Below are 67,874 nucleotides of genomic sequence, written 5' to 3'. Positions count from 1 at the left end.
TTTAAAATACAAGTGACATGTCCCCTTTTATAAGTCCTGTGCTCAAATTTCTGCCTTCCTGTGATAACATTTACTGAAAAAATGAGCAGTTTCTGGCAGCACAAGCTCATAGCGTTCACATTTGAAAATGCTTCCAATCATTTTAAAGCATGAAAGCATCCACACCCCGTTGCTTTCAGCCTCTGTATTCAGAGTCGTGCTCCGAGGGTATTTTTGGAGCGCAGGACAATCCTACAACTGTGGACAAATACATGATCTACGCAAACATTTTCACTATGTTTAGGATAAAAATACTTTTTTGTGTCTGTGATAAAGAAAGAGATGAGTCATCTCTGACCGTCTGAATGGAGGGTACAGTCACCATTATGATGCGATTGCACAAAGCTGCATTTTTTTGATAAGCCTTCCACTATATCACACTCCACACTGCCCTCTTTCCAGTCGTCATGGAGTGAAGAGGGGTGTCATGTGACTTGCTATTGATTAAATTTTGGAAGGTGTTGGGCTCAGTGCAGTCTGCTACTGATGCTCCTGCTTTTACTGTCCTGCTGCAATTTTAAAATTGATTCCAGTGGCTGCTGAACAATAACAATGCAAAGCCAGGCACACAGATTGGTTGCTTAGCTTCCCACACAGGCAGGGAGGAAAGCTCCCAGATCTCATCTCATTCAACAAAGAAAGTACCGTTACATTTGCAATGTATGGGAGAAGGGAGACACCGCAGCAGCAGAAATGAGAGCACTGCTGCACCTCGGGGATTATTGAGAGCAATGGATAGAAATAAACAGCCTTAATATAGACTGAGCTGTCAGACAATAATCCATATGTACTGTAAATGAAATCTCTGGAGAGCTGGGAGGTTCTGATAAAGGGTAGGAACACACATATATGTACTCACATTCACATAAAGCTTATATATGCATGAAACACATTCCCAAAGCATAGTGAGTAATCTATGACAACTCAAGGGAGTGCTGCGTGTTTATACTTTACTATCTCATCATTTTAATAGACTGCACTGATCCCTCCTCGGCACATTTATACAGCAGAAAACATAGATTGAGTTATAGTTTGCACAACAATGGTAATCTCAACCTGCAGAGACAAGTTGAACATAAGTAAAACTGACAATTTCACCAAAGGGAGGTTCGCAAAAAGAGAGCATCAGTTTAAAACCAGATAAGTCTGCACACTGCTGTGCTCCCAAAGTGTTTTAATAGTAATTGCTGCACTGTGTTCATCAAGCTCGTCCTTGCACACTTTTTTATGTACAAATATCATTTTCAATTCGCACATATTCAACATTGTGAGTGACTTTCATTCATCTTACTAAAATCCCACATTGCGCACCACTTGCTGGCAAAATACCATAGCAGTGCAGCAGTGTGCTGCAGTTTCTTTCTGTGAAGACTGCACAGTAACAGAGTACTGCTCTTTTAGACTGCGGGCTTACTGGTGGTTCCTAAAAGCAGAATAGAGGGCATCGCCTTCAGCTATGAGGTCTCTCTACTATGGAATCAGCTCCCAGTTTGGATTCAGGAGACAGACACTCTCTCTGCTTTTAAGATTAGGCTTAAAACTTTCCTTTTTGATTAAAGCTTATACTTGGGGCTGGATCAGGTGGCCCTGAGTCATCCCTTAGTTATGGTGCTGTAGGCTTAGGCTGCCGGGGGGCTTCCCCTCTCTTCTCTTTCCTCTCATCCCCAAGCAGTGGCGGTGGATGGCTGCCCCTCCCTGAGCCTTGTTCTACCTGAGGTTTCTTCCTGTTAAAAGAAAGTTTTTTCCTTCCCACTCTCACCAAGTGCTCTTTCTAACACTGAATGGTCTTTACCTTACTATATAAAGCATCTTGAGGTGACAGTTGTTGCGAACTGGAACCATATAAATAAAAATGAACTGAAAACCACAAGAAGACGCCGAAGAAAATGAACTTTCGAAGGGAAACAGTAAGAAGACAACAGACAATTAGCACTGAGATTGGAAGACTTGCACTCAAAATGAACCAGCTCTCACTTTGGATGCAGGAGACGGAAAAACCTGTTTTGTTTTTCATTAAAGCTTACAGTTAAAGCTGGATCAGGTGACCCTGAGCCATCCCTTAGTTATGCTGCAATAAGGTCTGGTTGCTGGGTAGCTTCCCATGATGCACTGAGCACTTATTCTCCATTCATCTTTGGGTTTTCTGGGGGTTTTTTTTTTTCTTTTTCTTTTTACTAAGAACAACAGTACGTGACACCCCATAATTTCATTTATCTAGAACATATGCAGTTTTTCTTCAGTTCATTTCAAGCTTTTATTTGTTTTGCTTTTCTTTCCAACTTAGCACAGATGCTTTTATCTCTTCTCTTCATCCACCACCTTTCCTCCTTAATCTTAACCCCACCAGTCTGTCAGTCTACAATAGGGTCTCCTCTCAGTTGAACATATCCAAAATATGTCACTTACAACAAGGAGTCAGACGCCTTAACCACCTGAACTGGCTCATGTGGAGAAGCAGCAGCTCCCAGGTGACCAGTCTTATCAATCCATGTGTAAGGCTGAGCAAGACAGCCTTCCAAAAAAAGCTTTCCACTTGTATCTACTATCTACTTCTCCTTTGAAGCGTAAATGAATGAGGTCAAAGAGGACGGTGAGTGTGTACACATGCACTCAAACTGTATCGAGTCTATTAAAGTCAAATTTCTGCCTTCAAATGTGCAGATACTGTGATACATTGTTTATCATTGAACTACTCGTGTTAAAGCTTTGTTATAGGACGCAAACAATGTTTTCTTCTTGTAAAGTTGCAGATGTTATGATCGGCTCTGGATGACGGCATCAGCTAAATGTTTGAAATGTAGATGGAGCGATTGTGTCTGCAGCATGATGGACGAGGCGAGCAGAGAGACAAACACAGACAGATATAGACGGAGCGAGCCTGGGGAAAGCTGAACTCGGCACAGCCACAGAGGGACTCGTGACAGACAGACTGTTTCTCCCTGCTTGGCTGCTTTAATGACAGGCAGCAAACTCATTCTGCAGGACAAACAAATCACTGGGACAACCCTCGGCAGGCATCTGCTGTTACACACTGACACATACTAACAGTGCTCCCTACTGGAAAACCTGTAACTCTGCTGGGGTCTTCAATTACACTGAAAAACTGAAAGATTTGTCCATTTCACGGCACCCAGTGAGAGGGTCAGTGGGTCATAGTGAATGAATGGAGAGGAAAAAAAGGAGACTCGCAGAGATGTAAGACACAGGTGGATTCTATGTGATGCTCTTTCCCCTGCTTCTAATGTCCATGCAGTCAATATACCTCTAAGTTATCTCACTCAGGGATGAAATTCAGCTTTTATGGTTCGTTGGGCTGAATGAGTTTTTCACCAACAAATCAAAATGAAACCGTGCAGCAGGAATGATAGAAACGATGAGCGAGCAGCCTGAAGCTTCATGAGAACCAACTTATCTTGAAATGCTGTTTGTTCCCTAATAGCTCTTGCTTATCGGCGAAAGTGCAAAAGAAAAGGTTAATACAACTGTTACACTGACTTCAACATGTCATTTCAATTTATTTATTAGTTGCTGCATTTGGGAAACTAAAATCTTCAGAAAACTCCCATTACAGCTCCGCGGAGCTGAAGACTACACCTCAGAACAATATCTGTCTGCTCTGTGGGGGTGCCTGGATTAAACACTCTGAATTTCAACTCTGACTTGAATCAGACTCGGGGAGCAAAGGTAGCTCAATAAGGAGAGATAATTTGCAAGAATTTAATATGATTTATTAAGATACAGAATTTGATTAATAAGCTATTTGACAATTAAACTCGGATTAACCAACATAGCAGAACAGAAATTATGACAGGACCCCTCCTCCCCGGAGTCTACACACTGGTGGTGCTGAAGATGGAGGCTTGGATGGGAATAGGGCAGAGTTGGGGAGGAGGCGGTTTGCACCAGAGTCTGGAAAGCAGAATGACAGAAGAGCACTGAGATTTAAAGCACACCGAACAGAGGCTGAGTTTGACAGCGTGAGAAAGAGGAAGTGATGTAAAGAATAGACTAGCTGCCTGGAAAGCAGGCGAATGAGTCCCTGCAGCCTTTCACTGGCTACCTGTTAGTTTTAGAATTGATTTTAAGATTTTATTGTCGGTTTTCAAAGTCCTACACAGGCTGCCTGTCTGTGAGATGCTCCATATGAGGCTGGCTGCTGCTTGACATTTTCTGGCTAGTGATTCTGAAGGCTTGTTTAGTCACTAAAGGTGAGTCTTTGCAGAACAGGCCCAACGACTTTGGACTTAAATCCCTCCTTAAAATATATTTTTTCATTTGGCTTACCGCTTTAATTGAGTTTGAAGACCCCAGAGTGTATATGTCTGTTTTTCTTTTTGTATTGTTTTTAATTTCCATTGTATTTATTTTTCATTTTAACTTGATATTTGTTGCTTTTATTATTGTTTAGCAATTTCTATCTTTAACAAATTGCCCCACCCCCAGTGAGCCTGAGTGGAAGTGTTTTGTAAGTTAGCCAAAGTATCCTATATTCTTGTAGTACCTTTTAACCTTGAGCTGTTCAGTTTATCCCGCTCCACTTATGTTCATTACTTGAAAAAAATAGTTTTTCTTTTTTGTTTGCCATAATATGAAACAAACTCCAGCTGGAATGTCAGTGCATGCAAAAGTAGCCAGCTGCATCATTATAGTCCTTTATCACCCAGAGTTTAATGCAGTTTTCACATTTTGATGGTATTATATGTGTAATGTGTGAATCTCTTATGAATGTTTTTCTGCATTGTGCACATTGCACTATGTTGGTGTATAGCATGGGATTATTTATTTACTTTTTTATACATTCTGTCACAGTTTCTCACCCTGACCCAGAGAAATGGTACCTTTTTGTGCCAGACCTGCTGGTTTACTCATTGGGCACTGGGGTTTTTTTCCATCTTGTGATACAAAAGTAAGACCTTAGCATGTGCCAGAAAGTTGGTTGTGTTCATGTGAATGCAGGTTTGCAGTGTTGCCTCACAGTAAGAAGGTCCTGGGTTTGAATCAGCTCTCTGGCTGAGGTCTTTCTATGTGGAGCCTGCATGTCCTCCCAGAGTCTGTGTGGCTTCTCTCCGGGTACTTAGGCTTCTTCCCACAGTCCAGAGACATGCCATTAGTGGGACTGGGTTAAATGGTGATTGGTTATAGATGTGAGTGTGGTTGGCTGTCTGTCTGTGTTAGCAGCGTGACAGACCTGTGACCTGTCCAGGGTGTAACCTGTGTTGCCCTATGGCAGCTCCACCCACCAACCCACTATGATGGATGGATTAACTGACTGGTTGACTGACTGATTAATTGATATGGGAGAAATGTTTAATCACTCATTCCAGTCTTCTTCAGTCTTAGCTGACTGCAGGTTTCCCAAACCTCAGCACCTTTTCCTCTCTCCAGCATTAAAACTTTTGGCCCCTGCCTCAGTTTATCAATTGTCATTTTTTTTCTGCTCATCTTAGATGTTCATATCCTTATCACCAAAGGAGAAGCCACCATCTGTAGGTGGCAGAGTCCTATCCTGATGAGATGGCTCTTCTGTATTGTGCCCTCTGCTTAGCCAGTGGTTTGGTTTCCTCCAGTGTGTAATCCACAGCAATGCTCTTGGCACTTAACAGATTAAAACCTGCAGTCAGTTTAAGACTGAAGAAGTCAGTGGATGAGTTATGAAATGTTTCACCCACTGAACAACTTCCTGTGTATCCAAATGAATGGAATACATTTTCTGGAATTTCCTTGACTTGATTAATGCGCACATTTCCACATGTGGACTGTTTCTGCGTTTCCCTCCATGCAACAAGAAAACTTGTGAGTGGCAAAAGTATTAGCAGAATGAGAATGTGAACAAGAAAAGCAGCAGAGGGAGGTTTTAAATAGCAATTTACATATTCATAAGCCCGCTCGTGTTGAATGAGACCAGTTTTATAGAATTACATTCACATACAGTGTTGAAGATCTGTGGTGTCACCCCCTGGTTGCTGTTGCCTGCTTGGTGTTTTGAAACCCATTGTGGTGAACAATGAGTGGATGTGGACATCACACGATCACTGGGTAGAGACTTGTGATTGACATGTTGTAAGCCAATTAGCAAATCCTGGATTATCCTTCTTTCTGAAGTTAACAATGAGCACAATTTACAAACTGAACATTTTATTCAGCACGATGTGAAACTGGTGAATGAGCTCAAACTAATCAGGAAAGTGTTTACAGAGATCTCGATGCACAGCAAACAAAAACTGTTTTTTCTCAAAGATTTCTGTACCAAAAAGCTGTTTACAGTTAGAGAGGCTGCCCCCTGTTGGCCCTTAAAAGTAGTACAGGTTTAAGGCACTTAAACTGTGGCTTCACTTTTCAGAACCTGAAGCTAGATCTCTTCTAGAATGGTGTTAACATTTAAGCCACTTTTAAGGCACGAAGAAATTATTTTGATAGAAAATTTTCTAAGAATGTGATTTTGATGAACCGAGACCATAACTGTTATATGCTGCGAATTCTATTTAAAATCTAGATGTTTGGTGATAACATGTGATTTAGTTATACACGCATACACCGGCCAGGCATAACATTATGACCACCTACCTAACCATTGTGTTGGTTCCCTTTTGCTGCCAAACAACACTGAGTCATCAAGGCATAGACTCCATAGAGCCCTGAATGTGTGCTGTGGTATCTGGCACCAAGATGTTAGCAACAGATCCTTGAAGTCCTCTAAGCTGTAAAGGCCTCCGTGGATCGGACTTGTTTTTCCCGCACATCCCACAGTTGTTCAATTAGACTGAGATCTGGAGGTTTTGGAGGCCAAGTCAAAACCTCAAAATCATTGTTGTGCTCCTAAAACCATTCCTGAACCTTTTTTTTCCTTTGTGGCAGGGTGTATTATTCTGCTGAAAGAGGCCACAGCCATCAGGGAATATCATTTTCATGAAAAGGTGTGCATGCTCTGCATGTTTAGGTAGGTGGTACACCTCAAAGTAACATCCACATGGACGCCCCATGCTTTTCCAGCAGGTTTTGCCCGAAAACCTCACACTGCCACCACTTGCTTGCCTTCTTCCCATCATGCATCCTGGTGCCAGGTTCCCCAGGTAAATCATGCACATGCACGCTGAGCAGGGTGCATGAAAACATAATTCATCAGACCAAGCCGCCTTCTTCCATTGCTCCATGGTCCAGTCCTGATGCTCGTGTTCTCATTGTCACTTTGAGTGGTGCACAGGGTTCAGCATAGGCACCCTGTCTGGTCTGCAGCTTGCATACACAGCAAACTGACTATTCTGACATCTTTCTATAAGGACCAATTTTTGGCAATTTGAGCTACAGTAGCTCGCCTGTTGGATTGGACCACACGGGAGCACAGACAGTCTTCACTCCCCATGTGCATCACTGGGCACGTGGCACTGTCAGTGGTTCAGCACTGTTCCACTGCAGACCGGAAACAGTTTTGCCAGTCATCAAGCAATCACAATCTGTCCTTTGTGAAACTTGTTTAAATCCTTTTTCTTACGTCTAACACATCAGCTTTGAGGACAAAATGTTCAGTTATTCCCATCTACTAACAGGTGCCACAATAATCAGTGTTTTTCATTTCGCTTATCGGTGCCTGATTGGTTAGCTGATATTTGTCCTATTATTTCATATTAAGGATGAAGTGAGTGAAAACCTGAGCATCGGCTGATCAGTTTCTGGAGAGGTTATGGGACTTACTGACAGGGGCGATGTGCCTCTGAGGATCCTAAGAAATTTTGACAAATGTCTCGATGTGTGCAGCATCACAAACTGCAGCAGCGTGAAATGAGCTTTAATTACTGCTTGTTATTACCGCTCTAACTTTGTTTGCTTCACTCCGGCAAACACAGATTTGTTTGCAGATGAGCGGAAGAAGTTGTTGTCGTTGAAGGTGAACATCTGAAAGCATCTGTATTTGATGTGTGCAGATGCATCAATTACTTTAAAAATTAGGTACTTGCAGTCGCTTCAGCACATGCTTGACCTTCTGAGTTTACCAGTGAATTTTAAGTACAAACATCATGAGATGAACAGAAATAACAGCTCCTTTGTCTTGACATACTGGTTTTACCAATTTAGAGCTATGTTTGCTGGAAAAACAAACCTTTTATAGGGGGGCAGCGATGGGATCCTATGACTTCTGATTCAAATTTATCGAACACTTAATTAAAGCTTAATTAAATTGTCGCTACATTTTTTTTACTAAAGAGAAATTTGCCAGAAATTAAGAAAATTAACAACGCCTACACGCTTTTGAAAATAAAATAAAAAAATGCTAATTTAAGCTAACTGCTGCAGTATTCAAACATTTCCTGCCTTAACCTTCCTCTACCAGCTGACTGACAGCAACAATTTGTCTCTGATGCTCCGTCAATTGTGCCACACTGAATAAGACACAACAGTTGTCGTTCAATACTTACTTTAATCAGATGCTTAATAGATGGTATTGGAAGCCTGAGGAGTTTGCTAAATCAATATCGTTATCAGCACCAAACACTCTCAGCACGTCTTGAGATTGTCAGCTGACATGTAGAGCTGCAGTCTGGCTCAAACGCATCAGCTGAACTTATGACTTTAAAGACAAACGTATGATTAAAAATATAAAAATAAATAAAAAAAACATGTGCAGTCAGTTCATGTCACTATAAATTTCATCAGTCTTTCATCGCTGCCTTCAACATGTTTCTCCTGAGACGTGTGGTAACGTCTCATCTACACCTACTGCATCTCAGTTTATCCTGACAGTAAAATCGATCTTATACCTCGATGAATATTAGTAGGTGCCTCCACCAGAACATACACTCACCAGCCACTTTGTTAGGTATACATTTCTATTCAATTCAATTTTATTTATATAGCACCAAATCACAAGAGCAGTCCCTCCGTCTAAGGCACTTTATATTGTAAGGTAGACTCTACAATAATACATACGGAGGAAAACCCAACAATCATATGACCCCCTATGAGCAAGTACTTTGGCAACATGGGGAAGGAAAAACTTTCTTTTAACAGGAAGAAACCTCCGGTAGAACCAGGCTCAGGGAGGGGCGGCCATCTGCCACGACCGGTTGGGGTAAAAGAAGGCACCAGGTTGGACCACTTTTTGCCTACAGAAGTGTTTTAATTCTTTAAGATGCTGAAATATTATTATTATAATATTTTGGTTGATAACATCACAAAGTTGCTGCAAATTTTCTGTTCTAGCACTTCCCTGACCACAAGCTGCTCTATTAGACTGAGACTGTTGTGACTGTGGAGGACATTTGAGTACAGTTACTTATTGTCATGCTACAAAAAAGGACAGTTTGAGATTATTTGAGCTTTGTGACATGGTGTGATTTTAAAAGATGAATACAGTGTGGTTATAAAAGGATCAGTCATGGTCAGTGATGATACTTTGGTAGGCTGTGGTGTTTAAAAGACGCTATAGATGATTGTAGAGGAAAATCCCAGTAGATCAGCTGGTTTGTAAAATACTGCCTGTATGGCACCGACAATCATACCACTTTCAGAACTCTTTTAGAGGTCTTTCTTCTTCCTGTGGTGTTTTGCACCTTGTTGTAAACCCTTTGATCTTGACAATGATACACCTTCATTCTTACAATCTCAACTAGACTGGATGTTGTGAGGCTGTTTTTCCCAATCATGGAAAGAATTCTGTGATCATACACTTTAAATGTGTTCTGTGGTCTTTCAGGCTCTTTGGTGTTGCTGGTAAATTCATTCTTTCTTTTTATGATTGTAACAGGTTGCAGATTTAGCCACTAAACTTTTTGCCAACTCTCTGATTGGTTTGGGGTTTGTTTGTTTTTTCACCCTAGTAATGGCCTCCCTCACTTGCATCGTATTGAGCCTCATATTGAGAATTACAGTGAATTGGCTCCCAAGTACAAATCCAACTCTTTAAATCAAATCCAGATCGTTTATCTGATAGTTTGTCATGGATTAATGAGGGAGCGGGCCTTACATGGCCAAGAAACTACTTGCCAATTAATTCTAAGCCTCTGAAAATGACGGACTGTGCATAAAAATAGCAGTAATACCAAAACAATTAATAGACACTTTTGTTAAACCCCTTGAATTAAAGCTGAAAATCTGCATTTCAATCACATCTTGATTAGTGGATTTAAAATCCACTGTGGTGATGTGGAGTTTTAATGTCTTAATCAAAGCAAAACTCAAATGTCTTTAATGAAATGTTGTGGTTATAACCTCTTATTGGGATTCACTGCCAGAGCTTCACTCTTGTTTGGCTATGATCAGCCCATTGTGCTGTCAGATGCTGCTTTACTCGTCTCTATTTAAGTCTTAAAGCACTGAATCCATTCAGCATTCAAACTTATGTGTTTTCTTCCAACAAAGCCCATCAGCAGAGTGGTGCATTTTATATATCTACAATAACTGCAGAAAACTGCTGTAGGACTAATTTGCACAAAAACAACCCACACTACATATTTATAATTTCATTGTGTTGTAGTTTGCTTTGGGTAAAAGGTTCATTATGAGAGCACATTTTCATTACCTGGACATTACAGTAGGAATCTCCTGCTCTCTAAAAACCAACTTCACCTCAGGCTGTAGTACTTAAACAAATGAAAAAATAACTTTCTTAATGTATTTGTCCTTTAGCACTGTTTTTAGCTGAGTGTGTGCTCCACGGTAAAGCTCTCCTGACTCTCATACAGCAGGTTATTTTTCTCTGGGAAATGGGAGAGGGAGAAGCAATCTCATCACAGATTTGTCCTGTAATTACACATAATTGGTTTCCCGCACCAAAAATCATTCACGCAGATAATTTCTCATTTGTCTCAGTGAGAAAAATGAATGTTAGATTACGAAGAGTTGCATTTTAAATGCTATGTAGAGGCGGCTGTATGCACTTCTGCAAAATGTTTTAATGTTTTCAAATGACTGAAAACTAATCGCATATCCGATCAATCACAATGAGAGTGACAACATAAGAGGAGTATTTTTTCATTCTTTTAGGAATGTCAGAGGGATCCAAGAACTCAATTGTGTGGAAAAGATTATATTCAGTCACTTCAAAACTACAAAGAGAGGATATTACAATTCACATAGAAAGATGCAGCAAAACTGAGGGGCAAGTTTAATTTGAGGCTTTTTAATTAGTTAAACAAAGTTTGTTTTTGTGGGTTATGTTTTTTTCAAACATGATCAGATTGACAGTATAGGTGTCAAATTAAATTACAGGAGAATATGGTATAAAAGTCACATGCCTGCAAAAGAAAAGTGACACTTTATTTGATTTTGTTTGTCAGGTTTGCTTAAAAAGTTTTGGATGGATTTTCATTACAGTTTTAGAGACTAAACAGTATATTTTACCTGTGTTTACCAGCCCTGTGGATTTTAAATCAAATGATCAATATGCAAGTAAAATGCAGATTTTCAGGGTTTTGACAAAAACAAATAGATCAACAGGAAATGAATCACAAAATTGACTAGAGAAACAACCATAATAAATGTAAGGACTGTAGTTGAGAACCCATGGATAACACCAAATGCTTTCTTTGCTCCCTTGAGATGCTCAGCTTGGCCTTTACTGCAGCACCTTCAGTTGCTGCTTGTTTGTGGGTCTTTCTGCAATCGGTTTTGTCTTCAGACACTGAAAAGCAATACTCTACTGGAGTCAGGTCAGGTCAGGTGGCTGCGACTGTGCCATTTCTTTGCTTTAAGAAACTATTAGGTTGCTTTTGCAGTATGCTTTGGGTCCATTTGCGCTTTGAAGTACCGAAGTGCAGTTTTGCAGTTTTTGTATACAGCACAGCCCTGCACACCATCATCAATAAACAATAATTATATGTACGTCTACCAGAACGTTGCCATCATCATGTCTCTCCTCCTCCATATTTTTCTCTTCAGAACTCTGTAGATCGGTTTTCTGCCAAGGTCTAATCTGACTTTCTTGTTTTTGACTGGTTTGCACCTTATTGTAAAGTAAGTAAAGCTCTTTTCGCAGACTTAGTGCAAGATTTACTAACGCACCAAGTCTGCGAAAAGAGGGTTTTGGCTTAGAAAAAAAAAAGTACTGTTGATTGAATTTCAATGCGCAAAGTATAAGCAGGAGAACATTAAGCACACAAATTTGTGACATGCATTTTAGCCTACTGCTAATTGCATCTAAATGAGTATCTGTTTGTAAAATTAATACATTTAATTTCAGGAGGTTTATCTGTGATGGTGGGTGCCTGAAGAATTCATGACGCTGTGATGACGATCACAATGACATAAAGAAGGTTGGCGCTTGTAGTAAAATAAATACTGATACAATATTTAGTTTTTAAGGTCTCAAATTTTTTTGTAGTTTCAGTAGTTCCTTTTTTAAGATTTGGTTAAATCTAAATAAATAAAATACAATACATTTCTATACAAGTATTCCATATTGTATCAGTAAAGTTAATTAAAACTCCCTCCACTCATGGGCAGAGATGGGCAGTAATATTTTATTTTATGTGCTGGAATGTGCAGAAAATAGGTTTAAATGTTAAACTAATTTATTCAACTCAGAGAATGTTGCATATAATTTTGCTTGATGCATAAAGTTTAAAAGATTAAAACTGATAAAACAAGTTTAAAAAAAGAGATTTTTCCATTTGATTACATTTTGTATGATGGATTATGTAGAAAAAGTAGAATTGGGCTGAAAGATCTATTGCTTTATCACCTCTTCAGGTTGTAAATCGTGTTTTTTAAAAAGTAACTAAGTAACTAAGTAATTAATTACTTTTGAAAATAAGTAATCAGTAAAGTAACGGGATTACTTTTTGGGGGAAGTAATCAGTAATTAGTTACTGATTACTTTTTTCAAGTAACTTGACCAACACTGCTCATGGGTGTGCTTAATCTTACCCCCCCACACACCCAAGGCGGGTATACTCCAAACGGATCACCACTCCATCACTGGGGTAACAGAAAGAGGCACCCAACCACACACTCTCACTGATTAAACTTAAAAAACCTCTAAATCACAGGTGTCGAACTCCAGGACTTGAGGGCCGGTGTCTTGTATGTTTTAGATGTGTCCTTGGTTTACCAGACGAAGCTGAAAAATTACCCTACCGGTGGAGGTTTCCAGACGAGCTGAAATGTCCACGGTAGATGGTTTACCAGACGAAGCTGAGAAATTACCCTCGGTAGGATGTTCCAACGCTGAGAAATACCTAGGTAATGGTTTACCAGACGAAGCTGAGAAATTACCGGTAGGATGGTTTACCAGACGAAGCTGAAAAATTATCCTACGGGTAGGATGGTTTACCAGCCGAAGCTGAAAAATTACCCTACCGGTAGGATGGTTTACCAGACGAAGCTGAAAAATTATCCTACGGGTAGGATGGTTTACCACCGGTGGTAGGATGGTTTACCAGCGCGAGAAAGAACTATTACCCGAAGCTGTAGGATGGTTTACCAGACGAAGCTGAAAAATTATCCTACCGGTAGGCTGAAAAATTATCCTACCGGTAGGATGGTTTACCAGACGAAGCTGAAAAATTACCCTACCGGTAGGATGGTTTACCAGACGAAGCTGAAAAATTATCCTACCGGTAGGATGGTTTACCAGCCGAAGCTGAAAAATTACCCTACCGGTAGGATGGTTTACCAGCCGAAGCTGAGAAAATTACCCTACGGGTAGGATGGTTTACCAGCCGAAGCTGAAAAATTACCCTACGGGTAGGATGGTTTACCAGACGAAGCTGAAAAATTATCCTACCGGTAGGATGGTATACCAGACATCGCTGCCGCTAGGATAATTTTTCAGCGATATCTGACAAACCGTTCTGTTAAACGGTTGTGTTGTTTATGCACATTTCTGCTGTCACACAATAATTCCAGCATAAATTTAAATAGGGTAAATGTTTGCCACTTATCTTGACCCATCAGAGTATGCCTCTAGCTCCTCTTCATAAAGGTAGAATGGTTTGCCACTGTCTGTAGAAGCAGTCTGCATGCCAAGGTGCTTAAAGTTATACCGCTGTCACCATGGAAGTGACTGGAACACCTGACTATATAAACTTTGACAATGAACTCACTCCATTGGACTTATAGCATATATTTACTGAATATATTTACAGATACATATACAGTGGTCCCTCGGTATAATGCAGTTCACCTTTCGCAGCCTCACTGTTTCACAGATTTTTTTTTTTTTTAATGCAATTTTGAGTGCATTGTGTTCTGCGTCCTGATTAGCTATAGACCACAGGTGTCTAACTCCAGGCCACAGCTGAATCAAGGACACAGATGTGTTGGACACAGATGTGTCCTTGATCCAACACAGCTGATTTAAATGGCTAAATTACCTCCTCAACATGTCTTGAAGTTCTGCAGAAGCCTGGCAATGATCTATTCATTGGATTTAGGTGTGTTGAAACAGGGTGATATCTAAAACCTGCAGGACACCGGCCCTCGAGGCCTGGAGTTCGACACCCCTGCTCTAAATCATCTGACCTGAAAAAATAAATAAATAAAATGGGTGGTATACGCAGCTTTAAGCTGAATGAGCAGGACGCCTCTGAAAGTTAGTCATTAACAGATGGATGTAACAGCCAAACTATCGTTGGACAACGCTGAGTGTCTCCATATTTAACTGTATCCTTTATTTTTCTAGTTTATTTTTCTAGCTTGTCACTTTGAAAATGTAGAAGCTTTTTGAGGCGTTTGATAGATTTAAAGTTACCGTTGCTTCCTGTTGGATATTTCCCTAAATAAGTTCATCTGCCTGTGACTCAGCACCTCATTAGGTTTGTTTTTTCAAATGATGCAACAGCTGCCTTGAAGGAAAGAAACAATTAGGAAAAAGGGGGGGTGGGAATTACTTGCTGGAGGATTTCTCAAGCAGTTACTGAAGCGTGGTAAAGTCCTGCTGATGTGCAGCTTTTAAAAAAGTTGGGCAGGATATTCGTGGCTGTGCAAATGATCAAAATCTTTGTACTTTCCAATCCATCTGTCAGACTTTCTTGCAACCTTGAATAGAAAGGAAAAACATCTCTTGCGTTTTAGTGCAGCAGTGGAAATGTAAAATATATCATCAGGTTTTCCTTTATGGGTTTTTTTGTGTTGCATTGCTGGAAGTGAGCGAGAGGCTGATGAATTCTGCTTCCTAATCCTGTTGCACAGAAAATTGGCTGCAGTTCAGCTGGGAGAGCAGCAGTGGCGACTCTCAAGCTGTTTCTCAATGAGCAGGAATGGAACTAATCAGCTAAAATAATTATAATTATTTAAATAATTATTTATACAGCCTAAGCAGAGAAGTCCACACTTCCCTCTCCCTGGACACCACTCGACATGTTTTCCTGAGGCTTTCCCAAACCAGCCAAGAGATGTCATCTCTCCAGTGTGTCCTACTGCCCCGGGGCCTCCTGCCTGAAACGCCTAAAACCAAGGAGACCACTCCATGAATTGCCAGATTATCGTCCTGGAGGCCTTTGTGTGTCCTAGTTATCCCAGGAGCTATGTTGTCAGGGATCATTTTTGGGGTCTCCCAAGAGCGAACCAAAAGACTTCTATGAAGAAAATTAAAACATGGACCAAGTTAGCTCCCCCAGACTGGGGCTACCCAGGCCCCACTTCTGAGACCTGGAAGGTACATCCATCTTTTATAGAGTCTGTGACAGGAAATTGCTGCTTGCTTCATGCCTGAAATCAAAATGTGGCGCTAAACTGGCTCACGGTGCTGTGGCATACTCACAAAAAAGTATTTTACTACAATTGAAACCTATAAACAACTAATAATTCAACTAAATGTATTGTTAAAGCTCCTCTTTTTAAAAAAAAAAAAAATATATATATATATATATAAATGATTTACGAATTGCATTTGCACGCTGTCCTTTTTTGGAATCGGGGTTGTATTAAATAATCTGTCCTGTTCACAACTGCCTTTATTATTATTTACAGTGAGCAACAAAAGTGTTTACAAGTAGTCATAAGAGAATACAGCTCAGAGGTCCAGAGAGAAGCAGCAGCAGTCCAACACTCATACCTTAAAGAAAATGTCCTCCTCCAGATGGCGAATATGGTTGTTTAAAAACAATATACTATGCCACAGATGTCATTACGGCCACTTTAAAGCAGCCGGCCATGCACAGCTGCTGCATCAGCTCTGTAATTATGTATAATCACACTCAAGAACATCCTGTCTGCTGTTAGCATTCCTATATCAAATCCAGACACTGTCACTGAGTAATGGTGTCACGCTCTGTGTCTGTGTGGGTGTCTCATGCAGGGAGAAGACAGAAAGGCAAAAGTATGTGAAAAGCTGTTGAGAAAGTCGTGATAAAACTTTTGGTTTAAAGTTATTGGAAAACACACAAAACCTTCAGGACACAATGTGTTTACAGAGTTGGTGATTGTTAGCCATTTATCGATCGATGCCTCGTTTGTTCACAGGAGAAACCGCACCAGTGCACCCAGCAGGAAAATGGCTCCGGGAGTACATATTACACGGGAGAGAAGCAGGAAATCCACTCGGGAGTCAAGCAGACTGAAGGTACGTTTATTCATTTTTAGAGATTTTGCTTTGTTAACTCTTTTAAAACACATCTGTCGCTCAAAATGATTTAGTGAGAACTGGCGTCCTCATCATTCTCTGCGCTCCCAGATTCTCGCCCTTTCGACCGTAAAACCATTGTGTCCATTTAGACTGCAAATAACCTAAATGGTTCAGACTTTTAGAATTCTATGAAATACAATTTCTTCCAACTTAAGCATCTTTATTTGTTCTGAATAAAACTCAGGGTGGGGAGCTGTTGCTTTCCTTGCTGCCATATTTGTTTGGGTCAATGAGTCTCGTTTAAGAGATGAATAAATGTGTTTCATGAATACTTGCGAGTATTTACTTTGATCAGCAGCAGAGTTGCTCAATAAAAAGGGAAGCTTTCTTTATTGCAGTGGACACGGTTCCCTGTTTGTGCCCCACATCCCAAATGAAAAGGATATTTGTCCTAAGAATATTTGAATTTCTGTTTAAATCAACTTTTGTCCCTAAAAAAGTAAAAATCTTTTTGAGGAAAAATCTTATGCAGGATTCTTCAGACTTAAACAAGCAAAACATGAAGACATTTAACAAATATTAGAAAAAGACAGCACGTGATAAACAATTTTGCTATACTTGTTATAAATAAATAATACTGGTTAAACATAGTGCAAATAATCTTACTGCTCAGGTCGATTTGATTGTTTTTAATGGGGCAGAAATATGAACCTTTCATTTCTGTGAGCTGGGATAGGCTAGAGCATCGTCATGACCACGAATTCAAGAAGTGGTTTTAAAATGAATGAATAACTGTAATATAAGTGGACCTGAAAATGAGTTTCAGCTGCACGCAGCCAGCCAACACATCACCTGAATGTTCCTCGTGTTCATGTATGTTTTATTAAAGCAGTCAAAGGGCACGCCCCCGCGTAAAGTCATGTTTCTGACTATACTCAGGTCAACGATCAGTGTTACATGCTGAACCAGCTGCTGATACTGAAAAACAAACAAAAACAAAAAGAACAAAAGAAGTCATTTTAAGTGAGAAAACGTTTTATTGACAGACGCTACAGGACAAAACGCGAACAGAACTGTTTGATAATCTGAGAACTGTCGACACTCGTGAGACACTGGCTCGCTCATCATGCTGCTGTCAACTTTTTTTAAATGCATCCTTTATTTTTACCCTTCTAGGAAACTTTTCTCTTAACTTCCTTAGACTTTACAGCTGATATTTAGCTAAGAAGCCAAGTGCACAATTTGGCATTCCTTTATTCTTTCCTTGCTGTGAGGGGCAGCCAATCAGAAGAATGTAAGAGGAACTAAAACGACCCGGTTGAGACAGAGGATGACTCGACATACATTAACAATGTATCGAGTCCAGAGCACACACTGTAGAGCCACTTTTTAATCTTTTGAACTCATAGATTTGCACCAAATTCAGATGGATGTTCTTGTCAGTTCATAAGTCATTTTACTATACTGGACCTTAGTTTAAGATTTGTCGTTATCTCATAGGGAATAAAGAACTTTTTTTTTTTTAAGTGCCTGTTATTTTTCTTTAAAACAGCAACAATGTTTAGGAAATTATGAGAAAATTTTCCAAGGAATAATCCATAAATCACAACAGGATTTTGGAAAATTGACGTCACTTTGTTTAAATTCAGGACAAATTAGATTTGAACTCTGGTTTCTTGATCGTCACGATGTGGCGTTTGCAAACTGCCCCGCGTATTGACTTGATGGATTTCTGTTTCAGAGGGAAAAAAAGCTGTTTGTGTAAGAAAGAAAGGCGGCGTCACCAGCGGCGAGTAAACACAGACACCGAGGGTGGAAAACCTAATTTCTCCTCATAGTTCTCCGAATCGATGTCGGCATCGGCTCCAAGCTGCGTCTCTCACAAGTTCAGACGCCAAAGTTTCAGAGCGCTTTAGGTAACGAGACAGAGGAAGTTAACAGCATGTAGGCAGACTTCAGACTAATCATTCAGTTTAACAGCATTAGATTAGTTATTTCTAATTATGAGAAACTGTTAGCTGGGTTAATGAGCTGTTTGGCTCCAATTTTTTACAAAAACACATCACAGCACTACTTTTTTTTTTTTTTTTTTAAAGGTATATCAAATCACCACTTATGTGCTTACAGATTCAAATTTGACAGATTTTTTTTTTTTTTAAGGGGATAAAATATAATATTACATCGCCATGAGATTATAATGTGAAATACTGCATAAGGAATCTTAGTGAGATTCAAGTTTTACCTTATAAAATGCATTTCATGTAAACTTTCCCTGAGCTTTTAATCTGCTTGCATATTTCAACAATGAGGATTTCTATTCAAAAGTTCTGAAGTGGAAAAAAGTGACCCTGCGAGGTCCGAGTGACAACTCCAACCCTAAATATAACCAATCAGAATATGTATAATTTGTTCTTATTTCAACTATATTTAGACTGAATTCAGTTTTAATAAAATAAATTGCAATCAGAAACAAAATAACTGAATCACAACCAAAACATTTCTTCCAAAAATGTGAAGTTTTTAGGGTTTGATTACAGCGATCGACTGGGAGACAGACGTGAGAAGCACTTATATCAACAGTGTTCATGTCACGAGGGATGGATGCAGAGGTGAAATGATTCCTGCTGAGCTTCGACAGCACAAACCTTACAAACAGCATCACATCTGGGTTTAATCGCCTAAGAAACAAACGCTGCTTTGTTGACGTGATGCCATTTGCTTTATAATTTCATGCCCAAGTTAGATCAGTTTCCCAGTTTGACTTTCACCGTGAAACACAGCACGTGTAACAGTGTGGGAAGGAAAACAAAGAAAATTACTGCCGCTGCGGAATTAAAGCTATTAACGACCGGCGTTCTCGAAACGTGCACGTCGTTAGAAACGGCAAATTTAAGCAGTTAAAGTTGTACAAAGCAGCGGGATTTAATCATTTGCATAGCTGATGGCTGACAAAGTTTGCATCATATGCACATCAGAACAAAACTACATATTCTACCTCAAACAAACACAAATGCTGGTTGATCAATCAGTTCACATGAAAAGAAAAGAACCGACAAAAAAGAAAATCGAGCCACCTTAGCTTATTAGCTTATTTCTAACTCAAACTCAAAGATGTGGAGGTTTGTGAGCCCCTCTGACTGTAAGAAGACGCACGACTGAAAGTTCCCCCTTAAGTTTTTATCAGTTCTGAGGAGATGCAGATTGCAGACGGAGCTGCTCTGCGTCTCGCGCTGCAGTGGAAACGTATTAATCATCTTTCACAGCCTCCAAACATCCTCAGATCCCATCTTCTCTCAGTTTTAAACTAACTGCAAGCTGACTAACTCGAGGGCTATTTTACGCCAAATGATTAAAGAAATAAACTGTGATTTAAAAAAAATTCACAGCAATCCTGTTAATAATCTAATTCTTTGATTTAAATAGAAATTTATGTTTCACTTGCGTGAATTCTTTCAAACGATAGGCAGCTCATTTAAATCATTTCTTTAATGAGACTTTAATGGGAAAAGCTTCCAGTTAAAAAGGCTGCGCTGAATGAAATGCATAATAAAGTCATTGACTAATTACTATGCTTTTTTTTTTTTTTTTTTTTTTTTCCTGGCAGAGCAGGTCTGCCTCCAACAAAGCTTTAAAGCCGAATCTGCTAAATAAAGGGGGATTTAGGGTGTTTATTGTGCTAAATTCACAGTTTAGGAACAAAGGGTAGTGCGAAGTTACTCCCAGCACCTCTCAGAAATCTGTTTCTCGTGGAAAAATGAACCTCAGACAGAATAATCGGGAGAAAAGACGCTGACATTTTTAGGCTTTCAGGTCCAAGTTGCAGTCATCCTCCCGAGTACACCCTGGGAAGAAAAGGGAAAGTCATAATTAATCCTCAGTAAACAGACAATGATGCCGCGTCTGCTGTAGAGAGAAACCAGACTTGTGCGTTAAGTTTTAGCTACAATCACGAAACAATTTTCTGATTCAGTTTGTTTGACGTTTTCTGAAAAAGCAGCGCTGAGGCTGCAGTGGAGTTCTGAAATGAAAAAATAAAAGCACATGCTTTTTTAATCACAGGTGAGATGACCCATGAACACGGCCTCTGAAGAGCCTGTGAAGGCACGAGCAACGCTTCATTTCACATAGAAAATCCTGAACGGTGACTCGGAGACGGCCGTATAGGAGTTAAGCTGAACCTCTGAAAGCAGCGTTTTAAATTCACAAATTAGTTTCAATAAAGTTAAAGTGGAAAGCTCGAGCAGCTACTCACCCAAATTTAAATCAGTTTGTCTTCTTCTTGGAAGATTTTTTCTTTTTCTGGAATAAGAAAAAATAATAATATTGCTTAACTGCTTCTCCATGCAAATTATTTGGAGAGGAAACTGAGTTTACTTTAAAATGCCTCACAGCCAGATGAGTGCCAACACTTCTTCACAGATCTATAAAACAACTTAAGCAAAGACCGAAGATTTCTTTTTCTTGTCTCTTCAAACTGTCAGTCAGTCTCATTAACGAGGGGAAACGTAAACGGCGGCGTACTATAACTCTGAATATTTTAAAAGGAAGGATGAGAGTTTCTTACCCCAGAAGCAGCTGGAGGAGTGTGTGTGTCTGCAGCAGGCTCGACCTCTAGTTTCTCCTGTAGTCTGCTCTTCTCTGTGAATATCAGCACATTATGAAGTCATTTAAAGGAACTGCTGCACTTTGTGGTAGTGTGGTGTGTGGAACCCCTGCACGGTCATTTTTTTCACCTCTCTGGAGCATCGTCTTGCAATAGTTTGCCCCTATCCACAGGCAGAGGTGTACTTAAGATAAACTGGAGAAAGCCAAAAGACATCTGGGCCACGGTCATTGTTTACAGGTGGAAATATATGCTTTTAGCTCTCCACATGGGCCTTTTGTCTGCAACAAAAACCTCCTTGAATGCAACTGGTCACTAGAACTCTGATTACAAAGAGAAACCAGAACTAAAAGTCTTGTCTCTTCCCCTTCTGTATATGAATACACCAGTTTCTCTTCAGAGGTTATAAATATGATTCAATATCATGTAACAGACTACAGTGAGAGAGAGTGTACTCTCAGCTGTGCCTGCAACAGCACAAATGTGCAGCTCTGAGCCGAGAGAGAAAACTACAGCAGCTACGTCTTTGTTTTAGACGGTGTGTGAACCGAGGGGCGACATTAATGCACGATTTGTTACTAATAAGGATTATTTTGAACCTTGAATCTACTCATGTAGAATCCAGCAACAAAAATGTGAGGTGATGGCCCCACAGTGGAAGATTACAGAGGGTAGCAGGTTGTCCTTCTCAGACATTAATGCATCAAAAACTAAAGACATGGTGATATCGCTCCATCTCTCCTGTGGTGAGGTTGTTGAGTTCGTGTAGCCTTGCACTGTGACTGTTAACAAGCTGACCTTTGAACTTCAGGTGGATGCGCTGTAGAGCTTTTCTCTGTCGGTAAGCACATCAGCCCGTTTACTTTGATAGGAAGCTTTGTGCATTTTATGTAGACAGCGTCTTTATGATAATGCTTTATTACAGTTTTATGGAGTCTGTCCTGACATGTCCTTTTCTCAGCCTGTGCAGGTCACTGAACCTCAAAAACCAAAAACAGGCTGTGAGATATAGTTAAAGTCTAAAGAACTGCACACTGTTGTGACGTAGTGTCCTGAAAAACTATGCACATTCTTACTGTTTGCACAAGGCTAAATAGCAGCTAGGTGTTGCTAATAAAATTGACTTAACTGATCAAAAGCAGTCGGTCTGGAGCATTCGGGAGTATCAACGCAATGCCACAATGTTCCCATGAGTGAACATATCCCAGCAAGTTACTTATAAGTTCCATCGGTGCAATGCTCAGAGAAACTGCAAGAGCTACAGCTCAGACGCTACGGGCCTCAGTTAGCATGTTAAAATTGATGACAGAAAGCCTCTTCACTCTAAAGAGAACATGGCAGCACGGCTTAGGTCTGCAGCGCTGCATCTGCATAAATCGCATGACTCCTGGAATAATGTCCTTTGGATAGAAAAGACCGACCATCATGTGTAACACCACGTAACACACAAACGCCTCATACCAGCTGTCAGTTACGGTGATGATTTATCACAGGATCTGAGCTCCTTGCACCTTCATTTGACTGAGTATACCAAAGTGTATACCAACAATGTGAGAGACTGATAAAGTCAACAGAAGACAATTACTTCAAGTTATTGCTGCTAAAGGTGGATCTACAAGCATCGTGTTTATCCCAGCAGTGCTGTAACTATGGTTCAGTTCATATCTCACAGTCTGGGTCATGGTTTCTTCTTCCTCCAGTATGACGGCGAACAATAATACTCTGATGTGTAACCTGTTACCGCAGCAGTCTTTAAACATTATAGCTTTCACCACACTGGTTGCAGATGGTCGATAATACCGCAGGACGATATTGCAGATGTTTGTGTCAAGACTTCATGAACTGTCACACCCTTAATATAGCGCAACATGAATGCTAACTTAGTAAGAAGAAAGTCTTACTTGTTTTCTTAGCAGGTACATCTTGGCTCACATTTTCGGCAGCTTCCTCGCATTTAACCGCCTTCTTTTTCTTTTTCTTCTTCCCTCCGTTTGAAAGCGCCGACGTATCGGCATCATCAAGAATCGCAGCACTCTGGTCATCTGCCACACCGCTCTGATCCTCAGCCTGCAGCTCCCTCTTCTTCTCCTTCTTTGCCTTGGGAGGTTGGTTTTCCTTTGACGAATTTTCTTCTAGGTCAGCATGTTTTTGCATCTTTTTCTTCTTCTTTGGAGTTTCGTCCTCCCGAATGGGCTCAACTTTGGGTCTTTTGCTTGACTTTGGGTGAAACACTTCCTCTGTTTCTTCTTGTATGTGTTTCTGTCTGAAAAATGGAAGTAATCCTTTAACTTTTACTGTGATTTTGTAAGAACCTTCTGCACATACTCTTTGTAAGAAGTATTACTGGTAGCACGAACCTCTACAGCATCAAAATTCTGCAAGGTGACATTGAAACAATGATAGCAGCGCCAAGTTCTACAATCGTTTGGCTTCGCTTTTGTTTCACTTTTAATTTTATGAAGAAATATGCCAAAGATAAGCAGAAACTACTCACTTCTTCCTTCTCACATGGTTCTGATCTGCAGATAACTTGTTGCTCTTCATCAACCTCATCGCCATCTTCTCCTTCTTATGAAGTTTTAATCTCCTCTTCAGGCTGAGCTTCTTCCTGAGACGCTTTTTCTTCTTGGCCGAAGAGTCCAAAGAAGACTTTCCCTCTGCAGGAGCAGGCCAAAAAGAAAATAAAATGCACAATTAAAGTTATCTAAAAATCACACTAGATTTATCACCACTAATGATTAAGAGTAAAGGCCACATGAAATACAAGTCCATGTCTTATTACAGGGAACTTTCAGGAAAGGCTTTTCCTCTCTCTCTCTCTACCTGTGGCTTCCATTTTCTCCTCTGTGCCATCACTGCCCCCTGCTGGTTGTTCTTCAGATTGCACCGCCTCGTTCTCCTGACCTCCTTCCTTTCTCCTCTTTTTCTTCTTCTTCTTTTTCTCCTCCGTTGTCTCTGCCAGACTCACAGGATTCTCAGCCTTCTCCTCTACTGCTCTTCCTGCCTCACGCTCCTCCTCTTCCACATCTTTAGCCTTCTTCTTCTTCTTCTTTTTAATTTTGTTTTCAGTGACAGTGTGAGTTTCCTCTTCCTTCTCTTCCTCTTCGTCTCTTTCCCTTTTCCTCTTCTTAGCCTTCTTTTTCTTGTCTGGTGGAGCTACCTGAGACGCCTCAACCTCATCCTCCTGATCTCCGCCATCCTCTGTCACCTCCTCTTCTTGTCTCTTTTTGTCTCTCTTTTTCTTTTTGGCAGATTTCCTAGGAAGAGGAGTGTCACTGAGTGGATCTGGGGTAGATGCATCAGTGCTGCTGGGTGTGTCCGTGATCGATGCGTCTGCTGCTGACGTCTCAAAATCCTGTTTGCTCTTCCTTTTCTTTTTCCTGGGAGTGCTGCGGTCTTTACAGGACTCGGCAGTCTCCTCAGGGGACAGCTGGCCGGTCTCTCGCTCAGCTGCTTCGTCGTCTTTGACTGTGATGTTGATGATGATGGAGGCCTCTGGGTCCGATCGCTCTTCTGAAACCAACGTGACTTTGATACCAGTTGGAGTGGCTGAGAGGTCACTGTGGATCCCGGTGTCCATGGGGATTTTCAACATCTCCGTGTCTCCCTCCAGCTCCGAGGAAAGATCTGCGACCTCTGACGTCTGAGTGCAGAGATACATACAGGAATTAAAACATGCTGCATATACACAAAGTCATTACAGATAGTGCAAATGTACTCATTATTATTCCCCATCTGCTTCTGGCAAAGACTTATCTTCACCGTAAATAGTTAAGTAGTTGTATCACCTCAGATTTCTTTGTCTCCTCCACGTCATCCTCCTCCTCCTCCTCTTTTGGATTTTGAGATTCACCGTCAGGGTCTGAAAAATATTATAAAATGCCTACATTAGATTACATTTGTAGTCTTTTATACCTGATCAGAGCTTTAAGATTTAAGTACATGACGTGAGACTCAATAAAATCATCTTTTTAAAATCAGTCGACAGTCTATTACAGTGGCAACTCTGGGAAAAACAGCAAGAGACATGAGTCATAAGGCAGTTTTTTTTTGTTTGGTCATAAAAGAAAAGAAAAATAAGATAACGAGACATTTTAAATTGCCCTGATGGGATCTCAGGCTGGGTTCTGTCTGATGTATTGAGGATTAAAGTGGAGAGCAGAGCACACACTACGACATGTTTGTGATATATCTAACACTTTTATTTGACGAGCATCTCCAGGTGTATTTTTTTCTTGATAGCAGCATCAGAACACTCTCCCCCCACAGGAATCCAACTCTGAAGCCTTTCTGCAGCAGATGTTTGGACTTGTCATAGCAGGAAGTTCAGGTCGATAATAATATTATTAACAAAAGGCACCTTTCCAGGAATTTGTGCAGTTCAGTTAGTAAAATCCAGAACTGCCTCCGTGTTTGACAGGTCAGAATGCGAAAAACCTTCGTTTCTATTCAAACGTCATCTATCATTTTCAAATTTTTGGGTGAAAGATGCGATTGTTTTCCAGATGATTGCAACTCTCAGAGTAGTCATAACTCCGGCTTGCTTAACAAGCTGTGACAAGCTTTACAAACTCCTCTGAGAAGTTACACAAGTGAGTGGCGTCGAAAAACAACTGCTGTTTCTCCGGCTTTGGCAGAAATCTGTCAAACTCTTTTACAAGTTTTGGCACTGAATCCAGCTGCCTCGGCGTAAAAATATTCAAACTTTGTCTAAAACTTCTGTGCTTAAACAGCCGGAGATGACGTGCTGTCAATAAAAGGAAAAATGAAAAGACAGAATGCCTTTTTTCTCCCTTGTAAATAAATGGAAAAAAGCAAATCCAGAGTACAGCGACGAAGCTGTGCTTTGTTGGAAACCGCTCCAACAACAACTCCCTTTTTGGAACTGCTTTTTAATATCAGTGAATAACTTTTAGGTCAGTTCGTCCAAATCAGCAGCCATTAAATGAAAAGAGAGTCGAGCCTCACAGCTGTACGCCTCCACCACAACAAGTCGAGATAAATCCAACATCTATCTCCCCTTCTGTTCCCGAGGTGTGTCGTCACATCACCACAAGAAACGTGTTGAGAGGCGGCTGGATTCTCACTAGATTTGCAAGCTCACAACAACCTGGTGTGCTTCATGCTAGACGAACCACAGTTGATTTAATCAAATGAGTGTCCTGCGAGGAAATGGCGAACACCAAGGTCACAGCTACAGATGGGCTTCAGGTGTGACAATATTTAGTTTTTTCCCAGGTTAATTAAACTTTTGGGGAAAAAAGAAAACTGCTCAGCAAAGCAACAGGTTGAAATGTGTCTTTCTTCTTGAAGCTACGAAATATGAGTTTTTAGACCGTTTAGTCTTCTTCAGTTGAGAACGGCTGGTCTTTTCGTTTGCCTTTTCTTGAGCTCTTCATGCATCACAGTTTTCAGATCCTTCAGCGTGTAGCTGAATGAAAAACTGAAGACCTCGTGCCCATATGTTAGGAAGTGCATCCTACTTAACCTCAACTCTTTGTCATTGTGGCACAACAGCTTACGAAACGAGCATCGAGCTGCCTGAGCTCACGCTCCAAGTGAGAAGTAATGTTATACTTTTTTTCTCTATTGTTGACTTATGACGAAAAAGATGTCCAAGTAATCATAAATACTTATTCAATTCAACTTTATTTATATAGCACCAAATCACAACAACAGCCGCCTCAAGGCCCTTTATATTGTAAGGTAGACCCTACAATAATACATACAGAGAAAACCCAACAATCATATGACCCCCTAATCAGCAAGCATTTTGGCGACAGTGGGAAGGAAAACCTCCCTTTTAACAGGAAGAAACCTCCAGCAGAACCAGGCTCAGGGAGGGGCGGAGCATACAACAATAATATTCACATATAAAGATAAGAAGCTATAAAGATGAACCAATTTTAGAGATTACATGAATGTGTGTAATATTCTTATAATCAATCATTTAATTATGTCGGTCATGAGCACGTGCATCTTCTCTTTGTCTTATGTAATCGTATATACGGAAAGATGAATGTGTGGGTCCTCATAACTACGAATTTAGTGATAAGTTTAAATCAACCAATCAGGAGAAACATTCTGATTACAGATACAACCCTACGACAAATCTCACTTTCTTTCTTAAATCAACCTTGCAGTGATTTTCATGCCTGAGCAGAAATGTGAAATTTTGAAACTCTTGTAACTGTGGAAACAAACCTGGACGGCAGATGTTATCAGACTGATTTTCATAATACTTAAAAGAAACCTGCTGCAGAGGCAGCCGCACTGAAGCCTCGGTTTCTTAACAACAGCTTGTGACTCTTGTCAGAGCAGCGAGAAAGAGACGGAAAAGATGCCATCCATTTAGGGGGAAAAGAACAAACCGGTAATTAAAAATCTATTGGCTGTTAATACCTGCAGAGGGCGGGGCTTGACCGTCTCCTAGCTGGTCACTGGTTTCCAGAGCTGTCAGGTCAGAGGTGGTGGGTTCAACCAGGATGGGCATCTGCAAGAGGTCAACAGAGGTCTTTCAGCACCAGACGTGACGAGTCAAGTTTTTACAGATTTAGTTCTTAGTTTAACTGAATTGTTTAAATACTTTGTAATTGTAGTGGAAATATCAAAATATGCAGGCACTTCAGGGATGCATAATAAAAGCAATCACAGGTTCTGCACTCGTATCAATTAATATATGAATATGAAGCAGTACTGCACCTCTCCTGCTGTGGCTTCTTCACCTTCTGGAGACTCTGCTTCGCTGACTTCCTGAGTGGGAACATCTGTCTGCTGTGACGCCGAAGCTTCTTCTATGTCTTCTGAGGTGTTTGTGGTTGCTTCCTGGAGAAAAACAGAGCAGAAAGATCAATTTAATCCTACAAGAAAACAAAGGCGAATTAATACAGCTCATTTTTGTCAATAAAAGCTAAAATTGCACTCGAAGCCACAGTTAAGTCTTGGAAACATGGCTGCATCACTAAAGAGAAGTCAGATGGATAATGGTTTAAACACTTCCAGCCTGGAGGCGCTGGTGCCAGCGCCGGCCAGTATCTGCTTTACAACTCAGCCGGCACCATTTTCTGAAGGTTGCCAAGCATGGCGGCATTCGCTGAAGAGGACAGCTGGGACTGCTGGGACAAAACTGAATGCAGTTTCTTTTGTGTGTTGCTTTTCTCGTGCACCAAATCAGATACCAGTGCAGGTGATAATCTTTAGTTTTAGGTCTATGTTGATGTGTGCATGCGGGCAATAATAACAACAAGAGGACTGATATTTGTTTCCCAAGTTGCATTTCTGCCGATTTATTGTTTTTCCAGATGCTCTGGATTTCGTGGAAGATGACAATTAAATTTAGATTTTTTTTTTAACTAAAAAAATAGTCTAAGACTTGATATAAACTAAGCATCTATGGATATGAGCATAAGAGGAACAAGCATAATGATCTTTGATGCATAGCACACCAGCATGCTGCACTAGTCTGTAAACAGAGCCAGATGTTTACAACAGTTTGGGCGACAATTAATTAATATTTGGCTGATCAGGGTTTTTGTTTACAGCTTTTTGATTGCTCATGTCCGATTTATTATTACTGGCGCTTCCATCTTTCCACATGTGAGCAATAAATCTTGCAAATACAACGCTACTTAACTGATCAAATAACATGAATTATTCATTGCTGGCTTTTAACAGTCCTGTTTTGACACTTGGAGAGATGAATGTTGCAGAATTATTATTATTATGGTAAAAAGGTGGCACCACAAATTATCATCTTTATGCAAAAAAAAAAAAAAAAAAAAAATCATACATTTAATTTCTGTATGTTTTTTATTTGATCTTTTTCTTGTTGAAAACTGGCACCAAATTGCTTGTTTAAACAATGTAAATGCCAATTAAATCTGACGTTTCTGTTTCTGTTGGAGCTTCAGATGATTTAAACATGAATACAGAGTTTTAAAGTGCACCGACTTGTTGCACTAATTAAGAGCAACATCTAATACGGTGACATTTAATCGCAATCTTTTACGTTCCAGTAAAGTCCTAAAAGAAAAATCACAATTCAGCAAAGAAAGGCTGCCTGCAGTGTTGACTACTGGAAGCGTAACAACACAAACAGTCCACTGCAAAATAAGTTTCAGCTGTGCAGAGGTGAGCTGAGGAGAAAGAGGCTCTGCTGAGCCAGGAATCAACAGCTACTCCCATTTTTTTATGAGTGTGGTTTAAGGTGATTAACATTTCTGCTCATTGCAGAGCGATCCAGTGCGCCAGGAGGAAAATTAAACAGCACACTAGGCCTTTAAAGACATCAAGGTAGAGCGAGTGATGCATATGTGCTCAAGTGTCAGTCGCATGAAAAAGTTTTGCGAGATATGATGAGATGAAAAGAAAAATAAACATCTGACACAAAAGTTTAAAATGAAATTGATGACCTAACCTGCTTCAGATCGTCACTGTCCCTCTTGATGCTCCACTTTAAGGTCACCGCCTGAGACTGAGGCCTCGGCTGGATCGGGGGCCTGCGATTGGTCCTCAGCCTGATCAGGTAACACCAGGCTGTTGTTACCCTGGCTGGGTGCAGTTATTTCCTCAGCGTCTGAAGAGGCAGAGCTCAGGCTTTCTGCTTCATTGGACGCCTCAGCACACACTTTAGTTGGAGCCGACTGGAAAATATGTACAGGCAGTTAGAAGAACTTGCATCCTGCTGTTTACTCAGAATATCTGCTAGTTTCAGGAAGACAAATCCAAGACACTCGAGGATCTTTTTACTGCTCTGTATACCCCATTTATTGGAGACTATATTTCACTGCAAATGAGGTGCTATGCTGAGAACAGTGTACAGGCTTTTTACGTTTGGGGGAAACAATGCAACAGAGCAATTTCAAATACTCGCACACAGACTTTAAACTTGTTGTGTCAAATATATTTGGACTATATAGATAGAGACACCCTGTGTTTACGTCCCCTAGCATGCACAACAACAAACCCAGACATGCCTGAGAGCGATAGCTGCATGTGCCAGCCTCCAATGATATTTAGTACATAAAAAGGGAGCTACTTCAACAACCCCCAACAAACCACACTCCTCTGCAAAGTATGCAAGACAATTGTTGCCACTAAATATGGAAAAAAAACCAAACTTGTTTCACCACTTTAAGCAAAAAGACACCATCAAGTCCAAGCAGGCCAAGAAGGCACGTGAGGAGGAGATGCTAGCATCTCTTTATATGCAATCCAAAAGTAAAAATATGACTCCACTGAGTGTCGCTGGAGCACTTGCTAGCTCCGCTCCACATCACAGGAAGTCCATTTTAATCCACAGAGAGCAGATTTAATTCAACCAGCTGGCGAAAACTACAACTAAAAGAAACTAGAAATTCTGCTGAGTAGAAACATCTTTGCCGTTAAGAATGTGATGTTGTTGTTGTTGTACAGCAAAAAGAAAGCCGCAGTGCTTTTACCATTAGACACAAAGTAATCAGGGTTTCCAGCAGCTGTCGACAGAAACCACAACGAATAGTTCGCACAGAAACGAGCACGCACACAATTTGTCTCTGAAGATTACCGTTGTCACACGCACACAATTCTGTGTCCACACGGCATTATCTGCTGCATCACTGGGCCAACACAAAAGAACAGACAAGACACACACACACACACACACACAGCAGTAATAACAACAGAGGAAACTAATACAGGACAGATGAGACGAGTGGAAATGTGTCCGTGTGTTTCACAAGCGTATAACAACACTGCAGCTACTGTCCATCTATCAGCACATTATTACAGTGGCTGGACAACAGCTATGTGTGTTCATGATGGCACTGCTTTCTTCCTCCTGTAACAACGCTCAGCACTCGATACTTACTCGAACGCTTTTTACTTTTTGCTTTTAACTTTAATGAAAACCTTTAAAACATAAACCCCAAGTAAAAATATTCCTACATTAACCCTTTAAGACCTACCATAGAACCAAGTGCGCCAGAGCTTATATTAGATTTTTACATGGTGTGGAGCCATTTTTGGGAGCATTTCAAGTTGCTATACATCAATACAACCATTATAGCCCAAGTTTTAATAATATGTCTGCATTAAGTGCATAGTAATTACATAAATTGCAAAAAAGTGCAATAAACTACAAAAAAATTGAAAATCGTTTTTGTTTTTTTAACATATATTTCTAGTTAGAGAAATTTAAGAGGCTTATCCCTCAAAACTGTAAATACAAAAAAGTTGCACAAAATAGTTTCCCACCACAGGAAATTTATTTTAAGTGTCTTCATAGTTTTATTTTTGAAATACACCAATTTTTATATACTGCAGGAAAAACGAAAATAAATCTTATAATGCAAATTTGCAAAAAAGAACTGCATATGCATCAAAATAAACTATTTCCAGGAGTGCAATATGAGTCCTAAACATCCCAGAAACGACACAGAAAGTCATAAAGTCAAAGATAACTTTTAAAAACACCAGTATAGGCTCATAAAGCCCTGATGGTAAAAAACTACGTTTTCGCAAATGACATCACTTCCGGTTTCGGGCAGGTCATGGCGGACATGCGACAGTTCGTGCTGATGGACGAAGGAAGTGTTACAAACAGCCGATCGGATCGGCAAAGCGTGTTTCTGGAATATTGTGTTTTTGTTCCTGCAAGCGCTTTTTATGCAATTTTTGCAAAGCCATATGTGGAAGGAAACCGTGACCGAGGACAAGCTGATGGCATAAGATGTAAGTACAACTCCTCCGGTTTCATATGCAAAAAAAATTATTGCGCTAGTTTACGTGGTTGCAGAGCTACCGGGATTTAAAAATAGTTATGCAAAATGGAGCGTGCCCGCTCCGACCGGCTTTAAAGGGTTAATGATCATTAACACGTCGCACCTTTATCTTTCCCTGCTCGTAGTTATTTCAAGAGTTGCTTTATGAGATAAGACTTAAATAACTCGTGTTCACTTCATGCTTAATCGTACAAATTTAGAGATTCATCTTTAATTAGATAAGGTCTGCTGGAGATTCCTCGCCTACTTTAATTAGTTTTAAGATGCTAATATTTGAAAATATGATTGTTATGTTCAGGGCATAGCTTATTTCAGATTATAAATGTACTGTTTGGGTGTCAGAATGTCAATATTAAAATATAAAAGCTAATCTGCAGCTGTTTACGCAGCTCTTTGGTGACAGAGAGAAGGATTATTAGCAGACGTGCTGCAAAACTTTGCATAGGACCAACCACAACCATGCCTTCCTGCAGCTGCTGTTGTTGAGAAACCTCTTTTGAATTTAAGAAAACACATTTTTAAAGCTTAAGTCACGCCAGGAAATAAACTGTTAGCATCTTAGCTGGGAAAAATGATTCTCCTTCTTATCTTGTTATTTCTCCTGTGATTTTAATACCATTTGAAGGCTACGGGATATTTTCTGGTTTTCTCGGCGCACGTGTTCATCAACACATCCTAAATACCAAACATTTACGCTCAACATTCAGTTTGTCCTTATTGGCTCTCCCATATGAAGCACACATTAGCACTGACACAACAGGGCTACGCTAACTGAAAGGATTCTGTCTCCTCACTTTGAGAAAAAGGGGGCAAAGCTAGCACAGAAAAACTCAAACCCATTTTTCATGATATGTGAGATGTTCACCTCTTGCTCTGTTTTTGTTTCTTCCTCCTTTATCTTTTCTTCTTCCACTTCACTGTCAGAGGAGCCGGCGCTCTCGCTGTCAGAGTTTGTTGCTTGGGATTTATTATCAGCAGCCAGCAGCTGCTCACAGACACTCTCAGAGATGCTCTCTGCCTTCAGAGGCTCAACAACATCAGGCCCGGGCTCTGAAAGAGAAAATCAAATATATTTTAGACTGGCTTCATAGTCACCGGTGCCAAGATTTGTAAAAGAAATAAACACAGAGTGAAAAAAAAGGATAACTTATACAATGCAAAGTTCAACTCAGTGTATGTAGCTCCAATTTCACAACAACAGTTGCCCTAAAGAGCTTTACATTGTAAGGTAAGGACCCTACAATATTAGAGATAACAGCCCAACAATCAGATGATCCTGTATGAACAAGTTACGAGACGTAACCCAGCAGCATGACTGAGGCACGTGTCAGGGTCAACCGATCTAGTAGTTACATTCCCTAAAAAGTCCAGGTGATGTGGAGAAGTAACAAAAAGTGTCCAGTTTGAACAAAGAAGGCAAGAATCTAACAATAAACTTTATCAAAAAGGGAAGTTTGAAGACTGATCTTAAAAGTAGAGAAACGTCTCCTACACTGTGAGCTAGCTGCGCAGGAGAGGAGCTTCTGACCATTTACAGCAGTGAGGTTAGTCACAAACACTCGACACACATTACTCCAGTCCTGGCAGAATTACACTGGCTTCCCATTTGCTACAGGCCATAATTTTACCGTTTTAGCTCCAGCGTTGTGGAACAAACTTCAGCTTGCTGTTAAATTAGCTTTAATTTAGCATTAGATAAATAAACAAAAACATATTTTTACAGAGAGGCTTTTGTTTGTTTTACGTTTTCATTTCTTGCATCTTCCAAAGATAAACTAATGAATCAGCTGTATGACTGACAGGTTGCTAAAATAATTAATTGCCAAGTTGTTGCTCTATGTATCTATAAATCATCAGAAAAAATAAAAATGGAAATCATCATTCTCCAGAAATCGAGATCCACAAGATTTAAACAAGCATTAATTAGAAAATGTTTGACATTTAATTAATTAAATTCATTTCAGCTACAGATGTGCACATATTAGTGGCTTTATTTTGTCCTAACTACTGCAATCAAACATAAAATTTACCGAGTGGAGGGTTGGAAGCCACATCATCTCCTCCTGTGACACTGGAGAGCCTGGTGTCTGCAGCCTCTGCTTTGATGCTTTTCTTTGAGTAACTGGACTCTTGTGTCTCCTGTTTGGCATGCTGGGCTAGGGAGTACAGTCTGTAACACACACACACAAATGAATTACATTTCTCTTACTGGCTATGCTTATACATGAGGTAAAGCACCAACTGATGAGCTGAAAAACGCAGTCAATGCAAATCTCGATTCCTCCAGCGACCACTTGAGGCTGACTCTAAAAGTGAGTCTCAGACTCACAGATTCCCGAGTTAAATTGTCCAACTTCAGGCATGAATTTAACACGTTTACATGCTAGTATGAGAAGTATTTTTGGCCTCATGTATGTTTTCTCCCTTTATCATAATTGTACACAGGGCTAATCTTTATTATAAATCATTTAAATGGAATTTGCTGATGCTTAAAGTTATGGCTGCGGCCTCTTTAATTAGCAGATTTACAAACACAGATTGCTTAAGTTGATAGCAGCGTGCCAAGTTTCAGCCCAGAAAGTCTGAAATGAACTCTGGACCATTTTAGTGTTTAGAGCATTTTGGAACAGTTACATGGCTAATAATTTAACTTTTTTCTCCAGTTTCCAAACTGTTATAACATAACATACATCTGTATATCTCTAGTAAAGTAGCAAAACTAGTAAAGCGCTATACAAATACAGGCCATTTACCATTTACATCCGGTTTCACCAACACCAAAATGGCGAGCCTTAGTGTTCCAACACTCACTAATACGTGATGCTGCAGTGGCAACATCCATCTTTTTGTAAGCAGTCGGGCTCAAAACATCTCAAACTGGTTTCTTGAACACGAGTTCACTGTACTCAGATGGCCTCCACAGGCACCAGATCTGAATCTGAGAGAGCGCCTTTGGGATGTGGCGGGAGACTCAAGCCACGGATAAATCTGCAGGAACTGTGTGATGCTATCCTATCAACATGGAAAATCTCCGAGGAATGTTTCCAGCACATTTTTCAATCTATGTCACAAAGAATTAAGGCAGCTCTCAAAGCAGAAAAGGAGTCTAACCCAGTACTGGGAAGGTGTGCCTAAATGGTCGTGAACGTAAACAAGCATTCGACTTGATTTAGCTATGCTTGGAAGCAAATAGCTAGCACAGCTATAGACTACACTGTTCTGTTTACATGTCTTTACTCTTTATCAGTGCAGTGAAGTAATTCAATTCTGTGTCTTTCTCCCACAGTGCATCCTTTTCTCACTTTTTTCTACCTTAACCCCCAACTAGCTGCCCGTCCCTGAGCCTGGTTCTGCCGGAGGGTTCTTCCTGTTCAAAGGGAGTTTTTCCTTCCCACGGTTGCCAAGTGCTTGCTTACAAAGTGTCGGCTAACTTTGGAGAGGTTAAGTGTATTCTTACCTACATTATAAAGCACATTGAAGCAACAGGTGTTGTAAATTGACGCTATATAAATAATATTTAATTGAATTCACCATCTTTTAAAAAAAAAAAACATTTCTGTGAATCTCAGAAGCCTAAGAACTACAGGTTTTTGATCATTTGCATCGTGGCATTAATTAGAATAGGGCTAAGTACCATTATGAGTACTTATCCCTAATGAGCAGCTGTTTGAAAACAGTGTTTTTCTGATAATCAGAGGTGCCTTATATTCGGCACATAATTATGTATTTTCATTGACTTCTGCAGATTTCTGTTATTTTAGTGTTAGATTCACTTCGGCAAATGAGCTGATGTCATTGATTTAGCCATTTATCTGATGCCCATTTAATCCTCATTAGGGAGGCAGGGATTTGAAGGTGATCCCAGAATGCACTGGGCACAAGGCCAGGAAATCACTCACACAAACCGTACCAGTCGCATCCTGCTCACACAGACAGTGTGGAGTCTACAAATCACCTAAGCTGAGTGTGTCTCTGAATCGCATTACCTGCCGAGCTGTGACTCCAAAAAAAGCAGGAAGTCATAAAATGTGGAGATAAAGAAAAACAGAGGATGATGAGAAAAAGCCACTATTTATGCACTTCATTGGGCTTAATCTCATTTTAGACCATTAAATGATTGTTTTAAGGTTCTTTGGGAGCCAAAGAGCCCCATCCTGTTTTCAGCTACGGACATTTTTAATCTACACATGCTCACCTGTACAGTTTGCTGTACACAGTCAGTTTTCACAGGATTTGCAGCACATATAACAATTACAGCACAAAGAATGTGACGTGTTAAATTTTACAATTTTCTTATAATTACTTTCTTTTTGGTAACTTGTGGCATTATATATTTATGTATACAAGTGTGTAACTGGGTGTGACTTACTTCATCCAGCCTGTGTAGATATCATGTAGGGTGGAGGAGCTCTCCACTGGTGTCTCCACCTACAACAGAACACACAACAGCCTGAGAAATACTGTGCATCTAAAACTTGCTCAGTACTGACTCTTCAAGAGTGTTTTCAAAATACAATTTCTCCTTTTCACTGATACCCTGAATGTTCTGTCTCTGCTTCAGATAAACTTCCTGTGCGTCCCATAACTACATAGACAAAAGAAGAAAGGAAAAAAAACACAGATAGCAAAGGGAAATAGCAAATTTCCTGTGCTGCAGGAATGCTGCCACAAGCTTCCAGATGTGAATTCATGTAAAATATGCCAAAGAAGAGAGTATGATGAATACACAATGTTCACATAGAGGAGTGAAGGACACTCGTAAGTAAATTCTAATAAGACTGCTGCTGTAACTTCATTCAGACTGTTGTATTATGTCCTTTCCAGCTCTCGTTTTATGTTTGAACTCCACGACAGTATAATATTCCTTATTTTTATGTTTTGATGGAGCCCACAGCTCATCCAGTGTCTGAAAAACCCTTCCCCCCTCTTTTTAATGGTTAGGAACCAGCCTATCCAGGGTTTACCCTGCCTCTGGCATTGTAACAGCTGGGACAGGCTCCAGCTACCGCGACACAACGCTGGATAAGTGGTTAGTAAAATGAAAGAAAAGATAAATGATATCTTATAATGAACTTCAGCAGACCGCTCAGTTAATTCACTCTCCCTTTAAGCCAACTTTCTTCAGATTGGCCGTCCCTGTAAACAGAAGGTCTGAACTGCAGGTGGGCGGGGTTTATGTACTTGCATTCAGACCTGTGAAGCCAAAATAGAAAAGAACTGTTGCAAACAGAGAACCCTTGTGATTCTCTGTACCTGTACCGACTCTGATCTCACTTTTTACATTTTCTTTTATCATGTTAAATATGAGCACCCGCCACTGTAAGTACGAGCAACTTTTGACAATGACATTTTTATCTCATAAGCTCTGCAGGAAAAGCTTACATCACACCTAAGCGCATGTTTCCTAACAGACAGACTTAGGAAGAATAAGGCAATATTATTTTTTAGATTTCCCCTGTTAAAAAAGAAAATACCAGAAAAGTTTATTTTACAGTGTCTGGTTGCATCATAAGATGTCATCGGCACAGCTACTGGATAATCAATAGCTGCAGTGATTATGTGCAACAGTCCAAATACCCCAAATTCTAAAAACGAGTGAATTACAGCGAAATATAGAGAAAAGCATCCAGGTCTCGTATTTGAAAAATATGTAAGTAGAAGTTCATCTCAGCTGACTATTTAATTTAAAAAAAGCTGCCGATTATTTTTAAATTGATGAAATAATCAATTAATCAACTTATCACAGCAGCTCCAGGAGCTTTAGATAAAAAGGTCAACTGTTATCACTAAACACTATGAAAAGGTGATGAGGTTTTGAATGGGGTGACAGCGTGCAGCAATAGGCCGCAGGAGCAGAGCTGCTTTGTGCAGCTCCTGTAACATAATGTTCTTTTCCTCCAGAAGGCCTGAACAAGGAGCCACACGCTTTGTCGCGCACACACAGACTGAAGTGCATCTTACCGACAGCCACACTGAAGCAAACACACATCACATTTATATTTAAGTTGTTATATAACAAGCAAGATGCGCATGTCAGCTGATGAAGTCACATAAAAAAATAGTCTTTTTACTCACATTTAACTAACGTGTGCGAGCTAGAACCCAGTCTACCGACTGCACGCTAAATATTAGACTGTAAATTCAAGCCAAACTTCTTACCTGGGTAACGTGCTTCTCCAGCACCTGGGCAGCTTTCTGGTAGCCGTTCACCTTCAGGTGCTGGTAGATTAGAAACAGCAGCACGTCGTCCTCCTCTGAGGCCATGCTGTCCGACGGGACCGACTGGCAAACCGTGAAAAAGTGCAAATAATATTGACGGGTTATTTACACTTCAGTACATGCTCGCTATTCGGCGTGCGCACATGTGCGCTGACGACGCCCCCCTCGAAAGGCAGCATGGGAAATTGTGTCTTTGGAAGACAACGACGCATAATTTGAAATTTACCAGTTTTATTAAAGAAAAATGTAACCAAAACATTAAAACAAAGCTTAATTCTTTTTTTATTCTTTCTCAACGCAGCCTGAACTCTGTTGGGAAAGCTTTCTTGTCATTTCTCTACACTCTTCTTGAAAGACATTCAAAGCTCTTCTTTAGATTTTGGCTGTCTGCTGTTTTATTCTCTGTCAAGATGATTCCATCATGATTCCAGTAATGTTGTGGTCTGGACTCGGGGGGTCTGTGTGTTTGGGATCATTGTTATGCTGAAAAATGAATCATCCCCCACAGTCTGTTACAGATGGCTGACCTCCTCCATACATATTGACAATTATTTGAAACAACATATTCAAATTTGGTTTCGAAAGATCTGTTGCCACTGATTTTCAGTCCAGTTCTTGTATAATCTGGCATACTTCAGCCCTTTCTCCTTGTTTCCCTTCCTTAGGATTGGCTTCTTGACAGCCACCTTTCCACTGAGACTTATTCTGAAGTTTCAGCAAACAGTATATAAATAAACTGAAGGGCTAAAGCATCTCTCAGCTCTGGTGTCAGTTCTTTAATGGTTTTTGTTCTCTTTCTTAAGAACATGATTTTCAGACACTGTACTGTGCCACTTCTACTTTTGTCCTCCACCTGTCCAGTTTCCTGCTTTTTTACGGACACACTGACAGGTTTTCAGCTACTAGCTCTTTGTTAATCACCATTTTTGTTGGAGCAAAAATGCTGTTTTATACCAGTCACACTGTTTTGTAGAGTTAGCTCAGGAAAGCTGCTGGCAACAAAGTGCTTAAAGATATCATTTAAAATTGGTTGTTTGCTAGATTAAGTCTTTTATGTGCTTTGATTATGGAGCTTTTTCAAGGTGGAACAATTGAAAGATCAGTATTTAGTGTCTTTACAAAGAAACAAACAAAAACATTCATCTAAAAATGGTACAAGGACTGGAGTAAAAATGAATGAAAAACATTGAAAAATCTCCAGAAAGCCTGGAAAGCTACTGCTCAAGACCACTTGTAAAAGATCTTGTTAAAAAAATTACAAGTGTGGCTCCTTGGAAGCAAAATATAAAGAAATAAAATGAGTGATTCAAGACTTCTGCACAGTACTGTATATATAGTGGTACAGTGGTGGATACTGATATTAAAAATTGGGAAACTTTTTATTTTATTTAGTTTTTATTCTTAAATAAAATTTCAAAAAAGGTAAAATAAAATAATAATAGTAATTAATAACAATAAAATATAAATTTTAAAAAGGGGGATACTGATCCCTGTGAGACAATAACAGGCTTCAAACTTGTTTTAGATATTTTTTCTACTCTTGGCTCTGTATGATGTCACAGAGGGCACATCCCTAATAAATGTGACTTATTCAAAACTACAGTAATACAGTCCAAGAAGAATAAAAGTTTGAAGCTGTAAATGAGCAGAATACAGCTGACAGGAAAAGGTCCTCAGTTAACGCTGAGCTGTTTAATTAGACAGAAAGGTTTCCACTCATCCATCTGCTATTATTTGTTCGATACGAAGGTTATTATCATATAAATAAAGTAATGCAGCATTTTACATTTTTAACAAAAAGGAACAAATTTAAAGATAATTGGTAACATTTAATTAATAGACTAATGAAATCCCTAACACACTATTTAAAATGTTTTTACAAATAAATACATGGATGCTGATTTTGCTCAAGAAATCAAAATACAAAGTGAGTCAAAATCAGAATTTAAAATCCATAAACGTGACTAGTATTAGCTTTTCAGTCAGCTGAATAAAAACTGCAATATGTTTTTAGAGTCTGGAAGTGGAATTTCATTAATAATCCTGACCCAACACATTTCTTTGTCAATAAATGGACTGCTTATAGCAGGTGTGTGAAACATAAGGCCCTGGGACCATGAACTGGCCAGGGGAAGACTCCAATCTGGCCCACTGTACATGAACTTTGAATTTTTAACTGTTTCTTGACAAGTTTTAAAGCTTTTCCTACTGATAATGACCTCCCCCATGAACATACATACTACACCAAAGTAATTAAGTTATTTTATTACTTTACACATTTACTTCTTACATGTGGACAGATTTCTTTAATTTACTACAGCAGCATTTCTTTATCAAGTAGAAAACATGAAATGCACAGTTGCAATTGTGCTTCTTTTTCTTATATTTAAAATTTTTTATTGATTAAATGTAAGTTTCTGTAAAGAAACAGCAAGAGGAGTTTCACTGTGCTGACCCACTTAAGATCAAAGGGGCTGTGGACGTCAGAGAAAGTCAATATTTTAGCTTAGCTCAATGTTGGCTTGACTATTTGTTTACTATGATACAGCGTCTATTTTAAAAAATAAAAGTCAACACTGACTTAATGAAAATAATAAAAATGATGACAATTTCTATGACGTTTCATTTAACTTCTCACATTTTTTAATATCAGAAATGGACTTCAATAGCTGCAATGGATAAATTCCATTATAGGCACATTATAATCTCCATGACTTCCCAGGGTGTTGATATTGTTTTATTAGGAACATTAGGGACAGAAATTCTGTGGCTTACTGGGTGAGCAACTGAGGGAGCAGCAACAATGTCTGGTAGTATTCCTGCATGTACTGCTCACTGCCAGTGAATCAGGCCTTAATAAATCACGCACAGCCTCTTTCAACGCTGTGTTTGTTGGAAACCTGGCACAGGACGCAGCACAGGCAGAGGGACCTACTGTAGTCGGGACTATTTGGACAGAGACAGAAAAAACAGTATCATTTAAAGAGGGATTTCAGAAAGGCTCCTTCCACCAAGATAAAAGAGTCTCACTAGATTTTGCTAAGATATTCTGAATAACCAGTCAGTCATCCATCCGTGGACAAAAGTGGCACAGCTTGGAGAAACATGATTTCTCTTTTAACTTTCAAAATAAATTAAGGGGCCAAATGAAACAGCTCCATGTCTTGAGTAACACAGCCTCTGTGGCGCCCTTGTTTTGTGCTTATTGTCTCTATGAGTGTAAAGTCTAATATCTAAAGACATCACAGCAAAACACATGAACAACCTTCTCTACAAAACTTTGCCAGGTTTGAATTTAAATCAAACAAACGTCTCAGTTATATAATAAAGTAACTGAGTGTTTTAAATGAAAACCGTTTCCAAATGTGACAATCCAAAGCTGGAAACAAAGATTAAAACGAGCAACTCAGCACTATGAAGACCTCATACTGATGACATGTGTTCTTGTTTTGTAAGACCCACAATGTAGGTACATTTAGAAATAACAGACTCCATCTGGACACAGACTTCTAAATGCCACCTTTCTCATATTTGTCTGCACACGTGGTCTTTAGATGTTTGGTATTATCCATTTTTTTCTGATTTATAATAAGGGTTGAATGGAGCTGGTATTTTTTTTTTTAGTCTAGCATATTTTCCTGCCTCATCCTGAATATTTTGGGATCACTTGATCCTTATTTTGCATTTCTACAGCATGTTGCCCTAAAAGAAATTCCAGGCTTCCTGCGAGTGCCAGCGGACTCCTTTTGCCTGTAACAGTCCGGTCTGCAGGCAGGCTGCTCGGCTGAAGTCCTGCCTTTATTCCCGGAGACACGAACAAAGTGACGGTGTCAGTATTGACACTACAAGAAACGCATTAAAGAGACTTAACGCCGTTGAAAGAAACGGCATTTATTGCGGCTTTATTACCGGTTTCCATAAGCGTTAAGTTACAGAAATAAAGTCAAGAGGAGCGGATGTTAAGCTGGGAAATTTCCAAATTAATACAGAACTTAACGAGAGCTCTTAACGAAGACTGTTTTTGTTTGTTTGTTTGTTTGTTTGTTTGTTTGTTTGTTTGTTTGTTTGTTTGTTTGTTTGTTTGTTTTTAGCAAATATTTCATCTGGAGCAGTCCTCGAAGTCCTGTTATTCTGCAGCTGGACAGCCTTTAGGCGGGTTTTTTTTTTAATTATTATTATTATCTAAATAAAATGAAATTCAATTCGTCACTGGGACATAAAAATGCCATACATCAACAAACAACTCCGATAAAACTCCTTTATAACGTCTACCGACTACATACGTTTTTTTTTTAAAGATTTGAATTCAGGATCTGTGGTATTTAGCTAAATTTAGGTCATAATACACCTCACCATATGACTTAATTATTATATACTGCCTACTCGAGGCAAAAGAGTCCCCAACGAAAATGCTGATTACAGGACAGGAAGTTAATTCACTGTTTATCAGGAACATTTGTTTAAGTGATATCAGAGTTGTATTTCATTAATAATAATGCTTTATTGTGACAGTTTACACGTTCAGCCTGTTGACGTTATCACGGTTCATTTACGGCCCTGCAGTGGTCACTATGGTAACTGGAGGAGGTTTCATTTCATTCACAGCAGCAGTTTAAAATGACTTGTGTGACTTTAAAATGACGAGTCGAGCGTATTTTATTTTGGCGAGTCAGGCCGGAGGTGGGAGCGCGTTTGTGTGCGGCTGTCCTTCGCTCGTATTTCATCTGCGGGGAGAGAAGGCACTCTTCAGACTGGAGGAAGGAGGCTCTGGTGGAAACTCAAAGGACATGCGGCGTCTTTTGCAAACTTTTCTGCAAACCAGGCTTTCTCCGAGCTGAAGAAGAAGAAGAAGCCGAAGGGTGAGGAATGAACTGAAGAGGAAGAAGAAGGAGAGAGAAGAGGAGGGGGGAGAAGAGCCGTTCACTCCCATTGATCCTTGTATCGAGGTATTGATTCAGGCCTGGCTTTGAAATAACACAGCAGAGGTGAGGATAAGATGAACGATGCTGACTTGAGTTTTCTCGACCTGGATATACTCTGATACCAGACTTAATATAGTATTATTACAGTTTTATTATTATTATTTCTGATAAATACTGCATTTAAATATATACTAACTCCATCAAAGCAAAACTAGGCTATATAAGGTTAGTCAGGGCTTCTTAACTAAGACACTCAAGGCAGGAAAGGAGTCACTCAGACTACTCTGCTTCTTTTCCCATGAGTACCTGTATCTCACCAGTAGTTGGAAACCAGTACTCTACAATCAAGCTGAGACAGCTGCTTTTCGTCAGCTTACATATAAAATCAACATTACATGGTCTTCTTGGCTTTCAAGTTAATAAACATGTCGTAGATGATACAGATAAAACAGTCTGAGGTTACCCTTCCTCTTAAAGAGCGCTCGGTTACAGTTTGCTTTGAGAAAATAAAGATTAGAGAGTTTAAAAAGATCCTTTTTGAACCTTGTTACTATTTAATGTCGCGGATAATTTAATATTGTTTAAACACTGGCAAGTCGAGGAAGTATCAAAGAGCATTCGGGCCTTGTAAAGGTTATTTTACACATCTATTAACAAGTGACTCACTCATCAGATCAGTCAAGACTGACAGCAGTCCTCAGTGTGAGCCAGCAGAGAGACGCACTCACCAAGATAAAGTATACAATGGGCTACACATCGGACAGTTGAAGAGAAACATGGCACACATAGTTCTAAAATATGTTTGAAACTCCATGAATGTGGTCAAGTATTTCACAATAAGCCATTTTCCAGCCAAGAAGGCGGGCTTGTTTTAAAAAAAGAAATTATTGTTAAAAGATGTTGGTCATTTAGTCTTTTTACAGCTTTATAAGTTTATAATTAAATTGTCACCAGGTTACAAAATAACATTTTACCCACTGGTTCCCCCGTCTGCAGCTCAGACCTTCACTGACCCGCGTAAACAAGCTAGTTTTCGTGTCTGTATCATGTTTTTTCTGGCTCTGGTGGGAAGTTGAGGGTGTAAATATGCATGCAAACATCATTGGTCTGCATTTATTTAACAAAGTGAGTCTATTTCACCTTACTTAAAACCAGTATGTGCATTTTCTTGCTGTGTTTCAGCATTCGGTGAGCAAAAATGTTTATGTTTATTAGCGGAAGGCCAAAACATTGTTTAGGTGAGCACCAAAAAGTTTTATATGCAGGGAAATCCTGTGTACTTTACATATCTTATGATCCATAATAGCTTTATTTATTTATTTATTTATACAGCACCAAATCACAACAACAGTCACCTCAAAGCACTTTATATTGTAAGGTAGACCCTGCAATAATACATACAGAGAAAACCCCAACAATCATATGACCCCCTCTATGAGCAAGCACTTTGGCAACAGTGGGAAGGAAAACCTCCCTTTTAACAGGAAGAAACCTCCAGCAGAACCAGGCTCAGGGAGGGGCGGGGCCATCTGCTGCAACCGGTTGGGGTGAGAGAAGGAAAACAGGATAAGTTTTTGATCAAATGTTCAAATGTAGTGGAGTACTGTCTGCAGTTATTCATGCTGAGAGCATGCAGCAACATTTACATGAAATCTGCTGCATTTTAAGATCGTTCCAAATGAAACGAGCATCAGCTTTTCTGTCACGATGTAAAAGGTGGAAAGATGGCTTGTCTTAGTGGTGGGATAAAACTAATCAAGGTTTAGATTGTGATTAAAGTACAGAGAGACTCACTCATTTGCTTCCCTTTTTGGCTGTAAATCTGACTCCTGATGCACATGCTGTGTTTCCCACGCTACAGAGAAATCTGCCTTTCTTTCACTAACATCCCACCGCATAATGTGAAAACACTGACAGCAACAAAAGTTAGAAGTCAGTGAGGGTTCACTTTATTCAGATTGTTTTACGGGTGAAGGCGTGGGTGCGGTTTTGGAAACACCGTCAGCTGCTGACCAATCAACTTGCCTTACATACTCTCTGTTGTCTCTGGACCATCGGGGCATCAGTTAGGTTACTTCCTGAAAAAGCGGTTTAAACTGAAAGAGAGGAAGTTTACATGAACATGAAAATCTGGCTGCTCTGAGGAAATACAGCAGTGCAAACACAGGACTGTGATAGCCATGCATTTCAAGTATTAGAATTAATTCAGGCAGTTTTTCTTTGTGACCATCTGAGAAACACTAACCGGAGTTTGCTGGAAAGGTCTGATACGTGACATTAGAAAGCGTGTAACGTGCTCCAAGCATCGGTGCATTCCTAAGCGCGACCGTGATCATCCAGCTGTTATAACACCATATCCCCAGTGACAGAGGAGTTTATCCCCGTTTGACACTCCTAGGGTGTAAAATGTGAAATAAATCAGCAAATGATCAAAGAAAAGTAATAAAACCCTCTTTCAACACTTCCAAATGCCCTGTTTCTGCTCTCTCTCGGTTCCGGGTAATATTCTAATCGTTTTTCTTTATTTTTTTTATTCATGCTACTCAGTTCCAGAGATTGTAAATAGCTGAAAGCCCTCCGCGGAGTTTCAGCTCTCTGTCCACCAGATGGAAGTGTTTCAGATCACATTTGCAGCCAAGTTGGCAAGTCTGTCTCAAATGTGGTTTCGTGATCTACAGTCAGTCACCCCACTGATGGCAGGGTTGTGTGAATTTGTGCTGAGTCTAACATTTTTGAGCTACTCTTCCCTGGTGTTTTGTTCGTAGAAGTTGTCGCCGTATTGTCATATTCTTGTTGTCGTTCTTTTCCGCAGAGCTCCTGCTGTAAGGATGCAGGCTGCCCCTGCTGCTGCAGCTGCGGCTCTGACTGCGCTGAGTGTTTTGCTCACCCTCGACTGCCTGTCGGCTCATCGGCCCCCGAACAACCAGATACAGCAGCAGACTGACGAGACGGCGCAGAAGAAGAAGAACCAGCCGCACATCGTATTCATCCTCACCGACGATCAGGTGTGTTTGAGAGTCGTGCGAGTGCGTTTTCTTGAATCAAAATGCTTGGACGGTGCCACTGAAACGAGGAAACACACCATAGTATTTACATAAATATATATTATTGGGGATAGAAATCAAATCATTCCCAAAACATTTACAACCATATGTGTGAAAGTAGCTGAAAAATCTGGTTTAGAAGCAGTGAAATGAATTAAACAGCACGCATGAGAGCAGCATAGGAGGACTTAACGCCTCTCTGAGTATAACCTCTCTGATTTAAACCTGAATTTCAATTTGGCAAGTCCGTCTCAAATGTGGTTTCACGTATCCACCGCATGAAAACAGATGTTACAGACAAGATATTCACAACTTTGGAATCAAGACCAGAACCCTGGATTTCAGGTTAGTCAGTCATAAGTTGTCGTTTCGAACTGGGGATTATTTTTAGTCGTGGACGCCGATAGCTGCAGGTACCACAGAGACACACTCCTGTTGTGCTTGTTTAAACTCAGTATGTTGCACCGCAGTGTCATTGAAGACTGTGTGTGGCTAGGTGCTCGCGTGAAGTCCTCCCAAAAAACCAACAAACAGTGAGGACACTATGCGTAAGTCAGATCGATTGAAAGTTTATACACGCATTAGAAGCACGCACAGTGGTCAGTTTTGATTGTTTCTACGTACTTGGTATGGTTCGACTTCTTTGTTTTCGCCACGCAGCAGCTCAGCTTAAGGATCAAGATTACCACACACAGAAGAAAGAGTAACCCACAGACCCGGTGACAGCTGCAGCCTTTTGGCAGTGACACATGAATCCACAGGTCCCGTCACGCTTACTTAAAACCAAGCAGACACGGGTCCAGCCTAAAAGTTACACAGCTTGACCTTCTACTTCCTACATCAAATACTACTCTTGACGAGCAGCTGATTTTGAGATGTCTCTGGAAAGGAGGTCTTTCCACTGTTTTTTATTACTTTGTTTTGTTTTCAGTTTTTGTTTTCTGAGTGAAGGACCTCCATATTAGAGTAACTGTTTGTTCACTTCCTGTGATTTCTTGTTTAGATCACATTTAGACTGCTTAGCAACCAAATGTTTTGCTGCTGTCTGTACACCTCTGTTAATTTTCTCATTACACTGTTGGTGAAATTGACTTTTTGCTAGCTTAGCTTTGATTTTGCATAATTGCTGCAAATCAGAAATGCTACATTACCAAGACAGCGCAGGCTGCTAGGAAGCAAGCATCATGTCATCGGTGAGGCCAGGTGAAGTTAAGGCTACGCTTTTGCAGACTGGTCCTTACTAAGACCAACTTAACAGCTAGATCGAGTTTATTACAAACCATTTTATGTGCAGAGCTGTGCATAAGTCTTGAGCCGCACAAAATTTCTGTAAATGTTGGTACGAAAATGGGAAACAAATGCAGCAATTTATTGAAAGGTGCAAACATGGAAATGCAGCCTCAAATACAGTCTGTAAGGCAAAAACAGAGTTTCTACAAATCTGATGAGCTTGAAGTCAATATTTGACATCACCATCTTCATTCTTCAACACAGCCTTCAGGAAAAGTTCTCCAGCCTTCTTCTTTGGATGTTGGCTGCCTTTGGCTCTGCAATCTGTCGAGATTATCCCACATTGCTTCATTAAAGTTGAGGTCTGGGCTCTGGGGAGGCCAATCCATCACTGATAGTGTTGCATTGTGTATTGTGTAGACACCTGCTGTTCACATCTCTCCTGACCTGCTTCATACTGATGAAAAATTTTTAACTAAATTTTTAAATTCTGAATTCACTTCTTATTTTGTTCTCCACTTCTCATGTTACCTCGTTTTTTTAAGGACGCATTGCACACCATGGCGCGATGTGCCAAGTTTTTGGTTAATGGCGCTGTGAGAATGTCCTCGCTGGCCCAAAAATGTTTTCAAAGATTCCGCTAACGGGAACAAATGATGTATTTTGGGACAGGCTATTAGAAAGAAAGTGCCTAAAGCTAAGCTATTTAAAACAGGTTGTTTTCTAAAGTGGTCTGTTATGTGCGGACAAAACACTGGTTCATCCCTTGAGTTATGTGCTGTTTGTGATGGTTAAATGATTTATAGGTCATTGTTAAGTTTCTCAAGAAGCAGAAAGTATTGTTTCCTACAGTATTGTAACAGGACCCAGCATCTTAAAATGACTCACAAGCCTTAAAAACCAACCAGTGTGGGGCTGAGTAATGAAGCTTCTGATAGAGCTTCTCTGGAACTGTTGCAACACTGTTTCCAGCTCACAAACAAAACTGTACCATAGAAAATACAGACAAAACAAACACAAGGAAAGGCAGGCGGCACACACCTGGACCCATTACTTCCTTACAGTATAGTATAGGAACCACTGAGTATGTATTTGGCAAATTAAAGTGACACTCTAAAACACAAAGTCTTTGATGCAATCACGAATCTGTTGCAGGGTTTCAATGATATCGGTTACCACAACCCGACCATCAAGACTCCCACTCTGGACAAACTGGCAGCAGAGGGCGTGAAATTGGAAAACTACTACGTTCAGCCGATCTGCACGCCGTCGCGCAGTCAGCTCATCACCGGCAGGTACAAACACACCTTTACCGACCTCCTACAGTAAATATCGGAAGTCTTTACATTAAATTTTGACAACATTTAGCCCAGTCTCTCAATAAACTGTCTCATGTACACCAATGCATATTGTTTTCTCTTTGTTTCAGTATTTAAAAAAAACACTTAAAAAGATCTTAAATCGTTATCTTATTATCAAAGCCGTCCGAATATTGACTCATTAATTAATTTATAGCATGTAACTGCTATAATTCATATCCTCTGGTCTTATTTGTCTGGATGTACTGTCAGATTGTTCCATTTTAATGGTAAGAGATTTACAACATTAAGCCATTACCACATTAAAAAGCGTTTGAAGTGCATCCACATTCTTTCCAGAACTTAAGCTACCCTGTTGATGGGTTAATTTGAAGCTTTGCTCTCGCGTCAGCGCTTTGAGTCTTGGCATTTTTTCCATTTTTCTTCCAGCTGTGCTTGTTGTGTCAGGTTTTCCTTTAGGATTTGTGCTCGGCAGTTATTAGCCAGCAGTTGTTATTTGTTGTGGGCAATATCTCCCCGTTTACACATTGTACTAATTGCATTTTCACCACATCTGTAGCTTGACATTTCATTTCAAGTATATCACAGCTCACAGGGGGCATTACAGATTGAATGCTTTTTGATAGCACAATTCAATGAAATGCTCTTTGTACAGCACCAAATCACAACAAGAGTTGCCTTAAAATAAAACAGAGAAAATACCAACAATCATCTGACCCCTTTTCAGCAAGCGCTTTGGCGACAGTGGGAAGGAAAAACTCCCTTTTAACGGGAAGAAACGTCCAGTAGAACCAATAATAATCTTTCTTGAAGGCATCTGTTTTCTGTTGGATTTTGAAACTCCAACAAGCGGTTTTTCGTTCACTGCCAATTGTTTTAATCCACACTCATATTAAGCCAGTTTTAAATCAACACATTAAATTGTGGGTCATTTATTTACAAGAATCTCATTTTTTAGGATATTATTCACTCTAAGCAGTTAAATTCACATGTTAGAGAAGCACAAGAATCACGTTAAAGAATTAGAGAGGGCTTTAAATGTGTGAAATGAGGAAGAAATGGCTGCATGTGAAGCTCCTGTTTCAAATGAGGTAGCTGCTTTGAATAATGAGTTTATTGATTAGGCCCTGAACTGCAGCCAGGATTAATAATGAGCTCCCCGCGTCTTCTCTGAGGCCAAACGGAAGCTGCTGCCTGAGCGGCTTGCCTGTTACAAACCCACTAACAGCTCTTTTTTTCTTTCTTCCAGATATCAGATCCACACGGGATTACAGCACTCCATTATCAGACCCAGACAGCCCAGCTGTCTGCCCTCGCACATGGACACTCTGCCTGAGAGGCTTCGCGAGGCCGGCTACGCCACACATATGGTTGGCAAGTGGCACCTGGGTTTCTACAGGTGAGAGGGAGCCTTCAGTATAACTTGGAGAAATATTGTTTGGTGAAAAGTCTGCTGACACAAAGATGGTGGAGAAACAGTGATGCAGTCATGATTCAGAAGCTGGACTACTTAACTTGAAGTAATCTTTTTCCGTATGACTTTATCAGTTTCTCATATCATCGTGAAGGAATCTTGGCCCACTCTTCTTTACAGGAGTGCTTTGCTTTGCTGGTATTTGTTTATGTACCGCTGCCATGACAATGCCTTGGCATTTCTTTTGGATTGGGGTCTGGGCTTTGACTGCTGCCGTGCTTTTGATCGCTGTCCTTTTGTGTGACACAATTTGGGCCAAGCTTTAGCTGTCGAAGAAATGGCCTCACATCTGACTCCACAGTACTTTGGTATACAGAGGGGTTCGTGGTCAACTCAATGACTGCAAGCTGCTTAGGTCCTCTGAGCAACCCAAATCATCACCCCTCCACCACTATGGCTGACAGCTGATATGAGATGTTTGTGCTGATGTGCTGTGTTTGGTTTTACCAAATGTGATGCTCTGCAAAATGACCAAACATCTACACTTTGGTCTTGTCTGTCTAAACAACATTGTTCCAGAAGTCTTGTGGTTTGTTCAGATGCAGCTTTGCAAACCTAAGCAGTGCTGCCATGTTCCTTTTAGAGAGAAGAGGCCTTATCCTTGCACCCCAAACAAGCCATACTTTTTCAGTCTTTTTCTAATTGTACTCTCATTTACTTTGACATTTAACATGCTTACTGAGGCCTGTAGAGTCTAAGATGTAACTGTTGGGGTTTCTGCACCTTAAAGCGAATTTGCTGGGACTTATGGACCAATGGATTCTTATGGAAGCAGTAAGGGTTCACTTAGTTTTTCACACACTACTTCTGCAATTTGACTTTGTTTCTTGTAAGTAAATAATAACATGGTGTAGTATGTTATTATGTGGTGTTGTTCAGCTGACTTTGAATTTACCGGATTTTAAAAAGTGCTAAGGACAAGAAGATTTTTTAATTATGTCCACATTCTTAAAAAACATAAAAAGATACTCTGCTTTTTTTTCATGACTAGTTAAAATATGAGATGACGCAGGACGGTCTTTCTGTTTATCTCAGCTGTGACATACTGTGTTTTTAAAAAAGAGACCAGTCCCTGCCGGCCTTTCTGTCTCCACACACCTGGCTAAAGGTTTCAGGGCTTTGGTATGATGCATGCTGGCTCACAATTATGGTTTACTTGGACTCATCATAATAGAGTCGTTTATGTAACTGTTGACTGCACCTGTGCTTTTCCTGCTGTGACAAGCAGAAGTATGCAGCATTATAAGTTATGGAAATTTGCAGGAGTTGTTGGACCAAATTTGGTCCACAGCTAGACCCCACAGTGGTCCTAAGCAGTGGGGGGTTATTTTTATTAGTCAGAACCTAAAACGGTTTAGTTAACCAATATATATTAATAGCTAACTATTGCTGTTAGCCATTTTACATGTATAAAGACCGCTCAGTAAAACCAATAATTTTTTAAAATTAAAAGTGTGTATGGTGATGCATTTTTTGAGTGACGCATTTTAAGAAATGATCAGTGTAGCGTGGAAACAGTACAAATCAATCATATACGTCTAAATATAACGCAGTGAGGCGCCTACAAGAAATGACCTGTCCAATAGAAATGTTCTACTGTTTAAAATGTTATCTGTGATATGTTTTTATAATCAGCCGGAAGAAGGCCACAGGCTGAAACTTGCCAGACAACACAATCGGTCTTTATTCTACAGTTCGCTGGAGCTTTAAACTCTCCTACAGTTGAACTGAGTTGGCATAGTGCTGAACACTCCCTACTGTGCTTATTCTGTACAATAGACAGCATGAAGAGAAAGAAACATGGCTATTCAAGCTAGAGAGCACTGAATGATCTAACTTACTGGAGTTGGTGGATGGATATCAAGTAAAAGGGAACAGCAGTTATCGGGTTCCTGACATTTTTCAAGACGTTTAAAGTCATCGGCCATCATTTGTGATCATTTCTTCTATAAAATGGTCCACATTGCTCAGCTGGTTGTTGGGGTGTCAGGCTTGTATTACAAACCCTCCAAACATCTGTAATCAGTAATCATTTTTTCCTTTAGGAAAGCGTGTCTGCCCACCAGAAAAGGTTTTGACACTTTCTTTGGTTCGTTAACCGGAAGTGTGGACTACTACAGGTAAATCACAGCTACTATTATTACCTGTTTTCATGATTGCGCTCTGTCTTTTTACTGTGTTTACTCCAGTAACTCACATTTCTCCATCTGCGTCTAGTTATGAATCGTGTGACGGCAAGGACTTGTGTGGCTACGATCTCCATGACGATGAGGGCGTAGCGTGGGGCCACGAGGGGAAATACTCGACCACGCTCTTCACACAGAGAGCTCGCAAGATCCTGGAGAGTCACGACCCTGCAGAGAGGCCGCTCTTCCTGCTGCTGTCCTTCCAGGTACGGCGCTGAGGTCGTTACATTAAACATCTGTAGAAGATGGGTTACGTTAAAGCCAATCAAAAAGTTTAAAAAAAAAGGGGGTGTAGGGGGGATCAGAGGGGCCAGTGTTCACAACAGGATGTGTTTGCATGCCATGTTTGTTTATGTCTGAGTGTGAGCGCTCAGAGAGTGCACGGTCCACATTGAAGTGTTTGTTTGTTTGGCTTTTTTGAGACAGTTTGTTCAAACAGACTCAAAGGTTTTAATTCAAAACACGCCGCCCAGATGTTTGTTGTTTACGGCTGATTTTGGATGGTTGATAGAATTTAAAAACATGTAATAATATCCTGTAACGTTTCCCTTCAGGCGGTCCACACTCCTCTAAATCCTCCAGAGTCCTACATCTACCCCTTCCGGGACATGGTCAACGTCCCCAGGAGAAACTTCGCCGGCATGGTTTCCACGGTGGACGAAGCGGTCCGAAACGTGACCTACGCCCTCAGAAAGTACGGATACTACCGAAACAGCGTCATCATCTACTCCACCGACAACGGCGCTCAGCCTTTCACAGGCGGGAACAACTGGCCGCTGCGGGGTCGTAAGGTAAAATAACTGCACGGCCTCTAAGCATAGGCTTCATAAAAAGTCCACATAGTCATAATAACGTCTCTCACTGCTTTGTGAACTGCTGTTCTGAATGTGAGAGTGACAGAAAATAAGGCACAGTCAGTAATGCCTTTTTTTAGCTGGAGAAGACACCCCCTGGTGGCCATTAAAACCAGTGCAAGTTTAAGGTTATGGACAATCAGGATCTTGCAGTCATCTTTTATATACAGTCTGTGACCAATTAGGAAATTGCCCTCATAAGATTTTTATTTCGAGATGAGTCTGACAAGCTTAATATGGGATGTAATGAAAGAGCTACAGTCCAGAAGATTGGTTTTAAATGAGGAAACACAATAAATGTCCTTTTATCAGCTTTGTGATAATATTATTACGGCTGTAGTCTGGTTAAATCATTTCATTTAATACCTACATTATAAATGTAGAACCACTTGTAGGTGTAGGTGGCGTGAACAACATCGATCTCTTCCTTACTCTGCGGTGTCCTGCAGGGACACATTGACTTATGCCATTCGTGTGGATTGACATGCAGCAGCGTCCTAAGCAGACTAGGGTTGGATGATCTGCTCCAACCGTCCACTTGTCCCCCTGTGTGAGCGCCAGTAACAAATGACATCATCGCTGCTGCAAAGCATTAATGTCCCACAATCCACCCTTGGTAATGCACACCATGTGGTTACACATGACTGTCTAAAATGTATCTACAGTAGGCACAGTTGGCAAATCCAGGTTGGAAAATCACCAGGACTGATTTTTAAGGAATGTTTTATAAGTGGGGTTTATTTCACTCAACCTTAAAATAAATATTTTGTTTAATAAATGGGTAAAAAAATATGAATAACATACACAAACTTCTTTTAAATCAGGGAGCAGACTCCTTTTCTTAACTGTATGAGGATCACATGACCTATTTTGAGCCAGCTAAAACCCCAAAACACGTGCCTGGCTCTACTTTAGTCCTGTTGTTCTGCTAACCCATTCAGTCTTTTTTATATATGTAAAAATGGTGCTAAAGAAAGCTGCGCAGGGGTGGGTTGAGGAACACAACAAAGAGCTGAACTCTTTACTAGGCCCTTAAAATTCTGCAGATGCCAAATGTGAACTGTAGGATGTGCAGGAACAAGACCGATGTGCAGACGACTCACAACCGAAGCATCCAGAGGCCTTTCACACGTCTGCAGTAGTTTTACAGATAACATATAAAAAATCTCAGCTAACCAAAATGAAAGAGAGCAGAATGAAATTAAATGTGCTGGCTGTGTTTCAGGGTACATATTGGGAGGGTGGAGTCCGCGGCGTGGGGTTCGTGCACAGCCCTCTGCTCAGGCGCAGGAGACGAGTCTCCAAAGCTCTCATGCACATCACAGACTGGTTCCCTACACTGGTGGGCCTGGCCGGAGGAAACATCAGCCAGGTCAGTGGGCCTGTGTCAGAACAATAACCTGTGGGAGCCGTTTGCTTGTACTTTCTCGCACTTGTCTCTGATGTTTCTTCTTAGACAGTAAATATGGGAGGATAAAAGTTAAGCAGCATGGAAAAACGACTCTCTCCCAGTGTGTTACTGACCATTTTATTGTGCTATAAAACAGAGAGAGATACCGATACGAGCTCTTCTGTTACTGTAAACTCGTTCAGGATCTGTATGTTTTTCCAGTCGTCTTGCCAAAGAGCTCAATCTCTGGTCCCTCAGCTCGCTTACTGTCTCCCCCTAATTTCAGATTAAGTTCATTCGTTGTCATTATTAGAGATGAAAGTAGAGCTCTGCCTATATTCATCTCTGTGTTGGCCTCAGACTGAACAGTGCTACTGTAAAGCCGTCCCTACTTTTACTGTCATCTGGATAAATCAGCCGGACCTATTATGATAAGTGCAGCATTTCCAAACACTGGCCTCAAACATGCTTTGTGTTTTTGTTCGGATATAAATTACTTTCATTTCTAAGTCCGTGCAGTCTGTGTATAGTGTCCAAAAAGCTTTGTTGGCTTGATCTGTGGATAGATTTGCATTGCTGCCAGCAGATAAGCAATGCTTTCTTGGCTACAGGAAACGTAGTAATTCAAAAAGTCAGTGGCGTCTTTTACAAGGAAATTACTTATTCTTTATTTGTGTCCAGTAAGTGTATGAGTCTTGCTTCTGGTATTTTTAGCAGCATACCCGTCATTACCCTGCTCTGTAATCTCTTACTGTAAATGAAGTGTTTGCCTTCCATTCAGAGCCAGGGCCTGGATGGTTTTGATGTTTGGCCCGCCATCAGTGAAGGGAGGGAGTCGCCCCGTAAGGAGATCCTTCACAACATCGACCCTCTGCACAAATCTCCAATTGAAAAGAAGAACCAGGACGAGGAAAACTGGGGTAACTACAGGGGCAAAAAAAGTCCATAAAGGACTTTTTTTAATGAGGTGTGAACAAAAAGGTCCAGGAATGGGCACGTAGGAATCGCAAGACTTCCTCATATAAATTTGGCTGGTTTCCAGTTCGAGGTCCTCTTCTCAGGAATTTCCTGACAGCTTTTTTCACAACTGCTAATTTTAGATCGCTCCCTGAAAGTCTGACTACTTTAACTGGGATTTTACCTCAGACCTCAAACTCAACTCAAAAAAAGACCAAACAGTAATTCCTGTTTCAAACTAATCAAGATTGATGAGATCTGGATCTGCAGCTACAGCTGAGCAGTTTTCAGCTGAAACCTCTAAAGTTTCCAAGCCGGAAACATCCCAAAGTAACGTCAGGTGAAGAGGCCAGGATCAGGCTCTTCTTTTTTCAAGAATCCATTTCCCAGTGTGGACTTCTGTTGTAACGCCCTGATTCATTTAAGGGAAACTGCCTGAACTGTGGCCATCACGTATCGTCGCAAAGCGTGCTGAAAACACGTTAGTTTTTAGCCACGTCAACACAGTCCTGGTTCACCAGCTGGACTTACGCCCTAGCCAGATGGGCAATCCCACAGATTTATTCCACCTCCATTGAAAATAAAGTTGAAGAATTGCTGTTTTGACACACTGGAGAAAATCCAGCACATCGCACGAGTGCAAGGAAACATAACAGGACTTCTGTGGAGTGATTTAAAATGAGCAGCCATGCTGACAAATCAATTAAATTCAGTTTTATTTATATAGCACCAAGTGACTACAACGGTCACCTCAAGGTGGGTTTTTTTAGGTTTTGTATATTTTGAGGTAAAGACCATAAAGAAAGGAAAAACTCCCTTTTAACAGGAAGAAACATCCGTCAGAATCAGGCTTAAAGAGGGGCGGCCATCTCCCTCGACTCAGCACCCAGCAGTCGTAGACTACGCCCTAGCTAGATGGGCAATCCCACAGATTTATTCCACCTCCTGTAACATTGAAAATAAAGTTGAAGAATTGCTGTTTTGACACACTGTAAAAAAAATCCAGCAGTAGCCCCAAAACCAGCAGTAGCTCAAATGTGCTGATACTCTGCAAGGTAAAATGCTGATAGGTTGAAAGGTTGGTTTGAACAACTGAAGAGGGCACTGAAGAGCTTTCTACGAAGACAAAGAAGGAGAAAAACAATAAGGTATTAAGAAAAAACAGCCTGCGAAGGCTTCATTATCGCGCTTCACTACAAAGAAGCTCTTTGGGCTCTGTGACAGGAGCTCTGCTAAAATAACAACAAACAGTTAAGCACAAACCAGTCATGCCACATATTCTGCCCCCTAGTGGAAGAGCTACAAAACAACAGTCTGCAGAGCTCGACGTAGCCTCTGAATCAGACCAACGCACCACCGCGCCTGTTCCTTATCTCATGCCCTGCCCACTTTTCACGTCTCTTCACCAAGCAGCTGCTTTTAATTGACATTGACTGGTTTCAACTTGCTGCTGGTGTGGACGCTTCTTTAGTCTGCATTAATGTATAAAAACAGTTTGAGAATAATAGTTATTGGTGTTTAAAGCTGGTGTTGAAAATGCTGGAAAAACAAACGTTTCATTTTCTTTTCTTTCTTATATATATATATATATTTATATATATATATATATATATATATATATATATATATATATATATATATATATATATATATATATATATATATATATATATATATAGTTGAGAGGAAGTACTCTCAACTGAATGTACTGAACTCAGTGACCTTTTCAAACTGGTAGGAGATGATCTTTTAATAAATGATAAGTCTCATGTCATTAAATTTACCACCAGGGTGGGAAATGTTTGTTTATTGTAGGAAATACAGAGAGAAGAGAAAGAGAGAAATATGAGCACAAAAGAGGTAATTTATCTTTAATATATCTTGATCGCTGTTTTCTTTGATTTGGCAGTGAAAACTTTAAAAACCAAAGTTTTAAAGAAGGTGAAGAAGAAGAAGAAGGTTCTGAAGAAGTCACCAAAACAAAAGTTAGCCTTCAAAACAAAGACCACCAAGAAACCTCAAACATTTTCCCATCATGCCTCTAAGCCTAAATCTAAGCCCCTCTTCAAAAAGAAGCTCAAGCCTCGCCTAAAATCAAAACCCCCACCTAAAGCTAAGAAGACCAAAGCCCACACTTGGGACCGGCCTCTGCCCAATCACAGACCGCATCCAAAGATCGGTGGCACTTCGTCAGGGTCTGGAACATCCCGTCCTAAATCTCAGCCTCCGATCCAAACCCGTTTGAAAACAAAATTCAGGAGGACCACGTCCCAGAACCAGAACTTGTCACAATCAAGCCGGCCAAAATCCAAGATGCTCAAACTACATTCAAAGTCAAAGTCCAAGCGGACATTATTCCCATACCAGAACAGATCCCAACCTGGAATACCACTGACCAAATCCCATCCGACCCTCCAGTTCGGGCTGGAGTCACTACAGCCGGTGTGGGACACTTCAGTCCAGGCTGCCATCAGAGTTGGAGATTGGAAGCTACTGACAGGTGATCCAGGCCACGGAGATTGGGTCCCCCCACAGGTACTGCTGCATGCTTCAGAGAGCTTCATTCTACTTCTCTGTTTCACATTGATTGTTATAACAAATATTTGAAACATTGATCCTCAGATGCTTCCCACCTCTCTACCCGGTCGCTGGTGGAACCTCGAACGCTCGATACTTTACCAGAAATCCTCCGTCCACAAAAACATCTGGCTGTTCAACATCACGGGCGACCCGTACGAGCGGCACGACCTGGCAGACCAGAGGCCAGATGTAGTCCAGCAGCTGCTGGCCCGGCTCGCCTACTACAACCAAACAGCCGTACCGGTTTACTTTCCACCCGACGACCCCCGAGCCAACCCGAGCCAGCACAGGGGAGCGTGGGTGCCATGGGTGGAGGAGGAGGAGGACGAAGAGGGAAAATATCAGGGAGTTTACAAGAAAAGTAACAACAAGATGAAGAAGAAGAAGAAGAAGAAGTGCATGCTGTGCAATCTGCAGTCGTACTTTTTGAAGATGAGCGAGGGGACCGTGTCCAGTCGCATCTGAGGTGTCAGCTGAAATTTGCATCAAAGACTTGAAAATTAATAAATCTTATTTTTTACTTTCATGTTTTCACAACTTTAACATATTCAAGTTCTGTTATTGTGAAAAACTTCTCTTTCAGAGATACGTGACCGTTATTTGTTCGTACATGCAGCTTATTCACCGCCAAACGTGATCTGATGTTTCCAGACACATGAGGCTCTTTTCACCGAGATTTAAAGGGTCAGTCCACTCAAATCACAAAAAGACGTTACTTACGTTGCCTGCAGACATCTGAAATCATACCACTAAGATCATGAAATCTTTGTCGTGATTTGGGTGAACTGGCTCATCAGGTGGTTCTAACCCCTGATCTCTGAGTCGGTGAACGCTGGTTTGTTGTTTTACAGATTTGTCAACCGAAAACTGACAGAGGTCCTCATACAAGGCCCGACACCGAGTGGCAGTGAGATTTGTTTTGACACTGTAAATGTAGCAGATCAATTACAATAAGAGACTTGAGTAAATATATAGATTTACAGGTTTCAGTGTACGTTTACACCCTTAATTCACTCCACACAGCCAAATCAGGGTTTTAAAGGGACACTTCACCCAAAAGTCACTTTCATACATTCGGTGAGTAAAATTTTGCATAACTCGCTTGTCTGGGTGTTTGCCAAGGCTTAAAGTTGGCGTGGCTGTTTGGACTGACGGACGTGCCAACATGTGCAGCTGTCTGCGAGGCCTCACCTCGGCTAATTGGAGTCGCTGAACTGGACCTCGAGACTATATTTGTGCTTTTAGAGCGTTTTTAAAGCAATTATCTGATAATAATCTACTAAGTGGTATCGGCCGTCCAACAAAAGTTTGTGCTTCAGTTTTTATTTGCCTTTTACTCAAATCTGCATCGCTGAGTTGGAGCCACACTGTTTATTGATGCAGCGGCTCTTCTTCACACTGCACAGAGCAGAAGAGGAGGGGCAGGATGTTAGATAGAAGAACGTTAATTTCCCCGCCCCAAAAAATCCCGTACAGACTAGACACTGCCTCTGAAATGCTCCTGTAGCTAGCTGCTTGCTTTGCTTGGTACATAAGTTCATGTGATTTGGGGTGAATTGTTCCTTTAAACAAATGTTTACATATTACAGTGGAAGTGTGTAATCATGACACAGTGTCAGGAAGTTTTATTGTGTAATTTGAATATACTTTCACGTTTTTTGTGACACATTCTCGTGACTTTGATGGTTTTGTCTCACTTTGTCTGTGTTCCTGTGGCTGAAACGGGCCTCTGGCTACTGTGGTCAGTTTCAGTGCACTGCCACTGGCAAGCTTTTCACTATGAATTTAAAGCATTTCACAGCACCTTTAAGTTACTACTGTGAATATCAGAAACCTCTTACTTCACACACACAGCACCAACGCATGTCACTGACAATATCAGTAAACCAAACTGTCTGATTTTAATTTTCTGTAAGGAACAATTCCACTTCCACTAATGTGAAACTTCAGATTTTTATTCGTCTTTTTTGAAAGCACAGCAGAGGAAGTAAAAAAAGTCTTACAGCGGCCTGTTTTGAAGTCGGATGCTGGTTGCTTGAGAGAGAGAAAGACACCTAACCTCGAAATATTTCTGTGTATTTGCTCAAAAACGAACAAACCACGGCTGCGGCTGATCTGCAACAGTGCGCATCAGTGTGAGCGAGGAGCAGAGCGTTCCCGAGAAACATTTTAAATGCACGTTGGATTTCTCCACCCTGGGTAAATAAAGGTGAAGTCAAATGAACCTTTGTCCTTCTATGTTTACTGGAAACAACGGCGAGGGTATGTATGTTCTCATAAAATGTTGTTGTTGTTGTTACAAATGGGTGTGGTTTTTTTTGTTCTTTAGGGCAAGTAAACCACCCGTGTTCATCAGGAAAACTCTTCATTTGAAATGCAGGCTATTAAAATGATTCAAATTTGATACACTATTCACTTAAAGTGTTTATATTTTAAGTAATTAAATACATTTAAAATGCTTTTGTTGCATAAGATGAAAAGACGTGTACATGCATACATATTTTTCAATATTTCTCTGGGATTCTTATCTGCACATCTTTGCCCTCCAAATCAAGTCAAACCCAAATGATTTTGAGACTCGAGCCTTCTGTTGTTGTGCAATTGCTGATTGTTTAAATTAGTAAACAAATATTCAAATCTTCAAGAAGCAGAAATATGCCTTGCATTTGGTCATTCACGAGAAAGTCGTTGCGCAAAATCTGCATAACCGCTAGGTGGCGCCAAACATTAATAATCCTGCAGATGCAGCACAGACTCCTTTCTCTCGCTCACACTCACACACACACTTGGGGTAAAATAGGATTTTCCACGCTGCCTTCCTACTTCACACTGTTTCCGCTGAGAAATAATTTAATTTGGGGCTCCTTTGATCCCTGAACACAGCTGGATTGATGTAATCCTCTGGGATTAAATCTGACTCTAACTCATGAAGCAGTTTAGGCTGTGATGCTGCTGAAAAGCTGCAAGGTTGACGTCCACAGTCACTTTTAGTACTTTAAGCACTCAAAACACAGAAATTGCTTCAGTTCATTTACAGATTTATGATTCATTCAGTAAAGAAAACCTCGCCCCCATAAAAAAAATCAGAAATAGCTCAACCATAGCTTCAGTCCAGACCTCTGTGTTGACTTAACTAAACATAAATTAGCCTGCATCTGAATTTATGTGTATATGAAACAAGCTGCACGACACCCAAGTCTGTAACAGAAATATGGGTCTCAAAATTATCAAGAAAACTTATGGCTGCAAATATGTGAACTTTGTTCAAAGCTTTTTGTTAAAGTTTGTTCAGTTTTCAAGAGTTTTCTCCATCAGTATAAACTAAAACTATATTTAAATAATAATCTAAAGCCCTTGTTTTTCTGTTATAGGTCTCTCACTGTAGCTGGTGGTAGTGAAATTAAGGAATACGAGGGGAAAATGTGTTAAAATTTGAGTGTCTGCCCAAAAAAATGTTGAATGGATGTTTATACCAGGGATGGAGTTTCGAGAGCATCCTCTGCTGCTACATCACTATCTGGTACGGGAACTGCAAAAGAAGTCTCTGCAGCAGATAGTGGGGACAGCACAGAGGATCACCCTCTCCCACCCATCTCCCAACTCTACAACAAACACATCATCCGACATGCGAACAACATAGTGAAAGACACTTTCCACCCCTCACTTGTACTGTTCTCCCTCCTTCCATTTGGCAGACGGTTTCGCAGCATCAAAACCATAACGGCCAGACACTGCAAGAGCTTCTTCCCCCAAGCAGTCAGAGCCCTCAGCTCACTCCCACCAAAGGACTGATACACACCTTTACAAACACCTTACAAAAGATTCAAAAACAACAAAAACTTTCACAAATCCACTACAAACTGGACCTGGGAACAATATGCTTACTTGCACACTCAGTCACATAGTTACTGAGCACACATCTAAACTATACTATATTTGCACATTTTGCATCTTGCACATGTCTTCGTCCTCACTCGTCTACAATATCCTGGTAATGACTTGAACCTGGTATTCAATACCTACTGCACAATCCCCTTTGTATAGTCTCTGTCCTGTCTTTGTTTATTGTACAGTTAGTATTGTATAGTTATCATTATAGTACTGTATAGTACGGTATAGTTAGTAATTAGTACCTTTTAGCCCTTAATTCTACTGAAATTTAGCATGTTAATTATTTGTAATTCCTAGTTTTATATATCTCTTGGAGATATATCTTTTATACACTTATAAATATAAACAGCATTTCGGTACGCTGTACACTGTGTATACTGCTGTCTTGACAATAAAGCTCTTGAATCTTGAATCTTAACTATTGCTGCTTTTGATAGAAACACTAGTCAGTCAAATGAACTGCTCTTATTTTATAAATGTCTAAAAACCAGTTGGCAAGCTGCTGGCAACCACTGGTCACTAAAACGTGTATTCCCTGATACTGGCAGCTGCTGTGAAACTGGTTGAGGGTTTGTTTGGTTGGGGGGAGGTTGACCCAATGGTAACTAGTCCTCCTGACACAGGCCAGTCAGAAAACCAAAGTTGGCATAAAGGGAGCGGAGCTAAAGCAGCTTGTTTCACACAGACGTCAAACTAAAAGAGTGCAGCAAGGCTCAGAGTAAACCGAATCATACAAAGCTACTGTAGTGGAGTCCAACAACAGAAATAAAGAGCTGGAAATGAGTAGGGTAAGTCACGTATATTATGTTTACCAGCATTAACAGACGCTTCTCTCTCAGCTTGAATAAGCGCACTCATACATAAATAATGCACTCGCTCCTCTCACGCCGCCTCTGTTTCTCTCACCTCCTTGACTTAACAAGTTTACATTAAAAATATCTCCTCCTGCCTGTCACGCTCTCGCCGACATCCTGCATCATCGTGAACGTAATAATCCGGTATTCATCCCGCGCCCCCCGCTGGGAGCCAGAGGAGTGTGAGCTCCACAGAACCGGAGCATGTGGGCGGCTGTGAAATCAGGATTCCCTCAGCACGGAGCAGCTTTTTAGACGCTTTCTGCTGACACAATGAAAAACTCATAATTGAGTTCTGTTCCGTGGTCGCACTGACATGAGCCTCGCTTTCTACTTCTTTACAAGATTAAAAAAGGAGAAAAAAAAACACAGAAAACGGAAAAGACGGCGCACAATCGAGATGATTTCAAATGGTACAAAGTGGCATTTCGGCGCATTCATGAGTCCGATTTGTGACTTTTTCAACATGACATGTATTGCAGTATCAGTCTGACATTAACATTAATACTGATGCCACACCACCTCCTCCACCATCTCTTTGCAAAGCTCCCTTTTCATCTTTTCCTGCTTTACTCTCAGTGTCAACCCCCTTTTTGCCCCGCTGTGGCAATACTTGCATCACCCACTTATAAGAACTGAAAAGCATCTCGAGTCTTTAAAAGGAGCTGCTCGTTATAAATCCCTCGTACTCTTACCTCAACTTGTGAAATTATTATAATACAAATGGTGCAGCGTTTAAACCCATTATCATTTAAATTACATTTCCTTTTTTGCGGTTTGTTTAATTTGCTGCTGAATGGGCTCAGTTTGCCCACGAGGATTGTTTAAGTTTTCTCTTATTATTTGAAGATTTCATTGTCTTTGCTCAGACACAGAACACCGTGTACTCCTTCTAACGTGGTTTTTCAGACTGAATCTGTCCTTGAAAGGCCTCCGAGAGAAGAAGACCGTCCGCTGAACCTGTGCTGCTGCATTTCACACTTCCTGAAAATAAAAGTCAATGAGTCACATCGTGATTGGTCTCACAGAAAATAAGCCAGGTTTCAGGATCGCCTTCACCTGTGGGAGGATGAAGCCACATCTAATGATTGATCCCAAGTGAAGGTTGCAAGATTCAGTTGCCTAGGAAACCCCATAATCTATTTACCGCCCCCTCGCGTGTCAGTCGGTAGCAGTCACTCCAGTCACCCATCTCAAAGGTCAGAAAGGTTTAACTTGGGATCGCTGACATTCATGATTGCCGGTCATTACATTACTGATAATCTCATGGAGAAAACTGGACTTAGCTCCACAGTTCAGCCGAGCTGCCAATACAAAAGATAGCCACAGTACCATCACTCATTAGTTAGAGAAGCCTAGTGTTGAACTGACTTTACCATTTTTGCTGTCACCATCTTGCTTTTTTGAAACCAAACTGTGAAACTAGATGGGCAGTGATGGTCTTAAAGCATCCCGTTGATCCTTTTTGACTGATAGCTGTTATAATTAGGAGGTTATGTTGTGCTGAACACAGCCTGAAACTGGCAGCCGAGACCATAAACTTATCAGGTTTAGTGATGTCACAGAAAGCAGCAGGAAAGGGTTGTTTTGTGAGATCCAAGCACCTTGGGACAACAGTTTTTGTGATTTGGTGCAATTTAAATAAAATGTAACTGAGTTGAATTGAAGAGATCCAGCGACATATATATTTTCTTATGCTGCGTGTGTCTCCCAGAGAACTTTTGGGGGAAGTTTTCTGTGAGATCGTCTAATTTATTAAGGGTTGGAAACTCACAGAGGGGAGAAAGACGTGTAGCAGACTGAGAAACACGAAGCTATTAGACTTTGGCTAATAGGTAGAGCAGTTTTCACTAAAGTGGATGCCGTCCATGAGTTTCAATATTCGGTTCTGCTCCGTTCTGATCTGCAGGAGACCGAACACCTGCTGCTTTAGCTTTAAAGTTGAACGAGAGGTTTTTGTTAATTTGAAATAGCGGTTCATATTTATAAGACTAAAGCATTTTCTTTTAGAGAAATGATCCCTGTGTTAAGGGTTTATTAAAAAGTCATACCTTTCACCAGGTCCCTGATAAAGATAATGTGCAGGTTTTGATTCTTAGTCCACTAAAATGATGAAATTTAAACATTTACTTATTATTCCATGAATTTCAGAAAGAAAAACTGCTGAAGATTTTATCTGACTTGTTTCACTTGTCACAGCAGCGTGCACCACTGTGAGCGTCTCTTGCCAAGGATGAATGAACATGTTTGGCCTTCTAAACAGTTATAATGCAAAAAGACAAACATTTACCACATGATCACTGCTAAACACAAAAGGAGGACTGCAGTGGGACTAAAATATCTGCAGGGCTTTGTAGCAGTGCTGCTGACACTTTCAGCTGCTCCCTCATTTCCCAACTAGTCGCCACAGTGGATTTGCATGTTTGATTTGGCACAGGTTTGACCCCGGATGCCTTTCCTAAAGGAATACTATCTTGTGACCCCCCTGAGGCTCGGTTTGTGCCTCCTCCCAGTCTTAAAATGGGGATCTTTTACATGTAAGGCAAATGTGTTAACCCCTGCACCATAACACCACAAAAGAGCTCATTATGTTAGATTTCTTCTAGCTGTATCCAAACATATTGACATGTCATAGTTACTTTCTGCTGGGTTACAACACATCACAAAAATGCTCCATAGATCTACTAATTAAATTATGAAAGTCACGAGAACTTGTAAGAAACGAGGGCGATAAAAAACAGCTTAATTTATAAATTCACCATCCAAAACACGCGAGCTGCAATGCGGCATTATTGGAGGTACCGGTGGATACTCCACGGTCAAATCAAAGAACAAAGACTGAGACAGTCCCACACTTTGAAGTCAGACTCGAACGAGGTGATCCGACTCTGCAGACAACCTTGATCATCATTATTTGCCCTCTGACTCATCAGCCTTAATGAGCTGGCCTGTCCACAATGTCTCCACTGAGGGTGTCTGCTGTTCATTAGGGCTCCCCGGTAATTGAAAGGCACGACTCTAAATGAAGATATGATGGAAGCTGTGAAAGATAAAGACGGAATACGCGCAAGCCAAGAGCAGTGATAATGAGGCCGGGGTGTGAAAGCGTCTTTGTGCTCGGCTCTCCTTGGCTTTGATTGGGAGCCACAGAAAATAACCTTGATGATGAACGACACAAAGCAATGCCATCATACTCTTGTTTACTATAGCAACGCTTACACCGAGAGACAAAAGCGCAGTCGATGAAATCTGACAAGATTTTCATTGTATCAAAACAGCCAATTGTGACTTTCATTAGCTGAGTGTCTTTTCAACTGGTTTACCATGAAAATACTTTGGTTAGAGACCAAGTGTGTTTTTATGGTGATGCTTTAATTGTCGGTCTTGTGAAAAGGTCAAATACACCTGGAGGATAAAAGTTCAAAAAGCTCAAAAAGACAAGATTTTTAAATGAGGCTGTGGATTTCCTAAAATAGTCGGTCTTAGCAGATACTGTATATGTCTGGGTCTATTTCCAGCAGTGGATCCACACACGTTCGGTGCTCTAATGAGTGGAAGACTGTCACTGCAAACATGTGCCTCACTGCTATGTTAGAGGATATCACCTATACCAACCTTATTTAAGAATACATCTTTTCACAGTTTTGTTCCAATATTCTGTCTTGAAGTTCAATTCAGCAACTCTGTGTAATTAATAGACTATTTTAAAAATGGATGTGGCCACTGTGACATTATATACTAGTTTTAGATCCGGCAGTTTTAAGCGTGAGCGTTTTCCAAGCTACCGCGTTGCTGTTTTGGAGCCAGAGGTGACCATATTTGATCGATCAGGCGCCGACTTATCAGCATAAACCAGCAGGCTGGTTAGCCAGCTGCATCCACATCTGGTGTTGGTGCTAAGTAACAGTGTGAGCCACAAACTTCTTGGATGGGGCGTACCACTCACCAGGCTTTATCAATTGTTCCTTTATGCCAATAAAGTTGCTCTAAATGGCATTGAACAAGGTCAGGATGCAAATAATCCACAGTAAGAGTTATTAAAACAACTGACTCAAAACCCCTCTTTGTACCAGGCTCTAAGCAGGCTTTCTATTGCTCTAAATGTTAACATGGGAGTCAATGTGGACTAACTAACTTCCTGAGCCAGCCTAAAGTGACAACTACAAGGAAACTGCATTTTTTAGTAATTCCATGTTAGCTTAATGTTTCATTTTCTTGGTTAATATTATAGATTTAATCACAGAATGTGGCGACTTTGGTTCAATGAGCCAAAACTGAACAGTTTTTGTTTGTTTTCTTTCAGTTGTAATTTTATTTTTTGCCCCATGCCAAACCTTTTTGAAGTAAACCTCATTCGAAGCATTCAGAGTCGGTGTTCACGTCCATCTGTGTTACGCTGCTACTGTCTAATAAGTGACCATTTGTGCGAGATTTATGAGGGGAAATTCGTGGCTTTATTAAGAGTTAGTAAATCATTGACTGAATGACTTGTACTGACGCATCCACATGATTACACAGCAGAGCTTTGCTCACACTGTATAACAAACACGGAGCTATAATTCGTCTTTAGAAGCATTAAGGCGCCGGCCACTGACAAAAGTTATGTGAACCCCTCTGTGGGAGAAAAACTGCAGTTTGTAAAGTTAACTCTCCGGAAACAGTTTCACGAGGATTCACCTGATAGTTGCTGAGTGTCTTCATGTGTGATGCAGAGAGTTTACTGCTAGTCTAGACTTTCACTGACTAAACAAAAGTCAAACACTGACTCGGATGTGTAACTGAAACGTGACTTACACAAAGGTGACAAAACTACTGAGCTGTAACAGACGTCTGCACAGCTCCCACAGTGGTGCTGCCATAGTAACAGAAATCCAGAGCTGGTGAGCTGCTTTGTGTTTGCTGTTTCACACCCAGTGAGACTTTACAAGGTCATGTGGGATTTTTCTTTGAAATTCTTAAGAAATTTGAGCTGTGATCACGCACAACTGTGGGTTTGGATCTGCAGAAATTTTTTTTCAAGGTGTGTTGCCATACTTTTTATTATTTCATATATA

The 67,874-nt window shown here is 40.5% G+C and overlaps 3 protein-coding genes across 4 annotated transcripts; 1 reads left to right on the top strand and 2 right to left on the bottom strand.

The window, feature by feature from the left end:
* Positions 1-17,554: 17,554 nt before the first annotated feature.
* LOC120737672 (DNA ligase 1-like) lies at positions 17,555-28,222 on the bottom strand. The gene is made up of 10 exons (XM_040038505.1): positions 28,199-28,222; positions 27,843-27,965; positions 27,543-27,633; positions 24,929-25,002; positions 23,964-24,783; positions 23,635-23,797; positions 23,042-23,403; positions 21,102-21,175; positions 20,790-20,836; positions 17,555-20,379 (listed from the first exon to the last, which is right to left on the bottom strand). Exons 1-9 carry the CDS (start codon positions 28,220-28,222, stop codon positions 20,801-20,803), a joined length of 1,767 nt encoding a protein of 588 aa, XP_039894439.1. The 3' UTR covers positions 17,555-20,379; positions 20,790-20,800.
* LOC120737671 lies at positions 27,854-38,282 on the bottom strand. The gene is made up of 6 exons (XM_040038504.1): positions 38,060-38,282; positions 36,270-36,328; positions 33,931-34,070; positions 32,766-32,950; positions 29,557-29,782; positions 27,854-27,965 (listed from the first exon to the last, which is right to left on the bottom strand). Exons 1-5 carry the CDS (start codon positions 38,162-38,164, stop codon positions 29,570-29,572), a joined length of 702 nt encoding a protein of 233 aa, XP_039894438.1. The 5' UTR covers positions 38,165-38,282; the 3' UTR covers positions 27,854-27,965; positions 29,557-29,569.
* A 4,549-nt stretch (positions 38,283-42,831) lies between these two features.
* On the top strand, positions 42,832-60,299 carry LOC120737649 (arylsulfatase I-like). 2 transcript variants are annotated; one of them, XM_040038472.1, is made up of 12 exons: positions 42,832-43,104; positions 45,854-46,046; positions 48,471-48,610; positions 49,884-50,033; positions 52,154-52,228; positions 52,326-52,500; positions 52,849-53,085; positions 54,374-54,520; positions 55,320-55,458; positions 57,405-58,030; positions 58,118-58,541; positions 58,659-60,299. In XM_040038472.1, the coding sequence occupies exons 2-11, from the start codon at positions 45,870-45,872 to the stop codon at positions 58,538-58,540; spliced, it is 2,289 nt and encodes a 762-aa protein (XP_039894406.1). In that variant the 5' UTR covers positions 42,832-43,104; positions 45,854-45,869; the 3' UTR covers position 58,541; positions 58,659-60,299. The 2 variants fall into 2 exon arrangements, with proteins under 2 accessions (XP_039894406.1, XP_039894405.1); XM_040038471.1 differs by having other exon boundaries at positions 42,832-43,065; positions 58,118-60,299.
* Positions 60,300-67,874: the final 7,575 nt, after the last annotated feature.

This window comes from Simochromis diagramma, unplaced genomic scaffold (assembly GCF_900408965.1).
Source record: "Simochromis diagramma unplaced genomic scaffold, fSimDia1.1 OVJJ01000247.1, whole genome shotgun sequence".
Classification (NCBI taxonomy): Eukaryota; Metazoa; Chordata; class Actinopteri; order Cichliformes; family Cichlidae; genus Simochromis; species Simochromis diagramma.
Note: the sequence above shows the minus strand (reverse complement) of the source record. Positions and strands in the feature narration are given on the sequence as shown.

What these genes read in the sequence shown, in the direction of transcription:
- LOC120737672 (XM_040038505.1), bottom strand. Translation starts at nt 28,222, where the DNA reads ATGCTTGGCAACCTTCAGAAAATG. An exon ending in AAGAAGCCACAGCAGGAGAG is followed by an intron (nt 27,634 to 27,842) that starts GTGCAGTACTGC and finishes GACCTCTTGCAG; the next exon opens with ATGCCCATCCTGGTTGAACC. An exon ending in TCAAGCCCCGCCCTCTGCAG is followed by an intron (nt 25,003 to 27,542) that starts GTATTAACAGCC and finishes AATATTTTTCAG; the next exon opens with ACCCTGACGGTGAATCTCAA.
- LOC120737649 (XM_040038471.1), top strand. Translation starts at nt 45,870, where the DNA reads ATGCAGGCTGCCCCTGCTGCTGCAGCTGCGGCTCTGACTGCGCTGAGT. An exon ending in AGTCAGCTCATCACCGGCAG is followed by an intron (nt 48,611 to 49,883) that starts GTACAAACACAC and finishes TCTTTCTTCCAG; the next exon opens with ATATCAGATCCACACGGGAT. An exon ending in CCGGAGGAAACATCAGCCAG is followed by an intron (nt 54,521 to 55,319) that starts GTCAGTGGGCCT and finishes CCTTCCATTCAG; the next exon opens with AGCCAGGGCCTGGATGGTTT.
- LOC120737671 (XM_040038504.1), bottom strand. Translation starts at nt 38,164, where the DNA reads ATGGCCTCAGAGGAGGACGACGTGCTGCTGTTTCTAATCTACCAGCAC. An exon ending in GGCTTCCAACCCTCCACTCG is followed by an intron (nt 32,951 to 33,930) that starts GTAAATTTTATG and finishes TTTCTCTTTCAG; the next exon opens with AGCCCGGGCCTGATGTTGTT. An exon ending in AAACAAAAACAGAGCAAGAG is followed by an intron (nt 29,783 to 32,765) that starts GTGAACATCTCA and finishes CATATTTTCCAG; the next exon opens with TCGGCTCCAACTAAAGTGTG.